This window comes from Scomber scombrus, chromosome 21, assembly GCF_963691925.1.
Source record: "Scomber scombrus chromosome 21, fScoSco1.1, whole genome shotgun sequence".
NCBI lineage: Eukaryota > Metazoa > Chordata > Actinopteri > Scombriformes > Scombridae > Scomber > Scomber scombrus.
In genome coordinates, this window is record NC_084990.1 from 13,670,026 (window position 1) to 13,741,066 (window position 71,041).

General features: G+C 38.7%; 6 protein-coding genes across 6 annotated transcripts; 2 read left to right on the forward strand and 4 right to left on the reverse strand.

The window, feature by feature from the left end:
* Positions 1-341: 341 nt before the first annotated feature.
* slc35g1 (solute carrier family 35 member G1) lies at positions 342-7,242 on the reverse strand. Its single transcript, XM_062442526.1, has 5 exons — positions 6,812-7,242; positions 4,725-4,905; positions 2,787-2,921; positions 2,303-2,499; positions 342-1,476 (listed from the first exon to the last, which is right to left on the reverse strand). The coding sequence occupies exons 1-5, from the start codon at positions 7,119-7,121 to the stop codon at positions 1,064-1,066; spliced, it is 1,236 nt and encodes a 411-aa protein (XP_062298510.1). The 5' UTR covers positions 7,122-7,242; the 3' UTR covers positions 342-1,063.
* Positions 7,243-8,163: 921 nt separating this feature from the next.
* On the reverse strand, positions 8,164-19,340 carry lgi1b (leucine-rich, glioma inactivated 1b). Its single transcript, XM_062442347.1, has 10 exons — positions 19,129-19,340; positions 18,904-18,975; positions 17,304-17,375; positions 16,718-16,789; positions 14,170-14,241; positions 12,983-13,152; positions 12,515-12,679; positions 12,027-12,247; positions 10,763-11,009; positions 8,164-10,296 (listed from the first exon to the last, which is right to left on the reverse strand). Exons 1-10 carry the CDS (start codon positions 19,338-19,340, stop codon positions 9,947-9,949), a joined length of 1,653 nt encoding a protein of 550 aa, XP_062298331.1. The 3' UTR covers positions 8,164-9,946.
* Positions 19,341-20,765: 1,425 nt separating this feature from the next.
* Positions 20,766-35,867, forward strand: fra10ac1 (FRA10A associated CGG repeat 1). The gene is made up of 14 exons (XM_062442064.1): positions 20,766-20,856; positions 21,946-22,028; positions 22,280-22,369; positions 22,735-22,780; positions 23,082-23,158; positions 23,350-23,433; positions 23,572-23,656; positions 25,199-25,244; positions 31,444-31,557; positions 33,190-33,232; positions 33,499-33,635; positions 33,774-33,824; positions 35,113-35,197; positions 35,682-35,867. The coding sequence occupies exons 1-14, from the start codon at positions 20,839-20,841 to the stop codon at positions 35,722-35,724; spliced, it is 1,002 nt and encodes a 333-aa protein (XP_062298048.1). The 5' UTR covers positions 20,766-20,838; the 3' UTR covers positions 35,725-35,867.
* Positions 35,868-39,417: 3,550 nt separating this feature from the next.
* On the reverse strand, positions 39,418-49,275 carry pde6c (phosphodiesterase 6C, cGMP-specific, cone, alpha prime). The gene is made up of 22 exons (XM_062442061.1): positions 48,808-49,275; positions 48,039-48,191; positions 46,734-46,823; positions 46,415-46,555; positions 46,219-46,293; positions 46,068-46,132; positions 45,616-45,682; positions 45,043-45,090; positions 44,621-44,770; positions 44,123-44,266; positions 43,675-43,740; positions 43,156-43,311; positions 42,451-42,558; positions 41,852-41,961; positions 41,658-41,745; positions 41,467-41,567; positions 41,200-41,307; positions 40,839-40,902; positions 40,265-40,339; positions 40,098-40,181; positions 39,578-39,731; positions 39,418-39,464 (listed from the first exon to the last, which is right to left on the reverse strand). The coding sequence occupies exons 1-22, from the start codon at positions 49,273-49,275 to the stop codon at positions 39,418-39,420; spliced, it is 2,562 nt and encodes an 853-aa protein (XP_062298045.1).
* A 3,714-nt stretch (positions 49,276-52,989) lies between these two features.
* On the forward strand, positions 52,990-55,794 carry rbp4 (retinol binding protein 4, plasma). The gene is made up of 6 exons (XM_062442065.1): positions 52,990-53,099; positions 53,381-53,483; positions 53,691-53,827; positions 53,971-54,077; positions 54,621-54,833; positions 55,100-55,794. The coding sequence occupies exons 2-6, from the start codon at positions 53,382-53,384 to the stop codon at positions 55,117-55,119; spliced, it is 579 nt and encodes a 192-aa protein (XP_062298049.1). The 5' UTR covers positions 52,990-53,099; position 53,381; the 3' UTR covers positions 55,120-55,794.
* A 4,855-nt stretch (positions 55,795-60,649) lies between these two features.
* Positions 60,650-70,429, reverse strand: cep55l (centrosomal protein 55 like). The gene is made up of 11 exons (XM_062442777.1): positions 70,354-70,429; positions 69,519-69,736; positions 69,306-69,413; positions 68,204-68,356; positions 63,790-63,843; positions 63,210-63,365; positions 62,164-62,315; positions 61,822-61,945; positions 61,585-61,656; positions 61,165-61,290; positions 60,650-61,018 (listed from the first exon to the last, which is right to left on the reverse strand). Exons 2-11 carry the CDS (start codon positions 69,705-69,707, stop codon positions 60,806-60,808), a joined length of 1,347 nt encoding a protein of 448 aa, XP_062298761.1. The 5' UTR covers positions 69,708-69,736; positions 70,354-70,429; the 3' UTR covers positions 60,650-60,805.
* Between the last annotated feature and the right edge of the window lie 612 nt (positions 70,430-71,041).

Consider the following 71,041-nt stretch of genomic DNA (forward strand, 5'->3'; position numbering starts at 1 on the left):
TATCAGATCCATGTATTGGATAATAAAATACATGAGCTTATCATAGATTGATATATCAAGGGAAAAATGCAATTATGAAAGAAAGATCAGTGTGGAATAAATTCTTCATGGATTAGTTAAGAATTTAAATATGGGCATTAGAAGTAGTTAGGCGGGAGATCCCTGAGAGAATCCTACAGCATGACCCTGTTTTTGAATTAATTTTAGAAGTGTGATTTCTAGTTTTATTAATATGTTAGCTGACAATATCTTTATAATATATGCTTTATATTTGCTAAAAAAAACTTCAATGAATCTGATGTCTGAAGTGCTAATACTTCTTATTTGGTTTGCATCGTATATATCTTGTCTTAATGCAGATGACAAAGTGATTGTAGCTGTATTCTAAGCACCACAGCTATAGGAAATATTTTTTGCAGATACTTCTTTGATAGTGCCTATTACATACAATGAAACATACGGTCACAACAGTATAGTATAGTAAAGTATATGCAAGCCATGTACTTTTATAGTATACTATGATCGCTGAGTTATTTGACACAGTCTGAATGGTCCCAATGCAATATAACTCTTTCTTTGGCTATTTCATTCAAGGTTAAAGCAGAGGGAAAATGGATCTGAGGATATCATTTATTAAACTGCTTCGTTAGAGTGAAATTATGCATTCACCCCATTTAGGCAGTGTACATTTTATCAAAGGGTAAACAGGATATGTTAGCTAGTTAGAATTAGCTACACAGGCTCCAGGGGAGCAGCAAGAGATTTGGGGTAGCAAGGTTCAACTGCTGTTCTCATAACAATTGCATAACAATAAATTATGCATGTTGATTCTCAAGAATCAATATGAATAGATATAACGACTGCACTTAAAAACTATCACAAGCTCATAACTGGCCCCTATTAGATTATCCCTCTATATTTCTGTTTTACTTCACCAAAGAACGTAAACCTCCTCACAGGTTTGCATGTAAATAACAAGTAAAATACAGAATGAATCAAGCACATATGATAGTGAAAAAAGAATAAATAGTAATACTAAAGTATTCTAAGTTTCTCCTCCTGCTCAGCCCTTGTGAGTGTTGGTGTACCACTTCCTAAGTGCTACTCCACTGGTGCTCACCACCACGCACAGCGCCCCTCCAAGGCTCCACCAGGTCGGTGCACGGTTAAAGAAAACAAACTGGTAGAAGAAAGCCAGCACCACATCCACAGTCCTCATCAGGGCCACGAGTCCAGCCTTCTCAATCTGCAGGGCTTTCGTGAGGAAGGTCTGGCCAGCAATACCTAGGACTGCGATCAACATCAGCTTCCAGCGATCGCAGCCACAGTATGGGATTTTCCATTCCCCAAGGACGGAAACAGTGATGACGCACTCAATGAAACCGATGACAGCATAGTACCAGACTGAGAGGTAGTAATGGACACTTTTCCCCATCTTGCGAAGGACAACAAATGTAAAAGCTGCCGCAAGTGCTCCTAAGAATTAAAAAAAAAAAAAAAGGAGATCAAATGAATGCACCAATCAGCAGAATAATCAACAAATTGAAAGCACAAGTACAACATATTTTCAAATCTACTGCTTCACAGCTACGTCATGTATCTGTCATAGAAATTATAGAATTATTTAAGTTAATTAACAACAAATTGACTGAAACTTGTTAGGACTATATCTCCCAAAATTAAGAGATGCACGAAATTAACTTTTCCTCCATTTTTCTCTGTAGGGAAAATGGCATTCCATCCTGTGAATGCCAAAATGCTACTTGTTGTGTATTGTAGAGGTCAACACATTAGAGGTCAATGTTTAATTTTGATGAACCTGGTGAACATATTGTCCTTGTAATGTCCTTTAACTGTGCAATGTTGCTCTTGCACATTTGTTGTCAAAACAGGGTTATTCACAAACGAGTGTTGGAAGGATTACAACGCTAATCACCAGCCAGATCCATGAGTTGCGGTAATGTGATTTAAAATCTAATGAATAAAACTGCAGCTTAGGGACAAGGGTTCAATTCAGTTGGGTGATTGAATTAAAAAAATTAACATTGTCTGCAGATGGGAAGCCAGTGAGGGATCATGACTATGCCATTGAACTAGCAACTCCAGCAGACCAGCTCCAAATGCAAGTGGCTAAAATAAGACTTCTAGCAGAGTGGCTAATGTCCCTCTTTGATATTGTAAAGAGCCCACATGGGGAGTAGCTAATGGAGGCAGGCTACAACAAGACTTGTAAGCTTCCTGTAACTGATACATTATGGTCTAAAAAATACAACATATATCATCTTCAGAGTCATCCTCTGACCTGCAAAGGCAGCAATAGTCCCCTTGATGTGATTAGTGTAGTTGCCCTCAATGCCACCGACATGCTCGCCAAAGAGGAATGGTGGTCGGGCGATGAGGATGACTCCAGAGAGGGTAAATACAGTGAAGACACAGTCCCAGATTGTACATCTCTCCTTCAGGAAAATCCAGGCCAGAAGCGAGGTAAAGACTGGGTTACTGAGGGGTCAATGGACAATGAAAGAACAGGTTTAAAAGAAAGACATCAATATAGGTACAATGAAATAAATAAAGAATAGAGGGAAGTCGAGAGAAAACAGTGAGGAATGATGATTGTTGTCTTAAAGAATTACTGACAAAGAACATGGGAGAGAGATAATCAAAGGTAACGAGAAAAATGTTGGAGGAGGGAGATGAAAGAATGAGCATGAGAGGCAGATTAATGGTTTGCAGTGTTAGTATAATCTGTATGGATCCACAATCGATTAAATTCCTACTACTCTCACCTGAACATAATGACAGTGGCATCTGCTAGCGGCATCTGCTGAACGGCATAGTAGAGCAGGATCATGGCATTGGAACCAATGAAACCCCGCAGCACCAGATATATACGTTTATCTCTGGGACCAAGGAAACCTGTCCTGGAGGAGCAGAGATATGAGGATGATGGATGAATGGATGGATGGATGATTAGACTGACAATGTGCTTTCTAGAAAGAGAGATGACAAATGCATGTGTAGATGGATGGATGCATGCATGCATGCATGGGTGGGGCTGAAAAAGGAGGAGCGGAGACACATTTGTTGGTGGTAGATTCATGTAAAAAAAAAAAAGAAAAGAGGAAGGTAAATGATGATGGACAAATGGACAGATGGATGGACAGGTTGGTGAATGGATAGAAGTACAGGTGGTAGTCTTTTGGTATAATCTCAATTTTTTGCCATTCTGAATCACTCCTCTATTCAAAACCAATTCTCGATCCAGTAATAAAACCATAACCTTATCAACAGACAAGAGTGGGCTTTTTTGAGGATATTTGTCTCTGCACTTTAAGATAAGTTTGATCTCCCAATACTTAGAGAATCACAACAAGGTGGTGAAATAAATGGTCAGAGAGAAAAAAGTAATTATTGTCTTTCTCTTCCTTACATTATTATACTCTCTTTTAGTACTTCAGTTATTTGGATTATTTGTGTTTTACTTTTGTTGGTTGGGGTGTCCTATGGTGATGTAATAGATTAACATGGCTAATTTGATTTTGAACTGGGTCGTACTGTTTTCTGAATAAAGTTCATGGGGAAATACTAGACGTCATTTTCAAAACATGCAAGTGTCTTGGTTACAACTTCACATTACATATTTTACAGTATTCCATTGAAAAAGTGTTTTATTTAAGGAATTTAGTTTCATTGCACTTGAGTAAGGATTTTAACAGCATTGTCATGTAAAAATGGCTATTGCTAATTTGTACATCCATTCGGATATGTACCTAAATGTAATTTGTGAGCATATAAAAAATATAAAACTTTTTGGAAAATAAAAAACAGAATTAAAGACATCTTCCCATCAATATGGGAAGTTAATGTTCAAAATGAGGACAGAGGATGATAATAAATTTCTCTCACAATATTTTGACGACCTAAACTCGCAGGGGGGATCTTTTGTCTCCCCTGTCTGGCAGCGAGAGTAATTACAAAAACATTGACGACATGTGCTTCATGACGTATGCCGCCTGGCTGGTCTCATCTAGCTAATGGTTCCTCATATCTTCGAAAACATTGGAGCAAATTTGGAAATTGGCATTATTTCAATAAACTGACCACATATTGGATATCTAAATGGTTATTTTTGGAAAAAAATGATTACATGCATGCCAGGTAAGCCTTGTGTCCTGTCAGAATGTCTAACATGATGTAATTTCCCCGGCAAATCTCAGGGAAAACCAATCTTTGCTGGTTGACATGAAATGCATCACTACTGGTGTGCCTGCGTGGGAATGTCACACCAGACACCAGATTTAAGAACTCTGTTTATTGTGAAAAACAGAGAGATTTATCTGGTGGTTAAAGGCTTATTCAGCATTGTGTAGATTCATTTACCAGGACTTGAATGTAACAGAAGTTCATTTATATGAAAAAGTCCTGCACTCCAGCCTTAAATTTGTTTATATCAACGTGTGCGTTAAGCCAGAATACTTGCCCGTGAAGTGGGTGGTAAGGCATGAGCACAAATACAGGAATCCACAAAGGTAAATTACTGGATAGGATATGCACCTAATCACCTCAAAACATGTAAATTGCTGGTTTGACATACATACTGCTTGGGAGTGTAAACATAGCTCTCATAATTGCATATACAGAATTTGTAAATCTTCCAGTTGGTATTCAAGTTAAACTGTCTAACGGTGGGAAATGACATGCTTGAGTTTCTAAATCATGCTTACTTGTGGTAGATGAGTAACGGCATAGTAAAGAGCATCTGGAAGAAGCAGCGTATGGCGCTGATCTCTATGGCATGGATTCCCTCGATGGTTTTTACCAAGAGAGCAATGATGGAGAAGAAAACTGTGGACAAGAAAGCATAGAACAAACCAAGACCTGGACATTTCTTTGGTTTCTCTGGGCCTGTGGAGAGAAAAAACAAAGAACAAATAAAGGCAGAGAGTGAACAAAAACACATGATTGAGTGTGGAGAAATAAAAAAAAGGTAGATATGAGAGAAGAAAAAGAGAGAAAGGGGCCCTACAGGAGGGGCACCATATTTACTATAGTCTATATTTCATTTAAGTCATGTTGATACAGAAACTGCAGAGTGCAGTGAAACCAAGAGTATGTTATTGAACTCCATGCGGCCTGGGTAAAAATTCAGCTGAAAAAAACCACAAACAAAAGATCTGCACAAGACAGAGGTGTAGTGTTTGCAAACCCTGCCTGCAGAGCAATAAACTGATATGCCTGCTGAGATTACATTTCAACCTGAGGTGACCCAGACATCTTTCTTTTGCCCACGATGTAGTGTCTGCCTGCCATACCATACTTCTCACTTTAACCTTGCACCAAGCAGAAGACATCCTCTAGTTATCATATTAGAGTAGTGCTATCAGTTCTGTTTGTGTTTTCTCCTGTTCTGTTTTTTTTTCATTTAGTGGGTAAGATTATTACAGTGTACATTCATACATTAGAGTTACAGCACACTCACTTCTACACTTCTACTACAATTTGCTTGCAATCACTGACTTGGACAATAGGATTTTGTGTAACATTATATATCACCACCATATAATTCCACTGAAATAAATAATAATGAATTACTGTTCAATTGCAATTTTAATCCACAGAAAATGTACAATCTCTCGATGAACTATTCACAGGTCATTTTAGGTAACAAACTGAAGTGGAGAAATATAACTGACATTACGATTATAGATAAAAGAGAGAGAGATCAAAACAGAACCTAACATGATTTTTTGGAGTGAGACTACTTATACACAGTCAAGATGTGTATAGACATGTTAACTACATAGGGGATTTATGCAATAGTACAATGCAATACTCATTGTCATTCTACACCAGGTATAAAGGGTAAATTATGCTATACTGATGTGCAGGTGCACTGACTGTATTTCTCAGTCACTTCCTTGTAAGATTTCAAAATGAAACCAAATCTTATCTCTTCCTCGTGGTAGAAGGTGAGGACAATTTCACACCTTGTTTTTGTTAACAGACACTAATATTAAGCAAGAGAATATCCAACACATAATGTGCACATCAACACAGTAGGCTTATCAATAGAAATGTTTTGATTAAGCCTCATAACGCTCTTATTTATAGATGATAGTGGCCTTACTCATGTAGTGTAAAAGTGCACAGTCATTAAGTCTCTCAAGGGTTAAGCTGGCTTATCAAACACTAAGCTATAGGCCTACATTTAGCAAAAGAGATGTTGATATGGCATTACATTATAGGCATATTATACATAAAGATTAAAAGGAGGAGATATCATATTAACTATTATTGGTAATTAAGGTAATAAAGAGATATGGAATTTGACAAGGCCAACCACAAGAAATACAAATATTGTATTCTATGAACAATAATAATCAAGGATCTTTACTACAAAGAAAGAAGACAGGTTATTTTATAATGATGATGTAGAGATGATGTGGTCATTTGGGACCAATAGTGACGTAAAGCATATTCTGACATTATGTAAGTCTAATTAAAACCAGGAAGCGCGTGTAAACCGTATAAAATGTGTTATTTAAACTGACTGTGACTGTGATTTCCCTCCTTATAGGCTATTACCCTACACGTGACATCAGCATTATTACTGATACATGACGTTACACAGTTGTATAACGTGAGCAGGAAGTCATTGATTTCTGATTCACCGGCTGCTGCTTATCACTTTACTTTTTTTTTGCATCTTCTTCTCATCACAAAGTTCGTTAATAAACAACACTGATGTGAAGATGAGGCAGCTTTAATTACATGCCGTTTAACTGTGTGTTAAGTGCGTGCTTTCTTCTACCTTCACGGGTTGCCGGGTCGTTTCTAACGCAAAACGCCGGCGGGCACAGCGTTTTCTTCTCGCTGCCTTCCGGTGAATCTTCACTGCCTGTCGCTTCCTCTTTCTCCTCGGCATCATCCTCACAGTCACTGGTGGACACGCGGCGAGGGTTACTTCGCAAGTAAATCCTCTCCGCTGTCTGCTCATCCTCGACACACTCGTCGAGGTCGCCGCTGTTCTCGCCATGGCTGTCAACTTTGTGAAACACGACCGTCACGTCGTCCGGTACGGTTAAAGCCCGCTCGTGTGTCCAGTGGTTACAGTCACCCATGGTAAGATGTGGCGGCTGGGTGGCAGCATGCCTTGGACACAGTACTGTCCGCCTCCGGTGCCCTGAGTGACTGAGAAGACAAGGTTAATGACTAACCTTGGCAGCAGCATACAAACTCCTATGCGTTGGTTTCTTTACCCACAGGGGGCAGAACTGAACCCGCAGCGACTCTGCTGGACAACCAAAACATTACCCAACGTTTCTCCCTATTGGTTGCACACTGAGGTATCTTAGTGGAAACAAAACTCAGTTTAAAAGCTGAAAAAACATCTCGATGAAATATGTTTATGTAGGCTGGATGACTATACCTCCTTAATTTGTATTTCATGACCATGACCTACAGTATAGTAAGTCAAAATGACAATTTATGACCGTCACACATATTCATTATAGATTTAGAATTAAGTATATTGAAGACATAAACTCACTGGCCTCTTTATTAGGTACACCTGTGCAATCTAATGCTATCCAATACAACAGCTCTGCTATAAATTCTACATTTATGAAGTTGATACATTTTCAGTTTTTGTCTTCTAATATTTTGTCCACCCTATTAACATACATGAGGGGGGCAAAATATTAGGAACACTAGTCAATATAATGCATCCCAGTACACCACCACCACTTAACACGATCACAGTAATAAACATAAAGTAGAATTAACACCTTTGTGACAATATTGTAAAAAAACTAAAAAATGTATAAACTTTAAGTCCCCCTTTACAGTGTTTATAAACTACAGGTTATATAAACAATTAACAAATGGTTTATAACACACTATGAAGTAGTTATAAGAAGATGTAAGTGTTTATGAATGTATTTGTATTTACTAAGTACTGTAAATAACTGAGTGCTGTAAATGGTAATTGACACCTATTGTTGTGAGAAATGAAAAAAAAGACATCATTTTACAAGTGAGTCAACAGCAACAACAATAAAAGAAGTGCATCTTTGAGTTTTCATTTTAGTATTTTATTACTACTGTACATAAAATACATTAAACAAGATGACAAAGGAATTGCTGATATCCTCTATCCTTCCCTAGCTAGATAAGACTAACACAAATAAGCCTATACTGTTTTGCAGAAGCAGCATGTTACACAGCGTTTAAGGAGGTGATCCTTGTTTTTTCTATACTAAATTCTAAATCTATGAAAAATAAAGCATTGAGTGTGGTCCCCTCTACATACAAAAAGCAATATCATATAAATTACTTTACACAGTATTGTAAAAACGTAAACATTATATTTGGCAAGTTGTTGTCAGTGAAGTTGTTAATTGTTATCAGAATTCTGTCTCCTTTGTGTCAGAATAAGAGGACCGTGTGAAAGCACAGGTACTAGGTGCTGCACAGTGGTTGGCTTTTAGTTTGCAAAGTAAAGACAACAATAGTTTTTGTCAATGAGGGAGAAAAGGGGCAAGAGTGCAGTGAAAGAGAGAGGGTTGGGTGACACAGTGGGACGCTTCCAGCAAGTCATTCATTAGGAAGCAACACTATGAGTGTCTGCATCATGCGTACAGTCTTGCTTAACTGATGGGCATAGAGTAGACAGGACAGAGGAGTTGAGTGGATTCTTCATTTCACGTTAGGGTCACTTCTATAAGTGTAAAGTGACTACAAAAGACTGACGGAGCACAGGTTGACTAGCTGCCAAACTGCACTAATAGAATTGCTGGAAGGTAGTATTATTTCCAAGATCTTGTCATTTAGCCACAAACTACATACTGTATGACAGTGCTAACTATAATTTTGCTGCTGTTGTGTTATCATCAAACTTTTATTAGATTTCAATTTGAAAAGCATTTCTGAGACATTCTGTGGACCCATCTTCTACAAGGAATCTATCAACTAAGTCTCAAGAACTCTAATGTGACAGAGTGATAAAGTGAGATTTGAATGCCTGTGACTGTATTGAGAAATCCTAGTGAAATGTTATTTAATTCTACAGCTTTAGTATGGTAGATAGTAGATGAAATTAACCTACACAGACAGCCTCATGGCTTGTGGACAACATCCACATACTTCATAGTAGCTTACACTCCAGTGCAGAATTATGTATGTTATGACACTGAAGTCATGAAGTAAATTACCCTGAAATACCTTGTTAGAATTAAAGAAAACGTTCCTGTCTTGTATGTCTGTATTGTTAATACGTAAAACTGTATATCATCTGAACACATTTTGCCCCTTTTTCTCACAAAAACAAACAAACAAAAAACCTGTTATTGTATGATCATTAGCACTACCACATTTTAGATTGTTCCTACTAAATTCCTACAAGAGAAATAAAAACAAAGTATGAGGTTGAATAGGAAAAGTGTGTGTGTCTGTTGTTTAAATAATGCAAGGGTTGAATAACAGACAATGGTTAGCTTTTTTTTTTAAACCTGAAAGATAGTCAGTTCGCACCGTAAGTGGAAATGAGTTATTTTTTAATGGAGAATAAGGCATTCCCAAAAAGGAAGAAAATTATATTTTTTATAGTTTTTTATCACAATGAATTGCAGCAGGTTGCCTGAAATAGGCATCAGGGAATGTAGAATTTTTACTGTCATGGAATCTGGTGTATAGTGTCAGATGTCTAAAAAATAAACTCAATAATCCCCCAATTAAACGATTTCAAACACTTAACCTCAATTTAACCTAACCCAAAAGTTACTAGATTGTATCATTATTTTTAGATCATTTGAGCTTCCGTTTGAAACTTCCTTTAATTTAAATCTATGTGGAAACTGCTAGTGGATTCTAATGGGTTCAAAAGTTTAACAAAATCAAAGAAACAAGGGTATAAGTGGATATAGTTTATCCAAAATGAATGGTGGATTTAATTACTCAGATCTATCATGAGGTGCTCATATATCTGAGTTTTTCCCTTGAAGCTGGATGCAAACAGGAACACCCGGTCGTCAATAGATACCAGAGAAAATGCCCGAGGCGACTGGATATTCAGCTCCTGAGATGGGACAAACTGGCCCCTCTTGGGGTCCCATTGGTAGACCTGCGTCAGTGAATAATCGCTACCTAGGATGGCATACTGCCAGTTGCCGATGGAGACGGGCTGGAACACCATAGAGCCACGGGAAGGAAATGTCTGGACCTCTGTGAACATGGCACCGTCCCAGCGCATCACCTTGGAGTCCCCGATGAATCTTGTCAGGCATATAAACAGGTCACCTTTGAAAAGGACAAAGATTCAAGGGACTGTCTAGGTGATTACTTGCACTCAGGCCTAAATCTGGAAAAAACTGTTTATGTAATTTTAAAATTATTTATAAAATAGAGAATATTACACAGTGATGATTCACGAGCAGTAGACCATGACATTGCCTCCCACTACCTTAAAATTAAACATGTATGACATGCTGAGCAGTGAGAGCCAAAATGTAATTACAGCTAAGAGTGTGAGTCATAAATGTTTTTTATAAATTAAGTACATCAAAGAAAATGTTGACCCCAGACCAAAGTTCACTGTCGATCATATTGCTCACCCCTGACCATCTGTATAATGGCATCTACAGTCCATGCTCTGAATATGTACCAAAGACAAACTAAGTTACACTGGCAGACACTGTGATATGGTTACAGATGGCTGGCAGTGTACACAATGTCCTTTTAGTCTGTGCAAAAATAAACCTCTCACCTTTGACCCGAAAGTGTTTGACGGAGAAGACGTCCTCCATCTCTGGTATGTCAGTCCTGCGGTCAAACTGTTTCTGGCTCCTGTTCCACTGGTACACAACTGGCCTCTGGGAGCTGCTGGACAAGATCAGGTGGGCTTTGCCGGAAATCTCCAAATATTCAACATCGGTGTCTCGGAACCACGGGTGAAGTGACTGGTGAGAGTAGAACCCGTTGCCGTTCCATTTGTACACTGTTGTGGAGCCGGCCTACAAGAGAACCAACTGTCAGTTCAGCTAAGTGTCTAATAGTGATCCACAAAAACAAACATAGCAAAAATGAACAGGCTGATTTCAAATTTTAGAATACAGGGCCGAAGATAAGTGTATGTTTTTGTGTGAGTGTCCCCAAACATATGTGAGAGCATATGCGAACATTTGGCAATGCCAGGGTAATCAGCAAGAGCAGACACAAAATGACGTGCTGCAGAGAGAAATATCAGGGGGAATGAAGGAATGGCTGACGTGGTGAGAAGAGTAGATTAGGACAGCAGTATTGCATACATGGGTGGACACAATAACAAAAACACCTACATAACATAAGGGAATCAAATACTATAGCACTACAAAAAAGCACTATCATTAAAAATCTTTGATCCAAGCAGGTAGCTACAGGACTGAAATGTAAAGCCAGTGCAGAACTAACTTTTCCTTCATGGTCTCAATTGCTAGTTTCAAGTCTTCTTCAATTCAGCATGATGTTCATTTTGTAAATTATGGTCCCACTTAGAGTAAAATAGACAATAAAGCATTGTATACTTTAGTTATCTTGTATTTGACAAGTTGCTACTGTGTGTGACAACATTGGTAAGGTAATGTAATGGTTAATGGTTTTAAGCCTGTTATCTACTAGCAAAAGTAGCATTAGCATTATCTCAGTTAACCGCACCGTGCTAACCAAGCTATCAGCTAGTGTTAGGGTTAGCTCAACCTTCTCGTCCAAATATTCTCGTCACTTCCGGCTCAAAAAATCCAAGGCGACAGTCAAAATGTAGAACTGGAGACATCAAAAAGCGAGTCCATACACTGTGATATCACAGTGGCTACATTCATTACTTTTTTTTTGTGTGTGTGCGTGAGAGAGGAATTTCAACTTTTAGGGTGTTGCTTGGAGTAAAAGTAAACATCAAAACTGTTCTGTGCAAGACTATCTCCCATAAAATGTTTGTTTATGCTCTGCCCACTAATCGAGCACTTTTGAAAATTGGACAAGGAAAAATAGCCAACCTTAGAGCTGTCAGCAATGACAAAGAACGACTCTCCGTCGACCATAAAGGTCTCGATGTCGTTGGGTTTGCGAATCGTCAGGATGTCAATGCCCTGGATTTTGATGAACTTGTTGGCAGAGGTGTCACGTTTGTAAATGTGAGAGCCACCAAACAATTGGGCCACAATGACAAAGAGGTGGTTGTCAATCACCATGGGCTTGCAGACCACAGTGGAAGTGCCTGAATGAGAGGAGAACAAAAATTAAAAAAAACATTGATAGCTGAGTTTATTATGAATACAAGAATAACAGACAGTGAACTAGCATCTGTTTTGGAAACTTTAAAGGCCACCTAACCACAGTGATACAACACAATTAATATACTTAATAGCTCTCATTACTGAGTCCATTAACATTGAATCATGCTTGTGCAGCTTAAAGTGGCAACATTTACACCTGATTCACCCATTACATGATGTTGCTCTTTACTTTTTTGTTTTAGACTCACTTTCAATGGTGTCATAGGTTCTGAAGGTCATCTCAACATGATCCCATTCCAGGAGACTGCATGTCCCAGCAAATGGTTGGGCAAACACAACATACTGATCTTTGCCAAAGGTGAAGGCCTCCACCGAAATAGACTCAAACTTCAGCGACTGATAGGAGGCAAACTCTGAAAAGTGTGACATGAGAATTATTGTAATTCTGCCCTTTAACTTTAGAAAATCAGTTCAGTTTTACAACATGCATGTATGTATGTTTGTCTGCATGTTTATGAAACATCAAAGATTTGATTTCCTAATTCTAAACTTGAAGTTTAAACATGTAGCAAGGGCTTTATTCTCAGAAATGAGAGTTTTGAAAAGGACAGGAATAAGGAGACAAGAGAGACAGGGTGAGGCAGTCAACTGGGGACTAGAAAGCTATTGTTGGTGTAATACTTCTATGAAGGGGGACAGACAGAGGAAGATGATACCTGCTGTGATGCAGTCAAAAGAGTGTGGCAGCAGGTCATTGATCTTCTTCCCCTGGTGAATGGGTGGACCGCTGCAGTAGATCTGGTCTAGGGTGGCGTTGGTATGGTGCATCCACTCCACCAGCCACTTGAGCTTGCAGTCACATACCAGGTTGTTTCCTCTCAGATCCCTATGTATCAGATATATTATGACATCGTAGCATAACAGTTTTAGTGTGCATGATATATTGAATCATTATTAAAAAATATTTGACAAAAACATAGTTACACTCAAAGGTAGTGTATCAGTATATTAGACACACTACCTCTTCGTATGGAATATATATTTTGAATAAAGGCTTTTCATTTGCAATCACTATTATTTCTGCTTACTGTCTCCCCTACTTGGCTGCACATTGGCTTTATTCCAGGAAAGCCACAACATCAAGTGTCCTATCTTCCGAGTAGTCTCCACTCGTCGCCCACTCTTAGTCTAAATTGCTCTTGACCTTGGATGTGTGTATCAAATCCACACAAATCATACACACACTGGAGCCTACATTATTCCAGCTGATTGCAGCAGTCAGACCAAAGCCAGCATCCAATTCTTTTTTTTGGTAATTGACTTGTTTTTCCATTAAACCTGACATGCTGGCATCCAAGCTCAAGCTTTCCTTTTCTCCCTTTCATATATTGTATCTTCTTTTTTTCTTTCCCCTGCAGCAGGGAATAGCTTCTTCTACAGTCTGTTACTTCTTTCTTCTTTACTTATAATGTCCTGGACTTTTTACTGCTTCATCGTTCTTCATTGAAAAGGAATTTCTTCCCTTTGTAGCTCAATTACCTTATATTATTACTGTATTTAGTCCAATTGTTTAAGAAAAGAGGGAGGAATACAAAGGACTATTTTACTCAAAAGTGGCCATCAATCCTTTCTCTGAAACTTTCAACAACACTTTCCTCTGAATCTATGTATTTATTTTAGACTGAACAACAAACAAGCCAACTATATTGTGTATTTCCAATCATAGTTCATATGTTAACTTTATTCTTTGACATAAACACACAGGCATCAGAAAGCTAGTTAAAAGACTAAACATATAAAGTATAAACACATACAAAATGATTAGCAATTGTTAATTATCAGGATAAATCACTCTTAATTTTCTGTGTCACAACAAACCATCAAGCGTGAAAGACAGACTCACACTTTGGTCAAAGCGTCCATGCCCTTGAAAACATCTTTGGGCAGCATCTCAAGGTTGTTGTATGCCAGACTCCTATTGAACAAAGACAAAAAAAATGGATACATACAAATGTGATTGAATTAGAGGTAGACTGTCTCCTGCCTCTATACAGACAATAGTCATTTATTCATTATACTGTATTGCAGGCTTTCCATTGGTTCTTTTTCCCAGAAGACATGAGAATAAACAACTTAATGTCCCAATAAAATTACGGATCAATCTAAGGAGCACACAGGTCTAGCACTGAATGCTTGACAAAACTCTGGTGACAAAGCATGATTGTGTAACAGGTGTTAAGAAGGTTTAGCTGTGAAATGGAAGGGAATAAATTAATTAGTGATTAAGGGAAGTGCAATACATTTGGGTAGAGGGCAGGAATAAGATTTTCTGGGAAATGGTAACCTGATGTTCTTTAAAGACCATCCATTATGCGGAGATGTAGTACATAGTATTTGATGCCCTTTATATAGGTCATACTTTTTAACTAAACAGCAGTAGCATTGTTGCATGTTTTATGTCACTGCTCTAAGACTGTCAAGTGGATAATATCTTTGCCAGCCGGTTAAAACCAACCAAGAAGAACAAGCTCAAAAGACACATCCCTTGTGAGTGAGAGACTGAACTCTAAACTGGAAGGAAATGTGAATGAAATGGAATGTCAGTGTAATTCGTGAATGCTGCATTATTTATTTGAGAGTCGGCTATCCAGGGAGAGAGGCCATTTTACTTATTTTGTGCAAGACTGCATTCTCTAAACAGATGGGGATAGAGCAGAGTGGATAGGATTAAAGCAGGACTCATGTCTGTGCAGTTTGTGTTTGTTTTTACTGTATAAAATGTATTCAAAATACCAGCTAATTATCTATGTATCCTTTTTTTTTGGTATGAAAGTGTATTTACTCTTCTCTAACACAAAGGAAGGTAAAAATTGCACTTTTTCCCATCATAATAACTGCTGAAATGTATGTAATCCTTGATCAATGAGATCAATGAAATTCAAGCACAGGTTGGATATAAGCTGTCTCAACACTCATTATGGGCTGGTTCATTGACAAGACCCCCCAGTAATTTTTACAACTTACTGTAAATTTACAGCTCCACTATGATTATGTCAAAGTCATTCAGAACCCTTTTGATACTCCTTGGGCTATCAATAATACATTTATGTAACATTGTCAACCATCGAGAATTCATTGGGAGACTTTCTTGCCAAGAGTTAGATGAGAAGATTGATCAATCTTGATGTTTGTATGCTACATATGTAAACAAGCTGGAGCCAAGAGCGAGTTAGCTAAGCTTAGCATAAAGACTGGGAACAGTGGGGAAAACCTCTGGCTCTGTCCAATGATAAGAAAATATATCTAGTGATCACAAATGTTTGACGAGTTGTGGTTTTATGAGGGGTAATTTGGGGGACTATCTTTTGGCCAGCCGCTGTGATTTCCTGGAGTTACTGCTGGTTGCCTGGCAACCTTACAGCAACAACAGTCCCGCTCTGGTACATTTAAAACAAACAAGATATTACATGTTAATTAGTGAGTTTAAGAGGGGGGTGGGGTAGGGCAGGGCAGGATTACCTTTGGACAAAGCCAGGCTAATTTTTCCCCTGTTTTCAGTGTTTATGCTATGCTAAGCTAGCCATCTCCTGGCTTCAGTTTCTTATTGAATTATTCCAGTCATACATAATGAGATGCACATGCATGCAAATATTTGGCTGCACTGCACTGTCTATGCTCAAACTGTGTTAGGAACGGCCTGTCAGAAACTCAGGAGCAGATTATAGGTCACTCGGTTTAAGGTTACAGTACAGTTATATTTAGTCTCGACCTGCAGGTCACTCACGTTCTCAACTATCTTTAGTTTTGGCAGACTTTGCAGCTCAGGACAGTGAAATAATGTTTACAAAAACATTGTTTAGAAATGATCATCATCATTTTCTTTAAATGGGGTGCTATTCTAACCCTAACCCTACATTACCTACCTCATACACAAGCTATTTTTTTCCTATAGTATATTTGTTAATCACATCTGTACATTTATTTTTGTATCTATCCCAACAACATATAATGACAGTTAAAGTCACAAAGTCATTCATTATTTTCTATCAACCTTAACAACCCTAGTATTTTACTACATATAAAGACAACCTGATCTGCCCTTCAGCAGCTAGATCCAGCTGACACCTTCAGCCAGTAACCTTGGACATCACCACTGGCTGCAGCACTTCTGCCTGCTTTGCACTTCTGACAGTGACAGAGTGATTCAGAGAGAGAGAAAACAGGAAATTGATACACAAGTTATACTGGGATACCCATGGGGTGTAATATCCCATTACCTTTTCCCATGGTGATCATATGGTGAATGGAGATTATAAAAGTGGCTGCTGCAAAGTATTGGTGATTTGGGATTATTTAGACGCAATAAATTATAACAACAAGGGAGATGGAGTAGAATGAGTTCCTTTTTAATAAATATAGTAACATGGCCATCACAGAAACAGAATACTTACAGATGTATCAGTGCTTTAAGGCCCCGGAACGCATATGGGGATATTGTTGAAATCCTGTTATTTTCAATGAATCTGCAAATGAGAAGATTCTCATTAGCATTTTGATAGATTAACAAGAGGCATCCCAGACAAATATGAAGGTGACACAAAAAACTGAAATCTGTAACTTCTTGCACATCATCTCACTGTGCAAATACTGCAGTTTTGGACTTTTATATAGTATAACAGTATAATATATAATACAGTATAAGTACATATTATACTGTTTCCTAATAGAGTTCTGCAGTACATTCACTTTGAAAGAAAAAAGTCAAAATTACCAGTACCAGTGTATGCCAATATTTCTTTAATTTTGAGTGTGGTGTTGATGGACACTGTTGTTCCCCAATGCAATGCTCAACAGATTAAACCAAAAATAAAATAAAAATAGAAAATAATGAATATTTTGGGAACCCTTTTTGCTGAAGTATTTTAACAAGGTAATACTTTGATTGATGTTCATTTGTGTAACTTTTGTGTCAGCTTAGAAAAATACAGTCATTTGTAGAGATTACAGTTCTTCTAGAGAGTAGGTCCTAATACTTACAGATATTCAAGATGTGGTAAACCTTGGAACGCATCCTCATCTATTAGGTCAAAGGAATTTGCTGTGAACAATCTGTGAAAAAAAAACATAACAGGAGACTAATTTAAAGCTTCAGATTTACTCAGTTTTTCAAAAATTCTTCCTATTTCAATACACCAAAACTGAGTTGAGAGATAATGTTAAGATTTGGGGAAATTGTTTAAACTCTATTTAATCATATTGAGAAAAATGTTGTGATCTGTGATTGCAAACCACCAAAGACAGCAACTCTGAGTCAAAAACAGGGACAAAGACAGGATATGAGATCTACTGTTAAAGTAACAGACAACAGACTCATTCAGCATTTCTACCCACATTATGTGGTTCAAGAATGAATGAAATGAATAAAACAGAGACATGGCAGCTCACTCCTACATGTTTTTCATTAAATGAATGAAAGAGACAAATGGTTGCCACCTCCCACATGTTTCTGAGTCACCCTTTAACCAGTAATGTAAGAATATTATTAAAAAAAACATTTTGTACACATCTCAGTATCATCTGCTCATAAATTGGTATTATGAGAATTTGAAAGGTTCAATTCCGGACACTGTCTATTCTAAAAATAACATATCTCATCAATATTACAAAACATTGAGCGATTTAACCACAAAGGTCCTTCAAAAAGAGGCTTTAAATGTTGGAAATCTAATTTTGAAATGGTGGATTTTTTACACCCACAGTCTGCTCACGTTGGCCATTCATTAAGCAGAACTCTAATGGATGTTAAGATACTCCGGGTCACCTTGGCAATAAATAAAGACAAAAGGGGCTTTGACAGTCATTCACCATGCAGCCCCAATTACATTTACACTCCTTCTGGTCACAGCTGCATGCTCTGGCATCAGCCACCTCCCACATTTTAAAGTTCATGCACGTTCAGACTGATTTAGTGTCATGTGAGCATACAGAGGAACTGATGCCAAGAAAAATGTTCTGCAGTGAGAAAATGATGCTCAGTTGACAGCGTGCTATTACTTGCAATAAAGCAAATCAAGTGCGATTAGAGAGCACAGTTAAACCTGACCTTGCTGTTAATTTGTAAGTCTGCAGTAATAAATTGCTCAATAGTCTCTGGTCCTAACAAGTCACATATAATAATAGATGCATGATTATTTGTGTGGCTGTAATTTTTGTAATTGTTGTGGATTGAATTGTGTCTCCCTGAGTGCTGTCTTGTTCATTATTTATCTCACACTATATACACACACAGCTCCTCTATCCCCCAGCCCCTGCTGTTAGTTGCTGTAGCCATGTGGTCTATTGCATAATCCTGACACAATTACAGAGAATCCCCCTTTAAATCTGCATATCAGCCTCCATACAAGCCATCTGGGGAGATCCTGCCTCATTGTTTAATTCTGTAAAGCACTGAAAATGGATTTACACACCAGATAGATAAATGGATGGAGGGATAGATGGATAGATAGATAGATAGATAGATAGATAGATAGATAGATAGATAGATAGATAGATAGATAGATAGATAGATAGATAGATAGATAGATAGATAGATAGATAGATAGATAGATAGATAGATAGATAGATAGACTTTACTCACAGCAGTTGCAGGGCAGGTGTATGAACAAAGCTCCCTCCAGAGATTTCATTAAATCCAGACTTGACAAAAGATCTGAATGGATGGAACATATATTGAAAGGTGATTGTGTTAGAAAATATAATGGGACAGAAGACATATTAAACTATTCAGCCTTTTGACAATTCACCTCGTGACCGTGATATTGCACAATAAACCAATTGTCTATTGAGGTGCCGGGCCACTTACAGTGAAACGACGTCGGAAGGGAAAGTGTGAGGCACAGATCGGACACTCTCACACAGGGCATTATCTTTGGTGCAGGTACATCCAGCGGGACATCTGGGCTGCCTCACTCTCCGTCCGTCTGCTAAGACCAAACAGACAGCGGCCACCCAAACCAGGAGCGTCCATACTTTCCATCCTCTCCATCCCCTCACCGTTCTGCCCGGGTATCCCATTTCCTTCTGTCACTGTCACTCCTGCACATGCAACTTCTCGGCAAAATCCGCGAGGTGTAACTCCGGAATCACAGGATCTAAAAGACAAAAATTAAATAAAAATGTTTAAAAAGTATTTATCTGTCTTGTTGTTTTAATGATTAAAGCCTGGCGTTGTTGCGCTCGGATTCAGGCTTGTGTCTATGCTTCTTGCGTCTCAATAGGAAGGCACCCGTCCAGCGGATTCGTTCTGCAAAGCGCAGGATTACAAATGCGGGACAGACAGGGCATGAGACGAGAGAACAGGCTCAGATTCATGTCATGACAGGGAATTATTTCAAGAATCTAAATAAAAACTCACTGTAAAAAAAAAAAATCCGTCTATTTATACTAGTTATCTGCTTACAAATAAGTTGTCTTGTAGACTAAATGCTGAAGCCATGAAAGGAAAAAAAAGCCCGTCAGAGAGAAGAAAGAGAGAGAGAGAGATGGAGGAAAGAGGGGGGGGGGGGGGGAGGAGGAGGCCCCAAGGTGCGCTTTTTTATCAGCAGTGCCAGCTATTATTTATGCGCGCTTCAGAGCCGCGCATGGCTAATGGGAAGTGGCTATGCATGAGGCTCTGTGCAAATGCACCTGCCTCACTCATTCAAATGCTGCCTCTTTTCTTCCCTGCTTCGGCATAATAATGACATTAACCGTGACAAGAAAATGATAAATTACTGGGTGGTTGAAAATAAACATGAAATATATCATTTCAGGGATATTGTGACATAAGACAAGTATGACCTGCAGCATATTATGATTAGACAAGCACCCCAGGAATGAATAGCATTAATTTAACTGTTTTAATTAATTTATTATCATTTTAGAATGTCAGATTCTCGCCCAGATAATACATTTAGATAAAGCTGCAGTTAATTTCACTTTTGTTGAACAAATGATGACAGACATTCATACTCTTGGTAGGAGTTGTTTCTCACTTCCTGTCCTTTTTTTCAATCCAACATTGACTGCTTTGTTGAGTGCAATGGGTTGTAGAAACGCCATAAAACACTGGACTTTTGTTCTCGTATTGTCACCCTGTCACCTCTTATAAACCCAAAAAACTCAGTTATAGCTATCAAAAGGCATAATACTCTCTTTATTTTCCATCTAGCAACCCATTCAAACGCCTACATCCACCGTCTTCATCTGCATTGGGAATGAAAGATATCACCTGAATCATTCAGGGCTGTCTTATGTTGTATTCTTCATGTTTTTCAACAGAAGAAGAACGTCCATTTCATTTGAACAGTCTTTTAAGTCACCTGTTCTCCTCTTATACATCTGTATTAATTGTCATCCGAGTTTTAAAGGATTTGAGGAATTATTTCATCTTGTCTCAGCAAAGTAATGTGTGAAGTTAGGCTAAACGTCATCAGACCGCGATTCGCCCTGTAACGTCATCACCAGGCGACGCTATTTTGTAAACACTCACAGCTAGTGTTTTTTTCTTTTCTTTTCCTGCGTTTGTAATGTGATGGATAATCTTGTGAAGGTGTGTATCTGTTAAAGTCGAAACCGTATTTTTCATGCAATCGATTTCGTAGGGCAATTTCACAAGTTAGGGTTTGGTTTGGCGTTATTTTTTATCAGCCTGTTAACATTAAACAGTAGCCTGGTGCTACAACGTAAACGGGGCTTCAGTACTAAATGCTTTAGTGGTTATAGTTAGGCTTTCAAATTTAAAAAAGCACAATTTTTGTACCATATTTATAAGCTTTTATAAAATGTATAAAAATGATTTGATACAGGGTTTCTTACATTGTATTTTAGTTAATAAGGCGCACCTTTCCCAGTGATGAACCTTTTTATAGTCGTGCAGCAGATGACAGTGATGATTTTTGATGCCAGTTCTTTAGAAAGTAATAGTAGTTTACTCTAACCTAGAGTCATATTTACCTTAAAATCTGAAAAACTGCTTATGCTTATATTGTATACTGTTTCTGTGAAGTGTAAATCACTATAAGTAAAGTGGGGATGCTTTCAAAATAATGACATGAAGACATTGAATTTATCAGTTTACTTCCTACAAAGTTGAGTAAACAGATGAAATCAATGCTTGCTGTGAGCATTTTTGCCTATAAAACAGCACCAGTTCTCCTCTGTACACCTGTATGCATTATTTCAAGGTACTTGGCAGGCTGGTTGTCCCTGCATCTTGGAAAACTTGCCACAGTTTTTTTCTGTGGATGTGGGTGTCTCCGTTGCTTTTTTCTCTTCATGTAGTCCCAGACTCCATGATCTTGAGATCAGGGCTCTGGGGGGGCCATCCCATCTAATGCAGGACTCCTTGCTTTTCTTCTTATTGAATCTAATTCTGTATGACTTTCTGTATGTTTGGGGTCATTTTTATGCTGCAGAATAAATATGGGACCAATGAGATGCCTTTCTGATGGTATTGCATAATGGACAAGAAGTTAAACATAAGATGTCCTTAAAACTTTGCACAGCACTGTACATGTATCTATTAATTCATTAAACTAATCTACTGAATATGCATTATTCTGTGAGTTGGTGTCTGTGTATGCTTGACAACAAACGTGTGGTCAGCTGTACCAACACAAACATGTTCTTGTATTTTCAGGTGCACGGAAGTGGCGGTGGCTATGATTCCGATTTCAGTGATGATGACGGACAAGGAGAGTCCTCAGAGAGAGGACTTAAAAGGTAAAATTTAGAGACTTTAGAATTCCATATTTGAATTGGGTTCAGTAATATTGATCAGTTTATTCAAATTTAGCTTAGGGATCCTGTGCAGACCAAACACTGAAATAGGTGCAACTCTGTAGGAGGTCATAGAGTGTGTGTTTATTTCCCCCATTTAATTTAGCCTCCAGTAGCTTACATTTATACTGATTATAAGTAACCTTTTTCCACTAACACAAGCTCTCTGTGTTTATTTGTATGTTTGTTGACAGGAAACATGAGGAAATCTTACAAAAGCCATTCAAGAAAGGACGGTACTCCCAGGCGGCTCACAGGAGTTTCCACTCCAGTGAACTGGACAGGTACTGTTCTATCAATCATAATAAAATATAAGAGTCATAATGTTTTTTCATTATGTTTTGTACTACGGCAATCTAGTGATGTCAGTTCTAAATATCTATGGGAGGACTAATAATATTAAAATGAAATCAGTCCAATTCAAATCTTACTTGCAATTACTGTGAAGATGATGTACGACACAATTAAATAATTCTTTTGTGTTATGATAGTTTTCCTCTCACTCCCGTTGTTCTACACTTTTTTTAATACAGAAAGTGTTTAAGAATCTTAATTCTTTAGTGATAAAAATGATTAAAATATACTGTCAACAGGAAATAACTCTTTGTTATTCTTTTAGATAAATATGTGATTGTTTTTTGTTTTGCAGAGAGGAAGCAAGGAACAGAAGAGCCCACCTGATATCACTAAATGCCGTATCCTTTCTTTATCAAATTGTCTCAGTGTTTTTATATCAATATGAAAGCAGGAGACAGGCTCATAAATCCACCAAAAAAAGACAAAAATTAGATGGTATAAAAGTCATACCTTCATTTTTAGACAGATTTTATAAATACAGCACATTAAAAAATAATCATATAACCATCCTATATGTGTATTACATGTTGGCTCAAGTGCTAAGTTTCTCTTCATTTAGAGGCTTAAATATTCAGCTGTTTTTGCAATTTGCTATGAAAAAGTAAACAAGAGAGAAGGACCTTAAACAGATGTTTCCAGTTTGAACGACATAAGAAGTTTGTCGGTGACTACATACTTTATTATGGAGGACAGATGGCCGACTTCAAACGCTCTGTGTAAGTGTTCTGTCTCACTGTCTAGCTTGAGGATCAGTCATCTGCTGCTAAAACTAATGAGGATGTGTTAACAATATCAGACAACTGCTTATGCATTGTTGTAATTTGATAATTTATCATTCATAAATCGACCTCTTTATCCATGTACTTGTGCTTATAAGCTGTCTCATTCAACCTTTTCTTTCCTTCAGATCCAAAGACAAAACAGATCTGGATGTGGTGCGCGAGAATCATCGCTTTCTCTGGAGGGATGAGGATGAAGATGACATGACATGGTAATTATCAACTAGTCATACAATCTGCTTCAATATTCAGTTTGTTTTCAGGCATTTTGTGCCTGGAGACCAAAAATTGTTACTTTCAAATGAGTTTGCGCTGTTGTCTAACTTGCTTCTTTCCTTGTCGTGTCCCAGGGAGAAAGAATTGGCCAAGAAGTATTACGACAAACTGTTTAAAGAGTACTGCATAGCTGACCTCAGCAGGTACAAGGAAAACAAGGTAGGATAAATGCATGAAAGGATTAATTGATTGATTTATTACCCAGTTAAAAACAGAATGCAGTAGCAGAAGGTGTTTAGTTAATGTCAGACAGTGTGACAGCACACAGCAGGTGGCTCAAGTCGCCTAATGATTAGTGAATATATTGAATGCAGCAGCTTTGAACGAGTTGAACACCAGTGAAGGAAGTAAAGGATGGTGTATTTTTTGTGTAACTGTGCTGTGTTGTTATGTGGTTGAGCCAATGTTGTAGGAAAATTCAGATACACTAACAACAGTATCAATTTATTTTAATTATTTGTGTACTGTTATGAATATTCTCTGGAAGGCTGCTGTTAAAGTATACAGTGTTTAGTAATGGGGAAAAAACCCTGATCTAGGAAACATATACATATGTACATATTCTTGTATCTGTTTGGGACTATTATTTTAAAAGAATTTGGGCTTTTGGAGCAGCAAAGAAAAGGAAAACATGAAAGATATGTTACCACACCTACAGAAAGTGCTCAAAGAACATTGCCAGGACTTTGCAGGATAATTCATTTTTACATTATTCTCCAGTATTAAAAGAGGTTACACAAATTGTTTCATTAGTGGTGCCATGAGAAAAGGATCAAATTTCATAACTGAGAATGGATCGAGAACTGCTCTATGAGAAAAGTGCCCTCAGATAACTTCTGTTATGATTTGGGGCTATATCAATAAAATTGACTCGACTTGACAGTAATTTCCACCACAGATGAAAGTTGTGTGCATGATGCGTTTTGGCACTGTGCTCTGCCTCTAGTGTCCGCGAGGCCATTCTGGGCTCAATCCAGACTTTATAACTGACAATATGATAAAACCCAAGGGCAGTGTGCATATGGCTCAGCTCCATAACTGCACTGTTTGCCCCACTGAGTACACTATTCAAAATATATTTTAAACACATGTGCTATCTCAAACTGTTGTGAGGTTGATGGGCCTCACAGATCACATACATATGTGTTACACTGTACGCAGATTAAAATATAATAATTAGCATTATGTAAAATAGTCAAAATTTAAAACTGCGCTCTGACACCATGATTCGAGTTATAGCAAAACTTGAACATGAATCACTTGAATACATGAATCCAATTTTGCCCTTGAATTATTCTGATTTATGTAACAGTTGCAAATATAGTGGTGCTTCATTCCCGAAATTAAAGTCAAGTTTTGACTTGTGGTTTTGGGCAGATGAGGTGTGACAGCCCACAAATGATTCCACAGACATAGGAGTGTGTGCTATAAAGGAACCGATTAATTTACAAACCACATGTTCACTGATGCTTCTTTCCCACTACTTGAGCTTAAATGTGCATGCATCCATTAAACAGCATTCATCCATAAAAAACAGAGCTGGAAATGTTAAACTATGTGTACATGAAGATAATGCATGGTAGTTTATTACATCTGCAGAATGTTTTTTTCATTTGGCCCACTGTTCAGATACTGGAAACACATTAAATGCTGCCACAATTTATTCATTTAAATTAGTCTCTTTCAATTTGTGCCCAACAGTTTGGATTTCGTTGGCGGATTGAAAATGAAGTTGTCTCCGGCAAAGGTACGACAAACTCCATCATTGTCTTAAATGTCATACATTCTATTGTCATTGTATTTCTAATCAGACAAATGCTGAATTCTCGAGAGTTATCTTTCCCTAACAAAGACATTTGTTCAGACAAGGTTCCTCATAATGCAGCTGCAAAGAAGTTGACAGCTTTCTCCACTAGGTGGCAACATAGACAAGATGATTTACACAGTAGCACAATACACATACATGTAGATTACTTCTCTATACAATTCTGCCCTCGTCTAAAATGTGCTTTTTTTAACTTCACGTTGACTTCCTGGCTTAACAGGAGACCAAACAAAACCTTTCAAATATTTTAACCTTCAGTTGAGCTTTCTTTTTGTTTTCCTTTGTGCTCGTGCTTCTCAACCCTGTGTGACTATTTGTGCCACTCAATAATCAAACGATCTGTTGTTGTTCACAGAAACACCCTTCCCTCTTCTTAACATTTGTTTTCCTGTTTATGTCTCACTTAAACTAATTCAAGGATCTTACCTTGACAGTTTGGTAGTACTTGGATGGTTACTGTCTATTAATTGTTCAGGATTAGTAAAACACCTCCTCCCTGTCTACACTTCCTTTATGTGACAACAACAGATATTTATAGGTTTACCTGGAAGGACAATATCAGCCACTCGATGAAAGTAAATCTGTCTTCACAGGTCATTGATACGCTTTGAGCCACACAGACGCACACACATTTCACATTTGAATCATTTGCATATGTTTACATCAATGCAGCCTTAGAAAATACAAAAAAATATTTAAAAAAACACAGTTTGTCTGAGAAAGCTGATTAAGCCAATATATTGTTCCAGATTAAGACTGTGTAATCCTGCTCTCTGACAGTTCACCCCCTGTGACAGTACTCTACAGGAAGTGGAATTAGATCAGGTCAGAGGTGTTTCACTTCAGCTGTCACGTCTGTGCTTTACATGAATGATTCCCAGAGAAATACTCCTTAAGCACTATTTACAGCATGGTACGCAAAACTCTCCAATAAAATGAATACTAATCTAATTCTGTAAAGCGGACCCAACTACCTTATTCATGAAGGAGGAAATCTTTGCTTGAATTGATATTCAGATATGAGCATGTCACAGTTTTTGTGTCTTTTTTTTTCAATACAAAATGTGTACAAACCTTAGACTTATCAACACATATTTTGTAAGAGTTTACTGTTGTATTAGTTATACCTGGATTAAATGTTGTTAGTCCATGCTCAGTAGTTGTACTTGTCAGATCAAATGGCCAGATTATATGGGAATGTAAAGAATATGAATATATAGGAATACCTTTGCATTTTTTCACTTGTATTTCCTTATAAGAGGCACTGCATTTCTGCCCTGCCATGTACACCTTTGTGACATCGTCCTCTTATCACCTCATGTGCACCTCAGGCTATGTTGGTATTAGGTAATGCTGACTACTGCTCATTTAATCAGGTGGATTACAAAGAGCACTGTTGTTTCTTTTCATGGCCACAGTGTGATATGGGAGTGTGCTGTCATTAAGCCAAATGGCTGGTTTTCTTCTGTTTTCTTTTGTAGGTTGAGATATTTTTACTTTTAAAACAAAATTGGTGAGGACCATGCTTCATTTCCTGCAAATTCCTCACAATACAAGTAACCTGTTTTTAGTCATTTAAATGCTTATAAAATAAGAATCCTTGTGTTTTCGTTACCTTATAATGAGCCCTTTATATCAACATAACGAGCTGGTCTTCTTCCACGGAGCCTGCTGTGTTGCACTGCCATGTTTCTACAGTAGCCCAGAATGGACAAACCAAATACTGTTTTTTTTCGCAAGTTCTGTGGCCACTGTAGATTCTCCTACATGCTTGGAAGTGAAGGGGGAGACGAGTGGTATTAACACTTTGCAACCTCACTAATAGATGCCACTAAATCCTACACAAGGGGCCTTCAGGAGAAAATATAGGAGTCCTGGAACTTGGGGAATGGGATTTTTACTTACTCCTTTTTTTTGTCCCGTCTAAAAACATTCATACCTTTTTGAAGATTCACCAACCCCTCAGTGGAGTAGCCTAAAGCCAGCAGCAGGAATGTGTATCACCTCACCTATGCAAAATTGGGGACCACCTCATAAAAACATTGCTCCATAGCACTACTAGTGGTCAAAAACACCACAGAGTCCTTTAAGTAATTTAAACGTAGCACTAGTGCTAAAAGTACACATCAGTGTGTGAAGCTAGGATGAAAGTATTTTGCCAAAAATGATCTTTGCTTCCAATAAAATGTCAATATAGGAGTAATATGTGAGTCCTGAGAGTCTTTTACTTTGGAGCAGATGTACATGTGTGGTGTAAGGTATGCAGCTGCTTCCATTAAAACTCTTGTTTTTCTGTGTTGTTTTCCTTCTGGCAAAAATTGACCGTGTGTCTTGCTGTCAGGAGGAGGTCAAAGGCCAAAGGTAGTTGAGGCCAGGCTTATTTTTGGTGGGCCTCCTGTCAGGGTAACTGGAGTATTAGCTTATGTAATGTTAAAAAAAGGTTTTTTTTAACACTCTCTCACCTACAGTGCTGTGGTCAGGTTTCGAACAATCTCTGTTGCCTCTGTATAACTGACAATATTAGTTGAATTGTGACGCCCTCTGATATTTTTTTTTTGCATTTGAATATTGTCATCCTGTATATTACATCCAGGCAGTTTGGATTCATTTGTGGTGTATTTTAGTAAAAATGAAAGTGTGCTTTCATTTCAGGCCAATTTAAAGGTGTGATCGTTTCAGTTGGTTTTAATGACTGCTGTAGCCTGGCCTGATTTCCAGCGTAGGCAGGGTTTATACTTTATAAGGATATCCTGCTGGGCTCTGTTGTGCCAGACAAAATAAATCAGCTCCAGGGAAGTAACTGAATGTATTTTAAGTGGTAGAAGTGATATCTAATAAGCCCAGAGCACACTAAGCTTTCCCAATTTAGTATGGTTTTCATGTGGTTATCTGTGAGTGAATAGCAGGGTGTTGTAAATTAAAATTAATATGTGTATTTTTCAGTAGTATATAGTGTGGAAAGACAGATGCAATGAACTCCTTGGGACTTACTCAGTATAAAACATAATCCTAGTTGCATGTAATGCCCTTCAGTCTACTTAGTTAACTGGATACTGTGGAGAAAATACATGTTGCAAAATAAGGTGACTGTGGCACTTTGGGTCAGCAGTCTGGACTTCTTGTCAATGTGAAAAACATACATTAAGAGGCAGAATCTGATCCAGAGTCAGAGGCGGGACTGTGTGTCATTTTGTAAAATACACTTACTTGCTTTCCTGGAGTCCTGCTGTTATTATGAGGTTGCCAGGTCTACAAATGGAGTTTTGAAGAAGCCACTGCACACATTCAAGGAATATCCACACGACCCCCTGCAACTTCTCGTTTTTACATTTTGTTCATTGTGCATATTAGACAAACAAGATATAACCTGTAATATATTATTAGTGAGGTTTAGAGATGCTGGTAGGCAGATTTTGTTATTTTCAGACAGAGCCAGGCTAGCTGTTTTCTCCTGTTTCCAGTCTTTCTGCTTAGCTAAACTAACACCTGGTGGTAACTTTATATTTACTGTGCAAACATGAGAGTGGAATCAATCTTCTCATCAAACTGTCAGTACGAAAACTTCTTGTCCAAAATGTCAAACCATTCCTTTCAATTAAATGTTTTTTTTTTCTAAGTCAACTGGTCTCATGTAATAGAGCTATATCTCCTTAATCAGCTTTATCTCTGAAATTCTACTACGTGTTCAATCTGATTATTTTCTTAACAAATTGGTCCATTTCATGATGTTCTTTGTGAACTTTGAACTATTATCCAAGGGTCCATAAAAAAGTGAAAGAGGACTGGCCCACGTCACAGCCCCGCAACTTCAGCCAGTGAATGTTAATCATGCAGCCATCTGTCTCGCAGTGTATCCGTCTTGATCTTCGACCGCTGGCTGGTGGAATTAGGATCCATTGAATCCCTCTCTTTAACGGGTTTACTCAGCCAACCTTTTGCCAGGTCTTTTCATGGAGCACGTGAGGCTCACCTGATGTGTGAGGATAACCAAATACGCGTCAGCAAAATACACTGTACATCCTTTTATTTCTGTCAACTGATACCCATACAAGAGCTTTTATGCATAATTTATTTTGTAAAGCAGGGATGCTCTATGTCGCACTATTTAAAAAATCCGTATCCTGAGCCCAACACCATTGAATAAAGCTGTGCTCGTTAGCTTTCATGAGTGGAAAATCATATTTTTGAGTAGAAAAAGGGGCCTGAAAGCTGTTGGAGAGAAGAGAAGAACTGTTGACCTTGATTATATTTAGTTTTTGACATTTATTTTGTCAAAGGAGTTGCCTGGAAACAGTTTTCTATTGACTTTACTCTACCAGTGTTGTGGTTATAAGTAGCAAGTAGCTGGAGGGTCAGACATATTCACCTATGAATATATCCCATTCTTTTTTATTTGACACTGAGCAGCTTCACTGTGGCACTGAGGTTGTTGTTCAAGTAAAGCAGAGGCTTTAAACCTTTTTTTTATTACCAATACAGTAATTGCCTGGTTTGTGTGTACATAGAGTAGATGTATCTGTTGATTTGTGCGTGCGTGATAGAGAGAGTAAGATGTCACGAGACAACTCTAGTGCGATTGTGATTGACGTCACTGATGATGGTGAAGACAGCACAGGATTCTCTTTGGTCTGCGAGCACTGTGGTCACTGTTTGTGGCATCACGTTGGCACCGAGGTGACAAGATGGCCCTGTCCCAAGATACACCCATGTAGTGTCAGAAAGGGCCAGTCATCAGAGATTTAAAGGGATATCTTGGTATTTTTTATTTTCCCATCACTAAATACTTTCTCATGGAAAAATGAGAGTTCAGCCAAGTGAATATAGAGTTAAAGTTTTATAGTTAGTTTTTTAGTAAGTTATCCGTTTAAGATTTATAGTTTTTCTTATTGTTTTCCATTTATAAGAAATTGGTTGATTCATGAATGAATATTATTTCTGTGTTTGGATATGACAAATTGCACTCCCCTGCAAAAAAAAGAATACATTTCACCCCTTTGCTGATGTATTGAAGTTGGTTTCACCATAGTTACTTTTAAGTTTGATAATGAACCTTTTGCAAATCTTTTAAACATTTTTAGATTTGTTCTTGAGATGTCATCAAGCTGTAAAATTTGACTTCACGTTATTATTGTAGGTTAATTTAGGGAAAAGCCATAGAATTTGATATACAGTAAGTTAAAAGAATCAGAGGGGTATCAGAAAATTGAGAAAAATACATTTTTATGGTTAACAAAATCACTGGTTAGGTGTTGAAAAATAGAAAACAAAAATTATTGATGGGCTTACATTGTAAACCCATATAATTTTTACTTTCTTCTTAATGCCTGGCCCTCCCAAATTAACCCATTCTGCCTCATCACAACCCAAGACGGGGGCCAGAGGTGTTTCTGTCCTGACGTCAGAGCTCTTTAATACTATACATCACATGAAGGCAAAGTCTGCCTTATGACCCAAGTGGCCCGAAGCCATGACGGCCAGCATTACTTCACCTGAATGTTTATAGAATCTCTCAAGTAGGCAAGACCGGCATCACTTGCCTCTTGCAGAATAATGAGTGTCCTAGTGCCTGGAATCGACTGCTCTGATGCATTCGTTCCCTCTGTTACAGTCTGGAGGATTCCCAGAGACCAGATCAATGCCACCTTAAGCTCCTCTAGGGATAATAGGCATGCTGTGCAGCAGCTTGAGGGAGACCTGAGGGGATGAGGCAGGTGAAAAAAGGGAGATGAGAAGGAGCAGGGGCATATGGAGAAAGGGGGGTACTGATAGATTGAGGAAGACGAGGGAGTGAAAAAATCTGAGAAGTGTGAGATTTTTAGTCTTGATTTCACATTCATAAAATACATATTTTTTTATATACAATCCTCTTGTACTTTTGTCAATTCCTACTGGTTGTTTTTTCAATATTATGCATAATTATTCTTGACACATAAATATTTGTACATTTATCATCAGGTCACTGTTGCTCAGCTAATCTTTAGCCCTTACTAATAGATTATCAATAAATAAGGAATTGAGGTTGCTTCTTTGCATTCATCGTAAGTTGTTGTCGATGGTACGTGGATGAATTATATGTAAACATTATTTATGTATTCAGGTTATGTGTTCTCTTGTCTTCCAGGTCAGTTCCAGTGTGGAAATAAACGCTGTGAGAAGCAGGAAGGCCTAAAAAGCTGGGAAGTTAATTTCGCCTATGTGGAACAGGGCGAGAAGAGGAATGCCTTGGTCAAACTCAGTAAGCCGAAAGAAAAATTATTTTCTCATTTTCTCTGATCATTTATAGTAAAAGGTGTGTGTGTGTGTGTGTGTGTGTGTGTGTGTGTGTGTGTGTGTGTGTGTGTGTGTGTGTGTGTGTGTGTGTGTGTGTGTGTGTGTGTGTGTGTGTGTGTGTGTGTGTGTGTGTGTGTGTGTGGATGAGTCCTAGTTGGGGTTCCCGTCTAAGACCCGGCTCATAATAATCCTCCTTCAGGTATCATACTGCAGAAAATCCTGTTATAATAATTACCGTAATTGGAAGACCCACCACTCATAGTGAGCTTAGTCAAGCAGGAAATGACAGGCTCTCTTAACAAGCTAGTGCAACAGGTCAAATCCAGACGTGTTGCTTCTCCTCATCAACAAAAAATTGTTTTCCAGTTTATTGTAATTCTAGATCCAACGTTTTGACAATCCTAAATGTTTTGACAGTAATGAAACCCAATTCGGTGACCTGGAGCATGAACTCGGTAAGGTGCACTGTAGAGATGTAATGGACCGTGATGATGTTGTAATGAATTAATGAAGGAAAAGGAATTATTAAATATGTTTGTCAAAACACTAGTAACAGCTGACAAAGGTTCAAATTATACTTACATATCCATAAATAGTGTTATTATGACCATGGAATTAATCATTCCTGTAGAGTAAAAAAGGAGTACCGCAGGGTTCAGTCCTGAGCCCACTTCTCTTTATAAGTTTATATAAATCATATACCACATTTATGGAGCAGGTTTCCAGATGATACTGTCATATATATTCCTGGAAGAAACATTTTCTCAGTTTACACACAGTTTTGGCAACATTTAGATTCTATAGCAGCATGAATTCAAAGTAGTATTTCATGACAAGTAAGAAAGTAAGTAAGTAAGTAAGTAAGTAAGTAAGTAAGTAAGTACTACAAATATGAAACCCTTGATAGATGTTTGTACATAAATAGTATTCAAAAGTTAATGAATAAATTGTTGAACAAGTTTCTGAAGTAAAATCTCTTAATAAACCAACATACATGTAGAAATGCACTGGGACCCCCTAAAAGAGATGGAGGACATGGCTTTTATGACTTTTATTACAATCATGTTGCCATAAGAAGTGCAAGAATTAAAGGAAATGTTCACAACGTTTCAAAGCAAAAATCTATTTACAAGTTTATAGGAAGATAACATGAGTCTGAGTAGATATCTTCCACAGTTACAGTCTTTGTAGTAAAAAAAAAAAAAAAAAAAAGAAATCCCCTCTTTGTGTCTCCATGGACAGTGGTTTCCTGTTCAGCTGCAATAGAAGGATTGTAACAAAAAGAGACAATCTGGCACCAGAGAGAATGCAACTCATATTAGCTTCAAATAAACTTTTTAATGCAATTTTCCCCTCCATCGCTTACATTGAAAGTGCATTATGGAGGGATCTCTTAATAGCAGTATGAAGAGAAGGAATGATGTAGCAAGAGAAACCTGTCAATGATCATTTGGGAACTGCCTGTTGTTTTAGGGAAGACTTGAACAATTGTGAAGCCATCCTGATAATGGCTGTAATAATAATACACTAATACCAATGAAATAATGTCTAAGACTGTTGCACTGTTAATGATGATACCTTGTTGGTTCTGTTCTAGGAATATGCCCTGAATGTTCGTTCAAACTCAACTACCACCACAAGTAAGCTGCTGCTTACTTTTCACCCTTGAGTCTTTTTTATATTCAATTTTTTGGTCACAGTAGGAGGTGGTTTTAATAAGTTTTAAATTCCAGCAGACTTCATTCCAAGATGTATCAGAAGCATTTGCTCATTCAAAGCTTAAGCCAAGAATTGTTCATGAACCTCTGAAAGGACGCCTTGAAGGATTTTAAGCTTTCGAGCAGTGTCAGAATTGGCTTCTTTATATTGTGAATTCAGTTTAGTCAACCTGTGTTTCTGTCTCCAGGAGGAAGGAGGTGAAGGCAAAGACAAGGACTAAAGGGGTTTCAGAGGAGGAGGAGGGGAAGAAGAAGAACAAAAAGAAGAGGAGGAAATCATCCTCACATTCCAAGAAGCACAAAGACAAACATAAGAAGCACAGGGGTCTGACTCCTCTCTTGCTTGCTGATACAATTCTTGAAATTATATGTCTCATTTTTCATTTTTTCTTACCATTTTTATTTTATAACAACACCCTTTTGATTAAAACACATTTTGCTTTATAACTCTGTTTCTCTACAGGTCAACCCACCTCTTCCAGCAACTCGGAGGAGTCGCAGGACTCAGACAAAGGTAGCGTTCATAACTCCCTGACACACATAAACACACAGACACACACATACACACACACACACACACACACACACACACACACACACACACACACACACACACACACACACACACACACACACACACACACACACACACACACACACACATAACAGCACCTCCCCCATTTAAAAAAACACACACATTGGACAGTTTATGATCTACTCCCCGAGGCCTCTAGGCCGTGTCACTCCTCCATATTTTTGGAGTGAAATCAACCCAACAATCCCTCCTTAGAAACACCACCCATTAGTCCTGTGCATAATAATAGAAGATGGACAGCAGGTCTGCTTTTTCTCAACTGTTTTTCTCCCCGTTCCTCTTGCCTTTTTTTCTTTCTCTTTCTCCTCCCTCCTTGTCATCTTTTCTTTCTCAGTTAGCAGTGTAAAATTAATTATGTCTTTGCCCTTGTTTCCCTGTTCTGTTCATTTCACAGCCTGGATGGATGGGTGGGTGGGTTGGTGGAACTTACTTTGACCAGAGGTTGTGGCATTGAGTTCAACATGGGTTTAAATGTATACACAAGCACTCTCACACTTTGTCTCAGTCACATGTATTTAAAGCAGTTGTTTCAAGGATAAACTTTAATAATTTTAATGACTTTAAGATTCCTAGAATATGGATGGGTTCAGGGAGGCTTAAGGAAAGGAAAACCAACCCATAATTTTGTTGCAGGATCCACATAGTTAATACTGTACCGTGGAGGAACAAAAACAGTAAAAAGGCTTCTTGTCTGTGGGCTCATGTCAGTTTCCTGCTTTGTCCAATTGGTAATTCAGGCCATGCATGAATAAGGTTGAACAAAAATCATTAGTTTTCCCCTTCAGCAAAACATCAAAAGGTACCTTCCATAACCTAAGTGAATGAATGCACCCAGACTGAAACAAAGCATGGCTGCTTTCCTGGAAGCATCAGTTCTTTGCACTTTAAACTACCCCAATTACATTAGAGGAGAGAAATAAGCCATACAGTTGCTGCAGTCATTCACACATATACTCCAAACTTTAATCAGCTTTAACACAACAACAGAGTGACATTTACTGATTGATCTGGTACATACCTGATCAAGATTCAGCTGCTAATTCCCTTTCTCAGAATTAAAACTGTAAGCAAATATGGAGCTACGGCAATTAAATCATGTTTAGGCTTACACTAAAGAGTGTGATGTTACAGTAAAAAGGGTTAATGGTTGACATGGATTTTCCTTCCTGTGAGTGTGACTGACTGCTCTCTGAAACTCTCCCACTAGACTCCGAAGCTGGGGATGAGCCAGAGGGCCAATCAGATGCTGACCACTGGCGAGGGCCCGCCCCTGCGGTGGAGGAAAAGTCAAGGTGAGGCAGACAGCTAATGTTTATATTAAATGAGACCCAGTAAGCTGCTGTAAAACCATCACAGTCAGTCTTTACCACTTAGCCTACATAGGTTACTGATCTTTATATAGCGCAGGATGGAGACCACTTAGGTAGCCGACACAAAGCTGCCCTGAACTTTCACAAAACTCATTAAACCTTTAACCTACTCTTGACACACCTTTCCTGACATTTTAAATTTGGTTCTCAGAAAGATATAATATTGCTGAAAAGATCAATAATAGGAGGCTGGTTGTTTATCAGCTTTCATTCAAATGCATGTACATGATGCATCTCTCTGCCTCGAGTAATGTATATTATTTCAGATTGTCTAGAGTTTCAAATAAATATAAAAGCATAGTAATAGCACTGTCAGAGTTTGTATTTAACAATGTGTGTCAGTATGTGTACACTGTGCATGACAGTAAGTAACATTTCTATATTTTTGTGTATTGTATCTGTTCAGGGAGGAGGAGTTTGATGAGTACTTTGAAGACATGTTTCTTTGACTGCGGGAATCAGAGGCAACCCCGCTGTGATTACACAATCCTCTGGGCTCTGTTGACATTAAACAAGTTTCTTCTTGAGTCTTGTGTGCATGAAGATGTATCTGACTGTATGTTCCAAGAGTGCTGCAGAAATAAACACAATGTTTACTCTGTAATTGAGTCTTTGATTTAAATGATTATCACCATCTCTGTTTCAGTCCCACCAATGTCATGAAGGAAAATAATTAAAAACTGTTACTGCCATGCTAGCAGCCATAAAATTTGATACAAGCATTTATGATGAATTATTATGATTTAGGTGATGCTTTAGCTTTCCATCTACTGCTGTACTTTGTGTTTAGTGCTAATCTCTAATATCACATTGTATCTTTTGTGAGTAAAAATGAATTACTGTAGTAATAGTAGTGAGTTGTAACACAAAAGAGTGAATGTGTGGGGCAGCATCTGCTCTCAAAGACGACAAGGATTAGCTCCATGTTCCTGTTGCCAGGGACAGTTTGCAGCGCTCGCCTTGACTTCAGCTTGCAGAGAAGGAAACTGCGTGAGGTTGCTGGGAGATTGTAGACCTTGTCTTAGATGGAGACAATCACTTTACCCTTTACTGCTCTTTCTGTGTCATTCTAACTTTCTTCTTTGTATTTTTCTGTGTGATTCATAACAAAGTTAGAAAACAGGTGGTTAAGTGCAGTAAATGGTACACTCAGTAATAACAACCTGTTGCTTTTAAGTGGAAGTGGGATGTGATTAGGCCCCTGGCTACACTTGTACACCCGGATGTATTTACAGTTGATCATTTGTGTTGTCAACAGAACCAGTTTTCTTGGTTGAAAATCAATTTCCTGGACTTGTGCACACATTCAGGGCCCTCACAAAGGTGGGAAGGAACTTAGGAATCTTCACAAACAAAAACTTTTGTGACTTTACATCCAAATTTCAAGCCGGGGCCTGTAAAGAGGTGAGAGGGTCAGCTTATATAAGGGGCCACCAATCACAAGTAAGGGAAATGAAAGGTCATGTTGATTAAGGGGTTGTCTAGCTGAACTTGGATAAAAAAAGAGATTTTAAAGCTTGTCTTATGTTACTATGTGTCAAATATCCCATCTCGTCAGGCGATGCACTCAAACTACTCTCTTAATCTACTATTTTAAATGACATGCCACCCCCAGCTTTCTGCATGCTCAATCTGCGGACAGTAGAACACAGGATGTTGGACCACACGGCCAGACAACATTGTATTGGGCAGGGATCAGAACCAATCCACTGATCCTCTTTCCCCAGAGGCTCATCCAGCTTTGGAGCCTCGAAGATCCCTGCACGATATATGACTAAGAACGAGCACTGTCACAGCTAAGCACAAGGTTTCGTAAGTTCATTCTCTATCTCCGTCTACCCCTCGTGTACGTGAATCAAGTGTGAATTAGAAATAAAGTGTATCACCTTTGTGCGTTTGCTATACTATTTTCATATTAAGATAAATCACTATTTTTACACCTTCATAAATTCCTTTATTTGCTTACACATAATTACATGTCATGACACATACATATAGAACAGGTCATTTCATACATCAAACGGTAGGTTTCTAATGTCTGAATGACAGTTGATGGGATAAGTAGAAAGCATACAGTGCATTATTTCTCACATAGCAAATTACCCTTTTTATCACTGAAGTCAGAACTGGTGGTGTCACCATTCATATGAAATGCACACAGCAGGAGTTTTAACAATGTGGTCAATTCAAGGTGAAACTATCAACATATATCAGTCAGGGGTGGATTGAGTGACTGTTTTTGCACAGTTCTGGCTCCAGTAATCACTCCATCTCCTGCTCACTTCACCTCAAGCAGCAGAGAAGGAGTAGAGAGGTAGTCCCAAAGCCATTCTGATGGGATTATGTTCTTTTGATTGATGCTCCACTGATGAGAGGAGATGACATTGTGTAACAGGAAGTTGAGAAGTTAACCCCAGGGAGGGGCCATATCTTAAAGTGTGTCAGAAAGTGCAGGGGGTGAACTGACAACTCAGATGCCTGATCAGATCAAGTTCAGCTCAGTTCAGCTCAGGTGTACATAGAGATGCATCGTGGTGGATATACAGACTGAGTTTAAATCATTCAGTCAGCAGTTGTTGCTTGATTGATCTTAGTGTTGCATCAGTGATGAGAGAAGTAGAAGACTTTGGCCTGCACAGTCACATGGTTCAATGATACAGCTGCATTTGCCACATAACAAACACAAGTCGTCTGCACATTTGTATGATAAGGCTTAGCCTGCTTTACCTCCGCTGTAAGAAGGGTATTTAAAGTCTTAAGCCTCGTGGATTTCAAACGCTGGCTGACAATCAAATCTTCTTACAGGAGAGGTAGATCTACTGTACCCTGTCTGATTTACTGTGACTCCTGCCTCCTCAGAAGAAGCAACGCTTGCTTTTACATCCTTCATATCCATTTTATGCTTTAGTTTATTTTACAATAAGTTTACACAATTTACATTTCACAATTTCTATGTCATTAACTATATACATGTGAAATTGTGCACATTTAAAAGAAATACATTTTTGTGCATTGATATGGAATTGTAAGTTTGCTCTAAACATTTTTGTAAATATTATATATATATTATACCATTTTTTAGATTTTTCATTCAGGTTACACAAATTTATTAAACTTATTTTCTTCATTTCAGCATACATTTGTTCCCAGATTCAAAATGCCCTGACTCAAAGCTTATCTCCATCACTAAAGCCAACTGAAGTACAAAATTCTCAAAGAATCCAAAAAATATATATATAGTTAGATTGCATATTAATATAAACATACCCTCACAAAACTCATCAGTGCCTTTTGAGGTAAAAACATCAGCCCTTGTTGGTTGAACATTCACAATCACTCGTATATCTAAGCTTCAAATTTTATTTCTGCATTAACATACCCTACCCTACACAGGTAGATTGGTACCTGCACTACTTTAGCATCATTTTTACCTCTTGATCTCATTAAGTATAAAGTTAGATTGTTATTGTTCCTGCCTGCCCTCTTGCCCTCCATTCATGGACTGCCACTGCTAAATAGCAGAAGCTAAGTGCATTGTGCAACCTACAGTACAATATAATGTTTGTTAATTGACTGCCAATAGAAACACTGTCTGAAAACTGCTTTGGCATGTGTAAATCTCACCTGCAGCACATACGACACCCTATTTCAGCTATGTTATCTGTATTTCAACTTTACTTTTGCTTAAAGTTTATACGTTTATCCAACCATTCTTTCAAACCATATGCATCAGGAATATTTATATTATTGCTATACTGATAGGAAATATTGTTGTTCGTGTTTGTATTGCTTTTCAAATGTTCATGGCTGTGTGTTGTGAGAAGCAGAGGAAGTTTAAAAAAACATCTTCAGAGTCAAACTTCTCTTGCAGTCAGAGTCCCCACATTATTCTCGATGATGTTCCTGACTCTTCCCTCTTTGGACACTTGGTTAGGCTGGCCTTATCCAGACTGGACTGCAGACCAGACCTAACTACACTAGACTAAAGTAGGCTAGACTGGACCAAACAGGGCTGTGCTGGGGTGCACCAGAGTAGACAGCACCTAACCAGAAAGAACTACGCTGGTCATGATCCAACTAGATGATTTCCAAGATTAGTCCAAACCAGATTGCACCAGCCCAGATTCAAGCAACAAAGGGACTTAGCAGATGGTGCAGGTTTTTGACTTCCCTGCTTCACCTCCGCCAGCTGGAGAAACACAAAAGAGAAAAGGATATGTTCATGTAAGATGATTCAACACTGAACAATTCATCATCTGGAATATACACAGATCTATAGATCCATTCAGTGACATTTTCTACCTTTCTTGGCTTCCTCCTCTTCCAGTTTCTTCTTCTCGTCCTCAATGGCCTTCATCTTTGCATTGTACACCTCAGCCTGCGCGTTCCATTGTGACCTGTTGTAGTTCAGACCGTCAAACATGGGTGTGATCTCTTTGTGGAACCTGGAGAACTCCTGACAAATGAAGAAAAACACAATTGATTTATGAGTATGTTGTTCATTTTTGTGGGGCACTTAAAGATGAATAACTAAGAAGAAAGATGTTATGGATGTGGCCTATGTGTGCATTCTTGTCCAAATACCATCCTGACTGACAAACAGCCTGCTGATTCCTTCTGGGGCCAGCTGGGTTTAACAGGTTCATCTCACATACATACTGATATATTGCCGAAGGTAGTTGAAGCTACAACAACAACTCTGCTGCTTCAAATAGAAGATGGATGCAAAATTTCCTCTAACTATTACCTTCCTTTCATTGTTTTTATTATCCATGCTTGTCTTTTTTCATAGGAAAAATGGTGCAACAGCACGGTGGCTTACCTTGTATACAAATGAGCACACAAAGTCAATGAAACCACACTGCATCTTGGGCAGCTGTTCAGCACAGTTTCTGTCCATCATGGGCTGAGAAAGACAGAGAGAGGGGAGAGTTTAATGTTGAGAAAAACATAAACAGTTGTCATAATTCCTGAGAAAAAAAGCCTTACAATTGGTTGTTGGTCCAAAACACTTCTCTCCAAATCTCCCTGTTCCCAGAATTCAGCAGCAACCATCAGAGCCACCTAGAGACACAGACACATATGTTGAAAGTGGTATAGAGAATAAGACAAGGCAATTAAAGAGTAATAAAGGGAGAAAATGACTGCTGATAAGAGGCAAACAATGGGTTTCGACTCATGGTACTCTCTCAATGTAAGTTATGCAGTAAATTTGCTAAAAATAATTATTATTATTGCAGATTATAAGGCAGACTTAAAGTATTAGTCATTAGTCACTGCCTGTTCTAAATATGAAATTTGTTTTTTTCCACTCATCAAGATTGAAATTTTTGACCTGATGGGTCTCTGTTCCATTGTTAAACTCATAATACAAACTATAAACACATTCCTGTGATAGCAAACAAATGCCTATTGTACCCACTTTATATTTAAAAAGTGAAATTATTGCTGCCTTTTTCATATATTTAAATTATTGAGATAAGTCTTGTCAGACTGTAGCTAGAATAAGCTTCCCTGTATTTTTTTAAAATCACCCCATGTGAAAGAAATGAAGGCCACCCACCTTGCTCTGTACCTCCCAGGGTTTGGTGATAGCTGACAGGTCACAACCTGTCATCATCATGGCCCTGCAGGTGATAGACGGACAGTCAGGAAAGGGAAGATGCCCCCCTGTTGACCCATGCTGAAGATTTGCAGTATAACAGTACTTGCTGTATGATAACTGAAATAGTTATTTGGTGATAGAATATCAACTATGTAAGCCCTGTATATTATTTATCAGCACCAATACATACAGTGAAGTATGGTGTATATACAGTAATTTGTTAATTACTAAAATGTTAGGTTAAGCATTTATCTATTTCAATAGTCTCTTCACAAATATGTTTTTAAAATAAACCGGACTGTGTTGTTGAGATACATACATGATAATTTCCTTCCTGACGGGGTTGTTGGAAATATATGCAATGGCCTCCTTCTCTTCTGGCATCGGCTCTGTGGCATTCACAATGTTTTGGAACATGGTTCTCTTTCTGTGTGGGTACAAACAGGCACACATTGAGTCAAAGTCGGCCAGTTGCAATAACTGATAAGCAAATACGCAAATTGATTCCATGAGACCTTCTGAGTCAGTCAGAAACAAGACATAGACAGACAAACATTGACTAGTTATTGTATTTCAGATAACGCACTTGAAGTAAAGGGCCAGATCAGTGGCGATGATGCAGACATCAAACAAGTGCTGCACAGTCTCAAACTGACGCTTCTGAAGGTTGCAGAAGATGTTCAGGGTCTGCGAGAGACAATGAAGACTGGTCAAAATGTGTTTCCCGTGTATCAAATAAGACTAATATTTAACTTCTTGACCAATAATGTGTCGTACCTCTTCAGCCATGAGCGTCTTACTGTACTCCAAGTGGTGCCTCTCCATGATGGAAGAGCCGTGAAGTTTGGCCAGAGGATGTGCGCTCCTACAGACAAAACATGAGGAGAGTGAGGAAGATCACTTTACACACAGGTCATGGACACTTGCACGCACCTCGAAAGCAAACACAGGATGAAACGTCTTTGACTTGCTTTGTCTGGTAGAGATTGTTGGTTCCTCTGTGGTCGATATCATGGCAGAAAGCAGCAGCCACCATGGCAAAGGCATCTAGATCAGAGTAGTACTTCCTCAGCCTCCCTGTCTATAGGGGGATGAGACAAATCATGAATTTTTTTGTAGGCATTAGTAAGGTATAACTTGTGACCTATAATAATAAAAATGTACAATAAAATGTTATGCTTGTTAAAAGCCTTGTCAAAGGGCTTTTAAATTCAGAAACAGCAAAATATGGAACACCATCAATCCTCATATAAAGGACATTAAAGCTTTGTTATGCTGTAGTTGTAAATTCTTAATCTGGACTATATTCCACTGTATTGATGCAATTCTCAATTAGCTTTATGAAGGAATAAAACATGTTATAGGCCTATGTGAGTGGATTGCAGACACACACATTCTTATAAGAGTCAATGGTCTATTAAACTGCCACCACTCTGAAAAAAGATATTGTATTGGAAGACAGATATTAAGCCAGCACAGCTAGGAAGATTCATTTTGTAGGCTTTAAGTCAGAGTGGTGTAGTGAGCTGTAGGTGTCATGTGTTGGGCTGTACAGCAGAAAGAGCCTTACCTGCAGCAGGCAGAACATAGTGTGGCCGACGTTGAAGCCGTGCCTCCAGTTGTGGTAGGTGATGTCACGGTAACCCTTCCTCACTGTGTACATCCACCTGGTCAGTGTCTGAGTGAAAGAGCGGGAGAGGAGAGACCGAAAGGGAGAATGGGTGAGGAGACGATAAAGTGGAAAGAATAGACTATTTTATCATAAGGAGAGTTCAGATGACACCATGATGCACCATGTTTTTAAAAAGTGCATTTTTGTTCCAGGACTCAGGGAAACCCGTTGCTGTGTATCGCCCATGTTTGTACAAACAGCATGGCATTCTTCAAGAGACCAATTGGGGAAAACATCTACTTCTCTCCCACACAAAATAGACCCAGGGCAGTTTATCCAGCACCCTAAATGATTCACAGATATGAACTTTCTGCATTCCTGAGGCGTTTCTTTCTTCTCCTCACTTATCTTAAAAAAGACCCACATTTGACAAAATGGTTGGTTTTTTTTTTTTTGGTTCCAAAAACATTTTTTGCAAATAATTCACTGCAGCTTCATCTCATGGCGAGGACAAAATATGGAGAACATGAAAAAGAGCTCCAGACCAATTAAAAATGTGTTTTTCACACATTTTCACACATTTTCCCACTGTGATTTTTGAATTACTAGAATACTGATACACTGTTTTTTATAATTAAAATAAACACTGCTTGTGAGACTCACCTCTGCAGGAACTTTGAACTTTTCCACAACTCCGAGCTCAAAGAACATACGAATGCCGGCCTTGATGAGGCCGTGCTCCGTAACAGGGAAGTCGCTGAAAGAGAACAGGTACAGGCTCTCTCCGTTGACATTATCAGCTACTGGGCATGTTGCTTTCTGAACAAAAACACAAAACACACAAGACATCCATGAACAAGGCAATATAAAGAAAACCACTGATAACTGCATGATTAGCATGTCCATAAATTAAGTGACAGGCTTAAGAATAAAATAAGTATTTTTTTATTTTTTCAGGGCAATTTTATTAGATTTGGGAGTTAGGCTTGCTAAAATAATTTCCCAATATTCTACACAGTGTTGATACTGAATGAATTAAGTACAGAATACACACATTTCTAATCTTATTCATACATTTATTTGGTTTGCCAGTGATTGAGTAATATAATAATCCTGTGTATCATTTTCACAGAGTTTCATTTTATTGGAAGTTTTTTCCCTGAAGGTTCAAACAAATCTTACCAATAGTTTGTACATCTCTTTTTGGTCGCAGTCCTCAGGCTCTGCGTCAAACTTCTCATTGGTGTTCTGGTTAGAAAAGAGAGAACAAGCATTTGTAATGACATTTAAATTCTTCCCATGAAGGTGCTGCCATCGTCTGGAGCAATTCACTGCAACGGAGTCAGCTTAAATTCCTTTGGATTGGCAGAGAATACAAATATATGTTCATGATTATACATCAATCGTGTTGTCAGACTTCACTTCCAACAAGTGCTCCAAGCAGCAACCTTGTAAACTGTTAGTTGTCAAGCGCTTAAATGATCCACCAGACCTTCTATAAGTCCTTTAATAGCTTTTAGAGCACTGCTACTCAATATGCTATTCACAGTCCATTAACATTTGATTGCTTGTAATTGCCTCTTGATCAAAAGTCAAAGGTATGATAAATAAATGTGGTGGAAATACTGACCAGAATGGACTGCAGCTCAGACTTTGTGCATCTGGTCTGGTACATGAGCATTTCCTGAGCGATATCTTTCCTCCATTCCATACGGTTCAGCCTGTCGTAGGTGTCGCAGACTAGCACCGACCACCCCAGGAACTGTGTCATGGCCTGAATCATACACAGTGAGTGAATGAGTGAGCGACCCGATGAAAATAATAAAATAACTTACAGACAGACAAGAGAGAGCGAGATGATAATGATGATGATGAAAGACACAAAAGAACAAACAAGGATTTTATTTCCTGTTGGACATTTTTTATCATTATTTATAGATTCTCGTCACTATAGCAAACTATAGTATGTATTAAGTCTAAATGACTTTTTCTTCATTAATATGCAAATTTGTGCTGCAAAATGCTCCAAAATCAGAACAAATATTTGTCTTTGCAGGGGAAACCTGTGGTGCAGAGCGTTGACAAGAGTGTGTCCACAAGAGAGAGACACAGAATACACGGCGCTAACCTCAGTAATCTGTTCATCATGTTCATCAAATGGCTTGCCATCTTTTCTGTTGTAGAATGTTGCAACACCCACGATTTCTTCCTTCTTGTTGACGATGGGCAGGGACAAGACATTCTTGATGACAAAACCTGTATCATCCACAGCCTCTTTCTGAAAGACAGTGAAATCGAATGCTTCAAACCAGTAATAAGTACATGAATCAAGATGGCATAACATAAAATCTAAAGAGTGTACAGGGGAGACTGAAATGTATCTTTAGGTTGAAATCTGTATAACAGCTTGTGTGATTTGTATTCTATTCGGTGCACATGTGGAATTGGCTATAAAGTGCATGCCAAGGTGGCCCTGCACAACATGTACATTGAATTGTGTGTGTCTGATGTGTGCACAGAAAATGAAAAAGCTTGTAAAAGTCTGCTCACCTGGAAAGTGAAGAAGTCATCTGCAGCCACGTTCATCATGTTGCAAATCTGCAGACAGTTGCAGGAAGAAAAATGTAGGTTGACGCTTCATCATTAAAATAGATTACTTTGTATTACTGCTATTGCAGCAATTAATCTTTGTGCTATTAATCTAAATAATGTTTTCTCCCTTTAAAATGTTTGCAATGCAGTAAAATTCATAAATTGTTACTTGTTAAAGCTTTTTATCTAAAATGTGTTGATAACTTACAATATGTGCAGTCCCATAAACTGACTCATATCTGCACCGCATCCACTTTATATCACATTATAGACAGTATACCATCCTGTTACCTACATATAGATACAGTTGGATTATGTTTTGGATTGTAGTGTGGTATATGTCGAGCTCTATCAAACTGTACTTAATGGGTCCCTTCACCCTGTGTTTAATTGCATTGTTACTGTTCTGCATTTATTCAGTCAATACACCTTTGTGGTTATTCCACAAGTCAGTTCCCCTTTACTTTCATTGCTTTATAGTTTTAATGCTTCTGATAATGAATTGCCCTGCAGCAAGGGTGAGAAACTTACAAAGCCATTCTCTGCAACGTAGGTTGGTAGTCCGCTAACTAGAGCCCAGTGATCTGCAGGTGGACCACTGAAAGAGTGTGAAAGAGAGAAACATACAGCGCTGTGTGAGCAGGTTGTTCCCTGACAGGCATGTTAAACAGATGTTGCCTCTACAGAGACTCCACTGTTAATGCAAAGCCAGTGCTTTGCCAAATAACATTCTGCAGACTCTCAGAATTGTCTGTGATACAAATGGCCGATTGATGCAGAGTTAATGCATGAAGGTGGACATGCATGGATATTTTTGTATTTTAAAATATATAGGATGTTTGCGCTTTCTTAACTATGATAAATGGACTTTAAATGTAAATTGCATGACATAGACTGAGATCAAAAACTAAGTTTGGACATGTATTCAGAAATAAGTCATTTCTTTTACAGTATGCTGTATTTTAACGTATGAAGGTGCTCACGGTATGACTTTGATTTCTTCTTTGCCTTCCAGGAGGTAGTCAATGATCTTGTAGAAGATGACTTCCTGGATAAAAAAGCAGAGGCTCGTTAGAAATTATTAACTTCCACATGTAACCAAATTTGGTTTCATGAGAGGTATGGTTTTGTTACCCTGCCGTCTGGTGTTTTTGGTCCTTTATAGGGTTCCACATCTCCCAGTTTCACTGGCCATTCATCATAGAATTCCTAGATGAAAAAAAAAAATTGATTGTCAAAGTTTTAGGTTAATTACGTCTACAATCATACATGTATAAATGTAACTAATTCAATCCTGTTTCTAAAATGTAATATATTCTATAAGGCCAACCTTCTCTTTGGTCATGTCCAGCAGGCCCACTGAGTATCTTTCGCATTGTAGATAGATCCTAACAGTGTAGAGGGCTTTGTGGAACTGTCTCTCAATGTCCGTCAACTCTTCAAACACTTTGCTGGCTGACCAAAGCAGCACCTAGCCAAAGAAACCGGAGGAGAGGCAAAGAAGTATTTGATGAGGTATGGTGTACAGTATGAACCCTGTTGGTACCTGACAGAGGAGACACCCATCTCACTCTCACTTCACTTTCTGAATGATAGTTAGAGCTTTTATTTTTATTTATTTATTTTTAAATAGCAGCAGTTCAGTTTACCTGACTCCTCCTGGACTCCACATTGAACATGTAGGCTGTGAAGTACTGCAGAGCGACGACTTGGGCAAAGGTCATGTACTTGTGGAAGAGCTAAGGACCAAATAAGATTAGAGGTTTCATCAATACACATCAACTTTAAGACATACTGTAAAGATCGTTTACATTTCCCTCAGGAAAGATGTGACTTGTCATATGAAATGAATTCTACAGGATTTAATGTAGTGGGTGTATATACTGTAGTAATATGGAGTATGTAACCTCAGAGTTTTGTTCAGATATAATGAGATTTAGTTTTGTGTCAAACACACTGGTAAGAATAGACTTATTTTAAGATGTATGAGGTGAGGTCTTTTAAATCCAAGTTTGGTTCATCTTTACATTGATTACATCATTTCTGTACATATATTCACACATCTCATACAATAAGTCTTTAAAGGATGATACAATTTCACTATTCTGGGGATTACTAAATCAGATAAGGTAAATTGAAAAATATGTGATCGAGCTGAACAATATGTAAATATTAAGTCTGTTTTTCTTAAATCATGAACTGTTTGCATCCCAGAGATGTAAGATGTTCACCTGATAAAGATAATAATGTAAAGAAAAAGAGAAGGAAACAATCTGGTCAGTCACTATCTCGCTAGCTATATACTATATTTCAGAGAGTAGAGTGATAATTAGACATTATAATGCATCTTTAGCAGGTAAAGCTTTTACTCTGTGCCTCATTTCCACCAATCATCTCCTTAGATCTCGTTACACTCCACTCTGCACTACACTGTAAATAAGATAAGCCTCAATAAGCATGTAAAAGCATGACTTTCATCGGCACCAGCTCATTCTTTATGTGCTTCTGTGTTAATTTATAGATTCTGATAATCGTGCATTTTTCTCTGATATACACTTAAGAAATTACATATTAGTTAAATCATTAGACTTCTTTTCAAGCCAAATCAAGGTCTGATTGGCTCCCACTGACATAATAGGTGTGTTTTGCACCCTACTGGTGAAATGTAAATGCAGAAATAATCTTTAATTAGATTCAATTTTAAAATGGCAGAGCATATGGTCTTAAAAAGTGGCAGAAAATTAACTGTGGATCTGATGAGGTGATACAGACACTTCAATTAAGTTATATTTTAGCTGTTACTTTTTGGCATAATAAATACACTTAAATTAGCAATTTATGATAGGGTCAAAATCAAGTTCGGTTTATGAAACAATCAGAGTGATCTCCATCAGAGTGTTCATCCTGTTCGCCAGCTCACATAGTAAATCGAATGTATGTGCGTGTATTCTTACCGTTTCGTCTTCTGCAGTGAAATGATCTTGTCCTATTTTGTTTAGGGCCATGACTACTCCAATGCATTCTTTTTCAGCGATCATGGGAAATGTGAGCAGGCATTTGGTCTTGTATCCGGTCTGTTTGTCCACAAAGTCACAGAACTTTTTATTCTGTAAGAGAACATCATATCAAGTATGGTTAAAGGTGGATTTACAACAACACATGTTTACAATTACACATTTAATTGAATTCAGTGTAGTTCAGTGTTATGTTAACTTATGTGGATTTCATTTCTAAGGTAGATTTGGACAAATATGGTATCAGTTACCATAATTACGATATCTGCAGCATTTAACTGATGTCCATCCCATCAGTAGCTATGTAGAAGAGTATTAAACTATGTTGTCCTACTTCCTTTCATCATGTCTTTAAACAAAGTGTGTATCACTTTTCTTTTCAAATTGTTTGTTAACTTCATGTTTATTTTATTAAGTCAAGTGAAAATATCAAGTGAATATATTGGCTAAATAAAAACATTTAAGGCTGCACATTTGGGGGGGGGGGGGGAGACTGAGTCTACTATCAGGGACACTGAAATGAGTACAGACTTGCCAATTACCTTAAAAAATCGTGTCAAAGTATGAATTTAAGTATGTTTAAAAAAAACAAAAACGAACAACAACACCAATTTGCACTGATTAAATGTGCAGAGACAGGGAACCTCTCTACATCACTTTTTTAACTGGCACACAACTTTCCAGGCTCGCGCGGGCATTTACTTCTCACCTGTGTGACGTCAGGGACATTTTGGGGCTTTTTGGAAGTCGCGGTGAAACCCACAATGCCCATGTCTATAGGGAACACAATTTCAGTCTGCGGGTCGACCAAGTTTGCCTCGTATTTGGATGTCGGGGTCACGTCAAAAAGGCAAGTGGCGAGCTCAGGTATTCCATTTCTCGACCGGTTGATGTAATAACTGACCCTGTCTGCCTGAATGATCGATGCAACTCTCTGCAACACTTTATGAATGGTCTTCTCCATGCAATCCGGCTTCTGCATCTCCTGGACCAGCTCGAAGATGATTGCGGCCTCTTGCACCGAGTTAACATCCTTGAAGGAAGCAGTGTCTTTAACGTCGACAGGTGCAGAAAAAGCGGCGGACAAGGCTTCAGCGCGCAACTTCTTATCAAAGTACTCTTTGGCGAACTGTGGGTTGTTCTCCAGGTATTTCTCCACACTATCCTTGTCTGCCATGTTGAACTCTTACTTTTGTATTCCAGTCGTCTTCTTTACAAAAGCATCACTTGCAGGGGGGAAATTGTATAAAAACGGAGAGGGGAGCTGCGATCTGGCCTACAGGGTCGGCTGGATCAGTAGCATCCGTTTGTGCAGACTTGCATTCTCCTCCACGGTACCCGACGGAGTCACTAACTCATCCAGTGTCCACCAGCAGACAGAAGACAGGACGGAGTGCGGCTTAGAGGCTGAAAGGATCAAAGTGGCCGCTAATTAATGTGACGTCATGACATTAAAACCCCTGCTCTAAGCGTCCTTAACCCGCAAATCCCAACGCTGATCATTTTATATCGGGCAATCCTCCCCATCCGAGGGAGGGCGCAGGAGAGAGTGAGACTATTGCCAGGTCAAATGCCAGGTGTGATACCTGACCGGGGTTAAAATCAGCAGAAGGATGTGATCAGGGCAATGATTCAATGATGGACAGGTGTAGAATTAAGAAAGACAGATGTTATTGAGATATATTAAAAGATAGAATCTCTTCAAATAACAGGAAATAACAGAACATGCAGGAATAGTCCCCTTCCCCATCCATGGGGGAAAGGGGCAGTACAAACACTGGCTGATAAGTTGGCAAGCCCTGGAGCTGGGGAGGTCTAAGTGCTCTGGTAAAGGGCAACTCGGCAGCCTCTGAATAGAGCTGCATCCTGATTAAGTCTTTTCCAAACCAGTCAAATGGCCTCACATCAGTAGCCTAATCTTAGAACCTAACATTTAAAGTGTCATCCCTGATTTTGACTCGTGACATCAGCCTTCCTTGCCTCAAATAACCTAAGTGTCCTGCATTAGGCAACAGACTACTGCTGTTCTAGCCTTGTTGTTGCTACAGCAAAGGAAGTACTTAAATAGTGTCAGCCTCTGTGATCATAACAGTAGCCTATCTAATGCTGTAAATGAGCTGGCAAGCCTACCTGCACACTCTAATGAAATCACCATCATTGTAGAGGTATCATTCCCAGAACTGGAAATTGGCCTATTAGTGGGGTTTGGATATCTGAGTACAAGGCCGTAAACAAAGGTGGCTGGCTATTATTAACTGAGTGTCCTGTTTGGTTAGCTGCTGGCAGGCTGGGAAGACAAGTAGTTCCCCACTATTTTCTGCTGTGGGGATTAAGAGAAGCGTGTGAAGGGAAGGATGTGAGGCATTGTGGTAAAAAATGAGAGCAGCAGTCTGTATTTCATAGTGGAAGAAACTGGTAAGGTGCGAAAGGGGAAAGACAGGCAGGAGGACAGACAGGAGAAGTCAGCCAAATGTTATATAACAATGTCCTTTTTAAGAGATTAAAATTATTGTTATTTTTTAGGGCATTAACAAATGTATGTACAAAAATAAAGAGCCAAACAGTGAAGTTGAGGGTTGGACTAAGATTAGCTTCATAAAGCTGAGCAGAGCTGCAGAGTTGAGTGAAAATGTTCTGTATGTTCAAGGTGTCCTCTGACATTACATATGGCCATTTAATACATTGTCAATACAAATATTGATTATAGCTGCTTTAAAGACACCACCTGACTGAGAGTGACAGAACAATACCATAAAGTAACAAAAAACAGTTCCAGTAATGTCAGTTACACAGCAAAATTGATTAATTAATTAATAGCAGCACCATAAAATAGGCTAGTGCAAAGCTGCATGACCAAAACCCTTTGGTGCTCTGAACTGAGCTTATTGCTTATGAATACAACTTTCATAAGAGGAACAATGTGATATTTTGTTTTGCATAGTTGCACAGTCTGGCTTTAACATCTGGGCAGAGACAAACTTCCCAAAATTAACCTTGTTTAAAGTTTAACTGCTTTTAAGTAGTCATTTAAGACTTAATTAGCAAGTAAAAGGTCTTAAGTGATGTAATTCACTTGGTAAAGGCTCCACATTGTGTAACCTTAATCAAGTAATGTATCAGTCTATTGCAATCCAATACAATTACCCTCACAAAGATAGTATTTTGTGCTTGTTGATTTAGCCTTTTGGTTCTTTAGGCTCATGGTGGTGGTGTTGGATTGGACTGCATTATATTCATGTGGGCAGACAAAATACTCAGTTTACCCAAAACACAGCTAAATACACATATTTCCATGTTGTGCTCTCTTATCCTCCTCAAAACTCCTAAACTCAGATGGAAGCAGTGTATTTAGCTAGAAGGCTTTTTGCCCAATCCCAGATTTTACAGGGGATCATTTGGGATTTTGAGTTTCTTAAGTGTCAGTATCTTAAAATATGAAACTTCCTCCTGCTTTAAGCATGACATTAACATATACCAATATACTGCCCAAAATGTTGCATAGAAAAAAACCTGAAAGTGTAACTTATATCACCACTTGGCCAATCCTGATGATTATGAAATGTTGCACAGCCTCTGGCCAAAATCCAACCACTATTATTTCTGCTGAAAATGAGTGATTGCGCTGTTTTTAACTGGCCAGGCCTTCGGTTATGTAAGCTGCAGATGTTTGGCAGTGCTCTTTAATTCAGCAAAGGCCTCAAAGGACTTGTTACATGATCTCAGTGCAAAACAACTGCATCGATTTATAAAAATCTGCCACAGTAAATTTAAGTTAGATGAAATACAGACCTGTGTCAGGGAGTAGTGTGTAGGTATTTCTTTTGACTTGCTTATACAGTGATTTTAATTGTGTCTCGAACAGCAAGATGAAACAGATCATAAAAACTGACCAAAAACAGTTCTTTTTTAATAGTAAATAAAAAGTCTGTTTAATACTTGAAGTTACATCAATATGGGAGCTATTGGCTTTAACTTAATAGTTCAGTCACAGATTTAGAATTTAAAAGTTTCTGTCCATGCAAGATAAAAATGTCTCTGTTGATTCATGTTGTGATTTAAAAGATGTGTGGTTTACATGCAACATTATTTCATGTTCTAAGTCTGAATGCTCTCTCTGTCTCACTCCCTGAAACTCTCATTGGCTGGACTTTTTTCAACACACATACAAAACTGCATCGACAAGCACACAAGCATTTCATGCTAACTCAAGAATTATCTTATCATCATTGTCTGCCGTTTGAAACACAAGACTTTGTGCCTAGAAGAGATTTGATTACCTCTCTTTCACATTGATTGTTTTCTGTTGAGAGCGGACTTTAGCACTCTGACCACTGTTTATCCAGTATTTGGGTAGTCTCTCGACAGCATAATCAGGTCAAGTAATATAGCTGCAAGGAAACACACTCACTTTTATATGTGTTTTTTTGTGGCTAAAACATGCATTTAGTGAAACCCAGCCACTTGGAAAAAGGGCTTCAGTCCTTGAAGGCAAAAACATTTCACGTGGATTTATGATCTTAAAGTACAGGCTTGCTCCTGTGTGTGCACACTAAGTAAAACAGTTTGAGTTATAACTTTTGGCACTCAGGCTGTAACCGTACAACTCAATAACTCTATCTGTTTTTGTGTTTATACCTTGTAGTGTGACATGTGTTTATATCTACACATTAATTGTATGGCTTATTCCAGATGGTCCACTTGGCAGTGCTAGTGGTTTCTTTCATAAGACCAAGAAAACTGAAGAACTTCCAATGTGAAAACACTTTTTTTTGTTAGTGGGGGCGGTATGGAGGGGTGGTCGGCCAAATGTGCAGAACACACAATCAATAGGACTGGGGCCTGCAGTTATGTAAATGTTTGTCCAATGGAAAGGCTAGCTTTGGGGAGAGCAGGGGAGGTTCAGGTCTCCAGAAGTCATTATGCAACAGCAGCCAACTGTATATAAGGCCAAACCTGACAGAAAGGATCACTGTGAGCTGCCCACTTCTTTTTGGTAACAAGGTACGCATTGACAACAGGACTTTGTTTTTGTATTTTTATTTCGAAACTGAACATTTGAAGCGAATGACTGATGCTTTTGTAAAAGATAACTTTTTATTTAAACTGTTTTGATTCCTTTAATCAACTTGTTTTTGGTACCACTGATTACTTTTTTATATTGAGTAATTAGTTTGCAAATATTCGAAGGAACTTTAATGCACTCCGCCTCAGTTCACTTGAGTGGAAATTAACTTGCAAGTACGACTTTTCCCTCCTTTCATTTCTTCTTTCCTCCGAGGCAGAATGCTGCGGTACATTGTAGCCCTCTGTCTCCTGGCTCTGGCCTGGGCACAGGATTGCCAGGTGGCCAACGTCCAGGTCATGCAAAACTTTGACAGGTCCAGGGTGAGTCTGAAGTATAAAGCAGTGTATTACGTTATATGATCATATCTATATTTACTGTGTGCTGTAATACTAATTATACTGTCGGTCTAGGATTTGTTACGACCTTTTTCAGAAAGAAAACTCTGTATTCCTTTGAATATTTTGTGCTTTCACTGATGAAAAACAGTGACAGTGTGAAGTGGACTGATGTGGACTTCCCTCTCACAGTATGCAGGAGTATGGTATGCTGTAGCAAAGAAGGACCCAGAGGGTTTGTTCTTAATTGACAACGTCATGGCCCAGTTTATTGTTGGAGAAGATGGCAAAATGACCGCTACAGCCAAGGGCAGAGTCATTATTCTCAAGTGAGTTCAGTTTTGTACTGTGAAGCCTCATCTTTCCTCCTCTTGCACAGTTTTAATTGATGTTTCATGCTTGAATCAGTATGCTTTCTCTCTCATTTTGTGCCATATCTTTCATAATGTCCTCCCCACTCTTTGACTTCTAGCAACTGGGAAATGTGTGCCGACATGCTTGCCACCTTTGAAGAGACCCCTGACCCTGCGAAGTTCAGGATGAAGTATTGGGGAGTTGCATCCTACCTGCAGAGTGGAAGTAAGCTGGGGAAGATTTACACCCAAACACCATCTATCAAACCATTTAAATTGACTAGACAAGAAGGCCAACACAATCTTACTGTGTGAACATGCTCCTTATAAGCAGAGTCACTACTATTAAATTGTACATATCTACTGATATGTACATTACTGTATATTATATACCAAACAGCCTGTTAGACCTCTGTTTTGTCTGCCAATCTGTTCCCTCAGTTTATAAAGCTGTGAACATGGATTTCCAAGTCAGTGTTTTTTTCCTAACACACATCCATAGTTGACCCTCAGATGTCTGTTGATTTAATTAAATGATCAACTGCAGCACTCAGTCCTCTGTGACCCTGACCCTGGAAAATGACTCCACACAAATGCTCACTAGGAGAGGGTCAAAGTGTCCTTTTAAGCAAATCAATGTATGTTAACTTGGATACAACATCAAGGTTAAATGTGGTGGTAAGTCATTGCAGTTTTATCAAATTTGAGGGCAAAATCTAAACTCTCCCCCTCACACCTCCCCTTCTTTCCTCTCTCTCTCTGCTCCCAGACGATGACCACTGGGTGATTGACACCGACTACGACAATTATGCCATCCACTACTCCTGCAGACTAATAGATGCTGATGGCACTTGCCTGGACAGCTACTCCTTCATCTTCTCCCGTCACCCGGCCGGTCTGAGGGCAGAGGACCAGCGCATTGTCACCCAGAAAAAGATGGACCTCTGCCTTCTGGGCAAATACAGACGCGTCACACACAATGGTGAGTTGAATTCAGCTGAGAGTTCATGATGTATTGATCCACTCCTTTTGTGGGTTCATGTCATTCAATAAGAGTGAATGATTAACTGAATTAAAGTCCTTGTGATCACTGTGTGACCGATTAGATGAAAGATCACTGTTGCAACCTTAATATAATCAATATAGCTGTTTACATTTGAATTTGTATCAATAAAACAGTAAAATACTGTACTTTTTAAAGATTTTACATGCATCAAGGTCATCACATTTGTCCTCTTTTCATTGCAGGCTTCTGCGAGAGCAGCTGATCTGTTTACACTCAGGGATTTTCTTTGTGAAGTACCCACCAATGGGACTCTGTGCCCCACTGCTGGTCTCGGTCCAGAGCTCCTTCTCCTTTGTCTCTCCTTCTGTCTCCGACTGCCTAAACAGAGAAAAGCTGCCCATTCCTCTTTAGAAATCAACTAAAAATGGCAAACCGTAGACTTTCACATTTATATGAATATACTGTAAATAGAAAGGAAGTGGATTAGCATCTTAGTCTTAGCTTAAACATCTGTCACACATTGTGTTTTCTAATAGGAGCTTCAGTGTTGTGTAAAACAACTTCTCACCCTTTTACAATTCCTGATGGAAGCCAGTGGAACTTGATCTCTGGTTTCAGTGAGGAAACAAGACATATCAGATCAGGCCAACGTGACAAGTAATCAGTTGTAAAGATGAAGCTGAACTCTCAGCAGTGCTGAAGCTCTGGAGTATAACCATGTTTACTAAAAAAAGTAAAACAAAAACAGGTTCACATGTCACTGGCTTTACTTTTACACTGAAGAACATACAGTATCTTGTAGCACAAAAGTACATATTGTTAATAAACCTTAATACTTACATATTAAGCTATACAGAGATAGCAGTTTGGTTGTTTCTTGATTTTATGATGTATACTTGATTATTTGAAGTTTTTCAAATAAAAAATTCATACCATATTGGCTCATTCACTTTTTGACTGTCTTTAAATATTCATCTGTATTCCTGGATTGCAAATAGTTAATTATTAGGGCCCGAGCGGCGACTGCAAGTTGCCTGGCGAAAGCCCTATTGAAATTGTAATGTTTATTAGGGCCCGAGCGGCGACTGCAAGTCGCCTGGCGAAAGCCCTATTGAAATTGTAATGTTTATTATTATTATTATTATTATTATTATTATTATTATTCCGACATTTCGTGCCCCAATTTCGCCCCTTTCCCAAATGCGAAAATGCTTATACTTTTGCACGGACGTCCGGCCTCATCCGAAATTCGATATTATTGGGTGGTCGCACATGGTCGACGCAGAACGGCGAAATAGCGCCCCCTACAAAGTCCAAAAATGCCCATAGGGAATTTTGCTAACTTTGTCCTATGCTCACAAAATTCGGTACACATATGTATTATACCCACATATGCAAAAAAGCCTCTTGACCTCATGACCTCAACCCAACAGGAAGTCGGCCATTTTGGTTTTGATTTTTCCCGCCTAAAATGAACTCCTCCCACAGCGTTCGCCCGATCAAGTTCAAATTAGGTACGCAACATCTCCAGACCTAGCTGAGCTTAAGTTGTGCTCTGCGCATCCGTAGGTCAAAGGGCGTGTCTGCCAGGGCTCAACTAACTTTGGCGTGCTCGCCATGTACATACGAGTGGCTCTCACGCCCACATACTTCATCCAATCAGCTTCAAACTTGCTGGACATGATGATGGCTCCGCCCTGAACTTCCCGATATATTAACTTCCCACGTAACTCATAGCGACCCCCGGTGGTAACAGGAAGTGAACTTAAATTCATGAAAAATACATAGTTGACCCCATCAACTTCATTCCACTTCTAAAACATACAGAACCAGTTGGTGAAGCTACATTATGAACACTGTGAAGCTACGAGTAATGGCGTCCGTCTGGCGACGCGGTGACCATCAATTCCTCGCCATGAAAATACGTTTGGCTTTTTGATGGCTTTATTGAACTCGTATCATCATGAAAAATTGGTACACAGGTCCAGGGTGCCGACCTCAACGTCTCCATTCGCTCATAGGCGATCTCACTCGTGTCGCACCCTAGTGGAAACAGGAAGTGCTATATTTTACATCATCATTGTGCGATTTCCACAAAACTTCACATGTGTAATCACTGTCCCACCCTGAAAGCAACCGCTTGTGTTTTGTTACACTCTACTGCCCCCTGGTGGATGAACCATCAACCTCTCATAACTCCTTCATGCTTTGTCCAATTCACTCCAAACTTCACATGACTGATGAGTGGCCGCCCTGAACACACCAGACCATATGTGTAACTACCTGTGACTGCCCCCTACTGGATGAACGAAACATTGCATTTTTGGCCTCCTTCCAGGTTTTTTCTCATTTTCTGCTTCACGCCACAGCCCCGCCATGCCTCAGGCCCCGCCATCGCCGCTTTAATTATTATTATTATTATTCTTCCGACATTTCGTGCCCCAATTTCGCCCCTTTCCCAAATGCGAAAATGCTTATACTTTTCCACGGACGTCCGGCCTCATCCGAAATTCGATATTTTTGGGTGGTCGCACATGGTCGACGCAGAATGGCGGAATAGCGCCCCCTACAAAGTCCAAAAATGCCCATAGGGAATTTTGCTAACTTTGTCCTATGCTCACAAAATTCGGTACACATATGTATTATACCCACATATGCAAAAAAGCCTCTTGACCTCATGACCTCAACCCAACCCATTTTGGTTTTGATTTTTCCCGCCTAAAATTAACTCCTCCCACAGCGTTCGCCCGATCAAGTTCAAATTAGGTACGCAACATCTCCAGACCTAGCTGAGCTTAAGTTGTGCTCTGCGCATCCGTAGGTCAAAGGGCGTGTCTGCCAGGGCTCAACTAACTTTGGCGTGCTCGCCATGTACATACGAGTGGCTCTCACGCCCACATACTTCATCCAATCAGCTTCAAACTTGCTGGACATGATGATGGCTCCGCCCTGAACGTCCCGATATATTAACTTCCCACGTAACTCATAGCGCCCCCCGGTGGTAACAGGAAGTGAACTTAAATTCATGAAAAATACATAGTTGACCCCATCAACTTCATTCCACTTCTAAAACATGCAGAACCAGTTGGTGAAGCTACATTATGAACACTGTGAATTTACGAGTAATGGCGTCCCTGTGGGGGCGTGGCTACCATCAATTCCTCGCCATGAAAATACGTTTGGCTTTTTGATGGCTTTATTGAACACGTATCATCATGAAAATGTATACACAGGTCCAGGGTGGAGACCTCTTCCATCTGATAGGGGTGTCGCTCATGTCACCCCCTAGTGGAAACAGGAAGTGTCATTTTTTGCATCAACATTGTCCGATTTCCACGAAACTTCACATGTGTGATGAGGGACTGACCCTGAACACACCTGCATGCATCCCATTACTGCCCCCTGGTGGATGAACCATCAACCTCTCATAACTCCTTCATGCTTTGTCCAATTCACTCCAAACTTCACATGACTGATGAGTGGCCGACCTGAACACACCAGACCATATGTGTAACTACCTGTGACTGCCCCCTACTGGATGAACAAAACATTGCATTTTTGGACTCCTTCCAGGTTTTTTCTCACTTTCTGCTTCACGCCACAGCCCCGCCATGCCTCAGGCCCCGCGGTGGCATGGGTGAGCGAGGGCCCGCCATCGCCACTTGCGGCTTTAATTGCTGTTGCTTTTGCATTCAGTTTCTCAAAATATATGAGGTACAGGGTACATTGTGAGTTTATCTTTTATTACTGTGCAAATAAAACAAAAAAGTCTCCATTTAGCCCTTTCACCTCACCTCAACAGCTGGTTCACATTTCAATGTTCTCCTAATAGGCGAAACTTCAGCATCACAAAACTTGATGGGTCACTGGACATCTCAGATACTGATGAAATGTTAACCTCAAGACTGTAGATTAAGCAGAGAAAGTGATTATAGAGTGGAAGATCACCATGTATTACATGTACATAGATATTAAAAAGACAATGATTGTTTACAGATAAGTAAACAAAAGAACAAGACAGACATTTTAACAGCCTCAATTTATCTCAGCAATCCCTTTCCCACTATAGATCATCTACTGTAGAATGCCATGAAAAGTGCATTTCAGAATTTGACACATTTTATTTGGCAACAATGCCAACTGATTTTCCATCACTACAAAACTTAGATGTGACAAAAAGGCACACAAAAGACTGCATCGGAAGGAAGTTTCATATCTTTATTGCACATTATTGTACAGTACAGTGTATGGCAGAAAATACTTTGGAGCAGATGATTAGAATAAACAAAGAGGTCTTAAAAAACAGCAAAACAGACAAAAGTTGGCCAAAACAATGTGATTCTGTGACATTCTTTTAAAAGACAAACAGCCTAATTTGAAACAAATAGCCTCTATCTAACAGATGACAGTACTGCAGTGTCAGTCTGTCTGCTATAAGCCCATCTCGTCACATTGCCAAGGCTTCAGGAATAAAGAGACCTTATAACCCCTTTCCCCTAGCAAGAGGACCTTCACTAATCCCTTGCCTTAAATAGTTTAGAACAAGGAATTAACTCATGCAATCTCATTCCAGCCTTACAGGGCTGCAGGCTTGAAAAGTCAAGGTGGAGATGGAAGTGATCTTTAGTCGAACAGGAAAGAATACACGAACAACCAGGCACCATGTGACCGCTTAAGCAGTATGTTTAAAAAGGTATGGTTAAGTTGAGGCAAATCAAACTATGTGGTTAAGGCTAGGGGAAGATCTTGGTCATGTTTACACATGGTTCAGCGAGGTTTACCCAGTGTTCACTTTGTTTGGACACTACACAGAAACACAGTAACACATTGTACTGGAACACATCCACTAGGGACATAATATATTACACATGGCAGGAGAATTAGATAGTTTTGACAATTATTACTGACCATGAATGTAGTCAAGAATACAAAAAAAAAGCTGCAAATATTTTCCATCCCTCTCTTGTTTACCTCAAATACTGTCAAAATGGCAAATTACCCATGCTTAGGGGTAACTTATCTTTCTTCAGAATACTGCAAATATGCCATCATCAATATTACATAAGCTGAGTAAAATGTTACGCAAAATCAGCCATGGTATTGATTACTGAAGGTAGGAGTGCAGGAACACTGTGTTACCAGTAGGTTTATCAATGGAGTATATCAGCAGGTTTGTAAACTGTTATACAAAATACAATAAAGGTATATCCCATGATGATACAAAAAGGCTAAATAAATCATCATTGCTCACGTTACCTGGAGGAAAATAAAAGCTTTTATTATCTGAAAAGACAGTAGCTCAACTGTAAAACATCCCACGAATAAATACATTTATCAATATACACAGAAATAAAACACAAGAACTGAGTAAGAGCTTCATGAAAAACAACAACTGCAAAAATTACTGCACTCAAAAAATGAAGCAGGAAGACCATCAAAATAAGTGTTTTGGACGAAGTATTATTTTTTCAATAAATGATTGGATCAATCTTTGGCCAACTGACATGTTAAAGACAAAAAGAATTGGACATATAAGGCATGAAAGTGTAAACACTGAATCATGCCAGTTTAGAGAAAAAAGATGGTAAGCATGGAGTCACAGGTTCATGGTGATTCCTTTTCCAAACTATAATATACAAATAGTCTAAAAACGCAATATGATGGCTTTCAGGCTTTCCCTTTGACACAGACAGGCATTTAAAATACATTGTAAGGCTTATATTTCCTTACTGGATCTCATAATCTAGTCTTATTGTTCCCAACCCTTTTGATTTGTGAGCCTACATGTTGCCAATTGTCACCAGTTACATTTGTAAAGAGCCAGATTTTTTTTTTCATTTTTAGAAGCCTGAGATAAAAATATCCAGTAACTGACAAGAAAAAGATCAGAGATTAAAAAATATGTTTGAAAAATAAGCAATCAGGTTGAACCACTGTTTTACACCAACTCAGGCAAAGCAGTAGTCAATGTGTGCCAGGAGCTCCCTGTGGCGGCTCGTGGGATAGTGGGCCCGACACTTGGGGCACTCAAGAAAACTTTCATCCAGGAGGTTGGCGACTTTAGAGGGGGATGTGTGGCCATGGGGGTCATCAATAGTAAGACGCTCAAACTCAAGCTGATTGTAGGAGCTGGGCTCTGAGAAACGGGTGTTTGTCTGTCGCTGAAATACACGAGCACAGAAAATTACTTGAAAGTTTTCTGCTTACAAAGTTGAAACTTATTTGACGTCAGACTGAAGTTGCATTTTTTTGGAAAGACTTAGGAATGAATATTGAACGTGCAGTTGTGATGTTTAGTAAGACTTACAGATGACTCCAGTTTAGTAATCTGATCACGGGCCTTGCGAAGCTCTTTCAACACTTTATGTAATTGGTGCTGCATGCTTTGACGATCAATCCTTTCATTCTCAGAGTCCTTGGCAGAGAGTTTGATCTTTGAAATAGGCAGAAAAATATGAGGGGGAGGGAAACCAGAACTTACTGTACTTAACTCCCAATCAAGTGGGATCATTCACTATGTTTAAGAAATGATAGTCACTTTAATGACCAGTGTGTAAGATTGAGTGGCATCTAGCAGTGAGGCTGCAGATTACAACCAACTGAATATCCACAGCACCTTTAATAACAACTACATAACCGATCTTGCAAAATATTCCAAAATTTGCTTTGAGGATTTTTCACCATTTGATGAATTTCACTTGCGTTTTCTGCACACGTTATGTGTTACCTGTTGCTCCAGCGCCGCGATCCTTCTCTGTTCTTCATTTTGTCTCAGAAGAGACTTCTGCAGCATGTTAACCTGCGAACCCCAAAGTAATCAATACAACAGTATTGGTCCATGTAATTAAACCTGGGACATGGTTTTACTTAAATATGTTAATCTTTTATACAGATACTAATTTCATTCATGACCAAATAATAAAAATTAGTGACTAAATGTAACGTGAGAGAATAAATAAGTCACCTGCAGCAGAAGTTCAGCAGATCTCTTCCTCTCCTCCTCCAGTCTGATATCCATATTCTCCAGATCAACTTTCATCCTGTCTGCTTGCTCAGATGACACCTTTCTCTCCTCACCCACTGCATATCTGGATGCAATGTGTATGTAATTCACATCAATTTTGGAAACTGTGCAACGTGTCCAATTGTTTTCTACTTTTGAGTATCCATCCAAAACTTAGGAAAACCAAGGGTTGACATTTTAAATTAAACTTCCTAATTAATATTATATTAACAGTTTTCAGACAGTGAGTAATTTAAGAGCTATTTGTATTTGACTTCCTCAACAAGGGCATACTTTCTTTACCTTTTGCTGAGTTGCTCTGCTTGCAGGTGCATCCTGGCCTCCTCCAACTCTCTGTTCTTCCTCTCGTACTTCCTCTGCAGTGCTGACATCTCCTCCTGGAGCCTGCTGACCTGCTCCTTCTGAGACTGCAGCTCGGAGTGTGCTTTCAAGGTCTGCAGAGCCAAAGAAAAGTTGTTTGCACAAATGTCAACTCTGTATACTTCATTTCTCCAACAGAGTTCTACAGAGAAATTACAAAGACGTCAGAATTTAAGAGAAGTCTAAATGCATGAATACAGTGTTAACCCAAACCTTGTGTGTGTGAATGTCAATGAATTTGTACATAGTTTAATATGAGCACTGCAAAGTTTTACAGGAATAAGAGCAATACAAAAACGTTCTTATAAGGATGAATAACAAGGTGAATCTGTACTAGAAACAAGAATGATAAGGCTTGGGAAAAGAAACAATAACTCAGGAGTTACATAGTACTTATCGTATTTACCAGCTCTTTCTGCAAAATGAGCTCCTGTTGGGATCTAGTAAACTGATTTTTTTGCCTCTCCAGGTCTTTCTGTACCCCCGACAGCAATTCATCATAGTGGCTCTTAAGTTGAGCGTCCTTTTCTGGACCTGCTGAGCTGGAGGGAGCTGAGATAAGTGTTAGTGTTAGTAAGGAAATTAAGAAGCTAAAGCTTACATTGCAATAAAAATTTACATTTTTTGACTCGGGTCCTCAGTGCTGTTGTTACAAATACATTACATTGAGGGATTATTAAAAGACATCGTATCTTTTCTCAGTCTAAGCCTGACGCCTTTTTAATATGTAATGTTATGGCTAAAAACCTAATATCGGAATCAAAACTATTACCCTTATTTCACCTTTTCACATTAAATATGAATCAGACCATGCTTCCTGTGAGTTGAAATCAGACAACAATAATATAACAGATGCCAGTTATCTTTTTCTTTTGTTTATTCTAATTACTTTAACCTTTCATGTGTTAATTATGACATCCTCAACTCATTTTCTAACTACAAATGTATGCTAATTCAATTCCTCCTACATTCCTTTTCTTACCGTCTGAACTGGCCTCTTGTTTCGTTTGCTCCTTTGCCTCGGTCAGCTGTTGCTCCAGATCGTGTATGCGGGCAAGGACAGACTGGACGTAGGCCTCTCTCTGCTGATCGTACATCAGCCATTGCTGGTTCTTCTCAAGAGCCTGGGGGAGACATAACCAATCGCTACACTGACTATTGACTGCTATATTTGGTGGATTTGGACACTGGAAGCATCCGATATTTTTCTGTATTTGTATCCTGTGTAGCACTTACATAAGCAGCTTACAAATACATGTTTTTTTTCAAAAATAATAATATAGATATTTTTTCTCTTTAAAAAGGAACACCCAGCGTACATGTTGATCTCCTACAGATTGGGTCCTGGATAGTTTGGAAATATAAAATGATGAACTTCAGAAAATAATGTGTAAAGAAATCCTTCAAATGGATGTCAGATAGCCTAAAATGTTCAGTACCAAAGCTATAGCACAGCTGAAACACATTTTTCAATAGTAAGAAGGTACATACTTACATTGGCACACATAAACACACACAAACAGAAAGTAAATAATTGACTGGACTCACATCTTTCAGTTGATCCTGCACCAAAGCCAAGTCTGCGGTAGGTACCTGTGCATTCTGATGAGAGAAGAACATATATATATTATACTGCACGTGTTGTAGGTCTGACATACATTGGAGTTATTCCTAAATTCTGGGCTAATGACCAAATGTGAAAGCCTTTGCTGTTCGAGCCCTCAGATGGGTGACATCTTTAGTGTCTTTTAAATCTCTACTTAAAAAAATATTCTACAGAAAAGCATTTTAGGAATATTTAATATGTTGTTGTGTTTTATCATCCCACTCTTTCTTGCCATTTTATATTTTTTATAGAACTTTGTTCTATCTCTGGTATTTTATGATATCTGTGTCTGTTTTTACTTGGTGGTTGTTAATGCTTTCTTCTTCTCTTAGCTTTGTAACCTTGTTCACTAAAAGTGCTAAAATAATAAACTATAATTTAGATTTTATTTCTCTTTATTTATTATTTTTATTGTTATTATTTCTTAATAAAACTGGATTAGTGCCAATAATCAAAAAATCTGTGTTATGCCCTAAAAAACAGTGTTCACTGCTGGCATTACATATAGTTATTCAACACAAAGTAGCTTTAAAAATCATTTTTAGATCAAGTTTAGTTTCGGTCCAATATTCACCTCCATAGTTCAGCACCTGTCTGACATCAATCCAAGGAAACTAAACTTGTTATAAAAGTATTGTCCTCATCCTTGTGCAGTACTTGAAATAATTGTTGTGTCCATCACTTTTCTCGACTAAATCTGAACACACTTTGAAGCTTGCCCGTTTAAATTATTTATCCTTTCAATTTTTAATAATGCAAGGAAAAACACTCTAGCAAGTGTAGGAAGTTTTCATGACCTAGGGCATACATCCCCAGGGCTGATTCTTCGACACCCATCCCTCGAAGACAGTCAGTCATCTCATAAGTATGTCACTTTGACCCTTAGGTCTTCATGTCTGATCCCACCCAATGTGTAAGCCTAGGCAAACCTCCCAGAGCACTGTTGCAACAGTAATCATATACATGATCTCTGTGTTAAGGCTCTGTGAGCTCTTTCTCTACCAGACAAGCATCATGAGCGTGTCAACTTCTCCCAGATGGATTTCAACATATATCCCATATGCTAAGCCCACTATTAGCTTTGGTGACTACAGGAAGGATGACGGAAGGGTCTATTGGTCAGATTATTTTCTAGTAATGCGACTGCAGCTAAGCCAAGGGCCTTCGAGGTGGTGAGCTTTCCTGGAAAATTACCATGAAGACTAAATACATACTCTATTTTAATGTTTTCTAACCATGAGTCCACAGGTAGAATTAAAAATCAAAGCAAGAGTTAGGGAAACAATCTAACATTTAGATTCATAGACAGTATTTCCAGCATTATGGTAATCTTTCCAATTAACAACAACCTTTTATACTTTGAAAAAAATCCCCACTTTACTTTCTTCAAACTTTCCAATTATCTTTAATTTAATGAAGTTTGATTAAGATAGAAGAAAACCAGGTGAACTTATATGGAAGCTTTCGGGAAACTAAAGCGTTTTTTTCCCCTCTTCTTGGCTCTAGATTTCAATTTTCTATCAGTTGAGATTAACTATGAGCCTGAAAAGACATTTTTTCTATAAAAAGGCAGACATGTGATCTTTGAGTCTTCAGCTATCCCATTCCTGAAGTTCTTACTCGTGATTTTGCCACCTGAGCCTCTCCAGAAGCCAGTGGAAATCCTGCTGACCACTCTCTCACAGGAGCAGTGTGGTGAGTGCCTGCTGTGCTCAAAGCATCAAAGTGCTGGCCGGGAATCACAGCTGCTTTTTGATAAGTAATATCAGCCTACAGATGTGAGGAACCTGAGAGGCAACCACCTTCGTCAAAGACTCCTGTGCGGATTACATAAAATATAAAACTATGGGAAAAGTGTTACTTTGAATTCAGCACAAATTGTTATTTAATTTTTTAAAATTGAGGTGATTGAGTAAATAATGGCATACAGCCATGTATTACATTTTATCACTACAAATTTGACAGGCAGCTCCACAGTAAAGATAATGTTAAGCTGAGGAAAACAATCAGAGGTCACACAGTGCCACCTAGTGGACAAAGGAACAACTTCTGCTTTTCCCAACAGTTTTCTTTTCATGCACTACAGTCACTGAAATGAGCATTATGTAAATCTTAAAGTGCAGCAGCTACGGATCCAAACAGGCTGCCGTGACATATTCATCTGCTGAGGGAAAACCAGACTGTGGCAAATATCATACCAATTCTGATTAAGATTTACTTTATTTATTTATTTATTTTTTTACACCTGTGCTAGAGCTCAAGTAAATTACTTACCAAAATGCCATTTGATTTAGTCAAATTATGATTTAACAAAAATATGTCTATTTCATCAGTACTGCAGATATGAAAAAAAAAAAATCTTTGTGATGGAGGATATTAAATTGGGAGGCAGAGGACAGAAAACTGTGGCAGGATTTAATCCTACGCCGGGGGGATAAAGAAACTGCTGTCAGAAGAGAACTCTGTTCATCTGTGATTTCTGACCATAAAAATCATAACTTTTCTCAGGAATTCTAATAACGATTTACACTCCATTCCATTTCTTCATATCTTTGTTACCTACAGTATGAAGCAAAATCATTCATGATATTCTAGGGTTAGTCATCAATAGCTTAAAACAAGTTAGAGAATAAGCACTTAAATTATCAATGTACCAGCAAAAATAGTCGGACAAAAGGCTTTTAAGACCTGGTACTGATCCCTGTGATCGTAGCAAGTATAAACCAATTTCTAAGCTTCCCCCTCTAGAAAAAAATGGTAGAGAAAATTGTCTTTATCAGTAAGAAATAAGAAATGTCAATCACGTTTCTAACAGCACGGCACATTGACCGCCCTTGTAAGAGGTATCAATGATATGTTGATGAAGGCTGATGCAGGTGAATGCTCGGTTCTCGTTCTGCTTGGTCTTAGCACCAATTTTTAAATGGTGGATCTTAGCATTATTAGTGAAAGGGTGAGAACATGGGTTGGTATCTCCAGGACTGCCCTCCAGTGGTTTCCTCATACTTTTCTAACAGAAAACTTGTTACTGTTGATGACTTTACCTGCTCTCAAGCTTTGTTTATGTATGGGGTGCCACAGGGGTCCATTCTAGGACCAATTGTATTTTCTCTGTATTTACTCCCTATGGGCCACATTATAAAAACAGCATGATATTTCATTTTATTGCTACACAGATGATATTCAGCTGTGCTTGTTCTACAAACCATCGGAATCAAGCCAAGTTATCTTCCTGTATAATTGCCTAGCTCTGGTTGAAGCTTGGATGGCAGAACATTTTCTTCAGCTTATCTCCTTCAAAATAGAAATCCTTATTATAGGCCCTGAGCACACATATTCCCAAGTTCTGCCTGCTCTTGGCACTCTAGCTCTGCATGTGGTACCCACTGCTAAGGACCTTGGAGTTATTTAAGATCAGAACCTCACTCCAAATCCCATGTTAAAAGACTAGCTCAGTCATGTTTTTTCCACTTGAGAAATATCTCTAGAATTAGATCTTCTATTACTTTTAATGATCTTCAAAGGGTTATTCACACTTTTATCACTTCTCATCTGGATCACTGTAATGCTATGTTTACATCCCTTGGCCAAAACATGATTGCGTGGCTCCAGGGTGGTCAAAACACAGCTGCCAGACTTTAAATCCAATCACAAAAGCATGATCATACCTCCACTTTTTTTTAGCTGCCCTTAGTGGCTGTTTGTCCATTTTATAACTGATTTAAAAATGTTATCTTAACTTTTTAGGCCCTACATGCTATGGCACCAAGATACTTGGTTGAATTTCTAAATCATTACTTACCAGACCGTAGCTTGAGATCTTCTGTTAAGGCCCTGTTAGCCATTCCCCGGTCAAGGGTGAAGACGGGGGTGACAGGGATTTTGCTGCCATTCCCTTTGGAATAACTTAGACGAGAAAATTCACTGCCCTCTTTTGAAGCGTCTCTCAAGGCTTACTTTAATCATATGTCTTTTTCTTAATTATTTTATCTGTTACTTTTATACATTATTTTATCTTTACTTTTGTTTGTTGGTTTTCATTTGTTATTTTATTTGTTGACTGTGATATTGTATTTGATTGTTTTTCTGCCTTATTTTATTTGTTCTTGTTTGTGAGGCACTGTGTTACAGTAGTTTTGAAAAGTGCTCAATAAATACAGTTATTATTATTATTATTTTGTATTATTATTGTTATTATTTATGTTTGTTATTATTATTATTATTATTATTATTATTATTATGAGGACAAGGGTAAGGATGTATTGGTTATGTACAAGAGAAGAAACTCTAATGGCAGTGCCACCTTCCCATGAAGTCATCTAGACAATGATAGGAACTGTAAAGTAGTCAACCCACCACCTGTGTTTCCACAGACCGACACCGGGCAGAAACAGTCACCAGCTGGTTTTTCAGGTTCTCTGTCTCCTGTGACAAGCTCTGGAACAATATGTCTCTCTGCTCTGCATCCTTTTTTCGCTGCTCCAGCTGGGCCTGCAGTGATGCCACCACCTGAAATACACAATGATACGAAATGAACGATAACACGACTACCCTGTCAACCTGATTGTTTAACCATTATTGAAGTAGAGTCTGTTTGCTAAATATATTTGCTCCTTTCCACGCAATTATCTGCTTCACAAAAATGACATTACATGGCTGGCTGGCTTTGCCCACTGAACAGCCCTGGTTTTAGCACGTCTGTTGATAAAAGCTAATGAGGAGGAGGCAAGTGTGATTAAATTTCTCTCTCTCACACATTCACACACACAGTCTCAAAAAACAAATAGCTGATATTCCATTTACCAGCATGCCTTCTCCAAGTTTTAGCCTGATGCCATTCTGACTAGCCTAAATAGGAAAACGATTTTTGCAACAACAGAAAGGCGATTTCAGCAGAATAAACAACAACTTCAAACACATAGCATCAAATGTCTACAGCAGTGTCAAAAACACTGGCAAGTCATGAATGCTAATATGCACACAGACCCAGCACCATGAAAACATTGTTGGTTTATAAATATCAAGTGAACCGCATACAGACCACGTGTTGTTATGCAGTTTTTACAGGCTGTCTAAACTTCACTTAGTTGAGCTGCTGTCAAAACAGGATAGAAGCTATTTCCCCCCAACTGTTTCTGTGGCAGCTCAGAGGATTTCTAGTGTGATTTTTTCTCTCCTTTCTGACAGTTGTCTGCTGCCAGCAATACATATGCCACCAATACAATGCCCAAAGTGCAACAAATCTAAACAAGTTCAGGAGTACTCACAAAGACACAGCTGTGGGTACAGTATATTCCTTCACCCTGGGCAGAAAGCTACTACCTCAGGGTGTCCAAATATGTGTATCTGTTTTCATGTTAACACACGGCTTCCTGGTGGATGTATCTGTATCAGTCCACTGCAAATAATGTTTATGTGTGTACTCCTGCAGAGATGTCTCAAATATGTGCACACATACCTCTCCTCCTTTAGCTGACAGCTGCTGTCTCACAGTTTCCAGTTCTTGCTCTTTGACCAGCAACTGTTGACTGTTTCTTTCTCGCAGCGTCTCCAGGGAAAGAATCCTCTAAAATCACCAACATAAGATACAGATGACAGACAGAAAGGCAGGACATTTTGAGGTGAACCCTAAACTTGTCAGCAAAACTGATAAACAAACATTTTCCTTTACCTCTAGCAGCTTGCTTTTGTCCGAGTCAGGTGGTTTGGGGTGTCGTTTGGCCTGTTCATCGATCTTCCTCTTGAGGTGACCATTCTCCTTCCTGAGTTTCTCCAGCTCCGCCTCGGCCCTAGAGGCAGAGCTGCTGGATTTGAAACCCAGCTTAGAGACGATGGTCTCTTTTGCACCTTTAGATGTCATAGCTGCTTTGTTGGTGCAGGGGTGGTTATCTGGACAGCAACAGGGGGACAAGCAATTTCACAGATTGACTGACTGTTTTCATGTTAAATCCACCAGAGGGCATTTAATAGTTATTCAGTCTGAAATGATTTGTTGAGAAAAAAGAAGAAGAAGAAGAAAAAAAACCCTCTAACTGAAGGGAACCTCAAAACACATCCTTAGCTTTGAAAAAAGAAACTGAGAGAAAAATTAAAAAACGTTGTCACATAATACAGAAGTGCTTATGGATATTCACATCACATTATTCAATAGGTTTTACAGTTTATTGGTGCAATTGAATGGAAAATAAACAGATTTGCCTGTACATCACACCTTAAATCTTTCCAGTCTGTGTAAATGTAATGTGGAATAAATGTCTAATTTCAGCATCAGACAACCCTCACATACATTACCATGATGGGTTATTTCAATATAAACATATATTAAAGGGATATATACGAAATAAAGTTCACAAACGTTTCACTGGAGCTTTCCTTGCACCTGTCATTTAGTTGCTAGCGAACATTAACGTAACATTGTCTAAATTGCCTTCTGGCCCCTTTTAAACCTAACTATGAAAATAATGAGCATTAAAACACAAAAACACAAAAACCATTTTAACACTCACAGAAGCAGAACACTCGAGATATCCTCTGAAAAACACACAGTTTGTGAGGGGGAGACCGTTTACATACCAAATCAAACGCTTTCGTTTCCTGAAGTTTGAATTACGGCGCGTTGACGTCATGTCCGTACTGTTCAGCGGGATGCGTGTGTTTACATATACCGGGGTGTCTCCGATGGTTAGATGATTAGGCGGTGCTTTGCAGAAAATAGCGATTTTTAAAGGCTATATTGCGTATCAATTTAAGCCACATAATTATATAACATCTAGTTTAATAACTTTTACAATCAAATGAGTTAAGAAGTTGCATTTTTCAATCGTTTGTTGTGGTAAACGTGCGCTAATCCTTTGCTCCGTGCTGCCCGTTGTAGCGGATGAAGCGAACTGACAGAGGAGAGCTAGATTACCCACCCAAACTGTTTCGTTGTGTGCCTGCTGGCTGCCTTTACCAGCAATGTATTGTGGCTATTAGTTTCATAGTCACGATGAGCCTCTCTCCTGTAACCTTTTCAGACACCTCATTCCTCATCCTCAATTTATGGAGATTGCGATGCCAGGAAACAGGTTGAATGCAAGCATTTCCTGGTATTTAATACCTGGTGTGGTATTTGATAATAGCAAACCCTGCATCTATCAAGAAGCATCATAACAGACTGCAGAGTGGTGGCTACAACAGGAAATAAACCAGCGT

Coding starts and splice junctions, on each gene's coding strand:
- lgi1b (XM_062442347.1), bottom strand. CDS start 19,340: ATGGGATACCCGGGCAGAACGGTGAGGGGATGGAGAGGATGGAAAGTA. Junction 14,242..16,717: donor CTTAAAGCACTGATACATCT/GTAAGTATTCTG, acceptor TTTGTTCAATAG/GAGTCTGGCATACAACAACC. Junction 12,680..12,982: donor TTTTGACTGCATCACAGCAG/GTATCATCTTCC, acceptor CACACTTTTCAG/AGTTTGCCTCCTATCAGTCG.
- slc35g1 (XM_062442526.1), bottom strand. CDS start 7,121: ATGGGTGACTGTAACCACTGGACACACGAGCGGGCTTTAACCGTACCG. Junction 2,922..4,724: donor CCGTTACTCATCTACCACAA/GTAAGCATGATT, acceptor CTGCTCCTCCAG/GACAGGTTTCCTTGGTCCCA. Junction 1,477..2,302: donor GACTATTGCTGCCTTTGCAG/GTCAGAGGATGA, acceptor TTTAATTCTTAG/GAGCACTTGCGGCAGCTTTT.
- cep55l (XM_062442777.1), bottom strand. CDS start 69,707: ATGACATCTAAAGGTGCAAAAGAGACCATCGTCTCTAAGCTGGGTTTC. Junction 68,357..69,305: donor TGTCAGCTAAAGGAGGAGAG/GTATGTGTGCAC, acceptor TGTGTATTTCAG/GTGGTGGCATCACTGCAGGC. Junction 63,366..63,789: donor TGCAGGATCAACTGAAAGAT/GTGAGTCCAGTC, acceptor TGTCTCCCCCAG/GCTCTTGAGAAGAACCAGCA.
- pde6c (XM_062442061.1), bottom strand. CDS start 49,275: ATGGCAGACAAGGATAGTGTGGAGAAATACCTGGAGAACAACCCACAG. Junction 44,267..44,620: donor ATGATGAACAGATTACTGAG/GTTAGCGCCGTG, acceptor TGTATGATTCAG/GCCATGACACAGTTCCTGGG. Junction 41,746..41,851: donor AACAATCTCTACCAGACAAA/GCAAGTCAAAGA, acceptor TTTTGTCTGTAG/GAGCGCACATCCTCTGGCCA.
- fra10ac1 (XM_062442064.1), top strand. Junction 22,781..23,081: donor ACCTGATATCACTAAATGCC/GTATCCTTTCTT, acceptor AGATGTTTCCAG/TTTGAACGACATAAGAAGTT. Junction 33,233..33,498: donor AAACTCAACTACCACCACAA/GTAAGCTGCTGC, acceptor TTCTGTCTCCAG/GAGGAAGGAGGTGAAGGCAA.
- rbp4 (XM_062442065.1), top strand. CDS start 53,382: ATGCTGCGGTACATTGTAGCCCTCTGTCTCCTGGCTCTGGCCTGGGCA. Junction 54,078..54,620: donor ATCCTACCTGCAGAGTGGAA/GTAAGCTGGGGA, acceptor CTCTGCTCCCAG/ACGATGACCACTGGGTGATT. Junction 54,834..55,099: donor CAGACGCGTCACACACAATG/GTGAGTTGAATT, acceptor TTTTCATTGCAG/GCTTCTGCGAGAGCAGCTGA.